This window comes from Dermacentor albipictus, chromosome 1 (genome assembly GCF_038994185.2).
Source record: "Dermacentor albipictus isolate Rhodes 1998 colony chromosome 1, USDA_Dalb.pri_finalv2, whole genome shotgun sequence".
In the NCBI taxonomy this organism is placed as follows: Eukaryota; Metazoa; Arthropoda; class Arachnida; order Ixodida; family Ixodidae; genus Dermacentor; species Dermacentor albipictus.
In genome coordinates, this window is record NC_091821.1 from 456,465,488 (window position 1) to 456,537,576 (window position 72,089).

At 45.6% G+C, this 72,089-nt stretch overlaps 1 protein-coding gene across 1 annotated transcript; it reads left to right on the forward strand.

The window, feature by feature from the left end:
• The first annotated feature begins 15,557 nt into the window (after positions 1–15,557).
• On the forward strand, positions 15,558–40,398 carry LOC139059330 (carbohydrate sulfotransferase 1-like). Its single transcript, XM_070537584.1, has 4 exons — positions 15,558–15,679; positions 30,858–30,955; positions 31,288–31,366; positions 39,671–40,398. The coding sequence occupies exons 1-4, from the start codon at positions 15,614–15,616 to the stop codon at positions 40,169–40,171; spliced, it is 744 nt and encodes a 247-aa protein (XP_070393685.1). The 5' UTR covers positions 15,558–15,613; the 3' UTR covers positions 40,172–40,398.
• The last annotated feature ends 31,691 nt before the right edge of the window (positions 40,399–72,089 follow it).

Below are 72,089 nucleotides of genomic sequence, written 5' to 3' on the forward strand. Positions count from 1 at the left end.
AAGATCCAGGCATCTCCTGTGGTACATATGACGTCGTGAGTGTTGAGGATTGGATTTCACTTGTGCGAGCGTGTCAGCAAATAGAAAAGGTGGGATGATACCCTTATGCTGTGGTATTTTATCTTAGGAGAACCGCACGCGTCTGGTATTAGAACATTGAGCACGATCTCACGAGCTGGGATATATGCAAAGAAAAGCTGAACCTCTTGTTCCGCAAGCCCTCGCGTCGTCCGCAAGCCGGTAAAAATGAACTTGACTGGCTCATATATTTGACATACGTGACTAAGTTAACTTGAACTTGACTGAATCATACATTTCGTATATTCAGAATATTGTAGCGCTTTCCCGCAAAGACAACGTTAACATGTCCTAAGTGGACGAGGTCGGGCACATGCTGAAAAGTCTAACCGACTACGCGCTCAACGTCATGGTATTCAGGAAGCGTCCTACTGTGGATGCCATTGTGAAAGAGTGTCGGTGATTCTAACGAGCAAGCTTCCGCTGTATCGTCCAGCAATTCACCAGAGTCCCTAATACTGCCGCATCGTCATCATGCAAAGAACCGCCACAGACTTTACAACCGCCTTACTCGAACGCTTTGCCATGTTTCGTTCGCCTTGAAATAGAAGCAATATCACCGACCCCTCTTGTGCCCCACGTCTCGGCTGCCAACCAGCTTATCGTTTCACAGACTCAAGCTGTGGTTCGAACGGAGGTCGCTAATTTGGTACTCTTCTCTGTCTGCCCCGTGCACATTCCACCAGTTACACCAGTCACACCATCAATTCAACCAGTTGCAGCAAGGGACCATCCTTTTTATTCGCGTTACCGCAATCCCACCGAGTAGAGGGCGCAGGATGATCGCCAAATATGTTTCGCGTGCATTCGATTTGGGCGTATTGCGCTGCATTGCCGCAACCATCGTACGTCGCCGAATGGCTGGAGCACATAGATCCCTGCTCCTGAAGTCTGCTGCCATAAACATCGTCGCACTCTCTAAAGACAAACAGGCCTGATGTCGACATTCGCACCAATGTTCGAATCCACGTTCGCATCTCGCTCGCTCCAAGCCCACCGTTTTCCGTCGCCTGCAAATCCGGGATGCTACGCAACGGAAAACTAATGAGTGCAGTGCCCAGATGTCACGCTGCATTCTTTATGCGGCTTCGAAATCCTTGTCTGCCTGTTCCTACGCGCTCTAATTTGCACGAAGTCAGAGTGGATGGTGTTGCTGCTATGGCCCTCATTGACACTGGTGCACAAGTCTCGGTGATGAGCGCTAGTCTTCGTGAGAAGCTGAAGAAAGTCCTAACACCTGCTATACAACGTACAGTAACTGTTGCCGATGAACATGCACTGTCCGGGTCAATATATCTGGCCATCGGACAAGTGCTCTGTTTCTTGTGCTTCAGGCCTGCCCATATGACGTTATCTTGGTCATTGACTTTTTATCCACGCATTAAGATAGTGTCGACTGTGGCGCTGGTGTCCTCCAACTTTATCTTCCTCCTGTTCCCGGGACTATTGCTGCTAGGCCTACCCAACTGTGAACTGCAGAGTTCGTGCGACTGCTGCCGCAATCCACTACTTATGTCCTTTTGACGCCGTCTCCTTCTGTCGCTGAATGGGATTACGCTGCATCCCCTATTTATGACGTTGTCTTCGCTCACAATGAGACCCTACCACGCACAGTTGACGAAATTTTCAACCATGAAGCCTATCTGCCTGTGCTCAAGTTCGCCTTCTCCTACCATGTTCTGCATTAACGAATTGAGCTTACAACGTTGTGGTTCCTAAACGATTGTTAGATTTCAACATTAAGATCTCAAGTCCTTTCACGTCATACTTGCGCAGCAGGATCCATCAGCTTGCCCACCAGTGAATTCGACGAAATTAAAGCCACGCACCTTTCAACTGCACACGCCGCTGAACTTTGCCATTTGTTAGCGTCATATCGGGGCGTTTTTCACTTCGACAACCACCTGTATGGCGAGGCAACGGGCGTCAGACAGCGAATCGACACCGGCGACGGAAATCCAATTCATCGTCGTCCGTATCGCGCTTCTGGTGCAGAAAAGGGGATTATGCAAAAGGAAGTCGTAAAGATGGCAGAAAAAGACGTTATAGAACCCTCGAGTAGCCCATGGGCATCTCTAGTAGTGCTTGTCAAAAAAAAAAGGACGTCACCTGGCGTTTCTGTAGCGGTTACAGGCGCTTGAACAAGATTACTAAAAACGACGCACATACGCTACCTCGCATAGATGACGTCATCGACTGCCTCCACGGAGCGAGTTATTTTTCGTCCATCGACTGGCGGTGTGCCAATCGGCAGGTAGCCGTATATACTGCGCACAACGAGAAGACCGCATTTATAACACCCGGCGAACGATGCCAATTTATAGGAGTGCCCTTCGGTCTATGCGCAGCACCAGCCACTTTTGAGCACATGATGAATTCGCTCCTTCGAGGCTTCAGATGGTCAACCGGCTTCTGTTACTTGGCATTTCCTCGTACCTTCCTCAACCAAAGACTTTCCCTCCTTCATTGGCTTAAATTCTTACTTCCGTCGCTTAAACGAAAATTTCGCTAACATTGCCCGTCCACTTACTGCACATCTCAAAAAATTGGCTGACGCTTAGCTTGGTTAAGCCTAGTCAGATCCGAAGCATATTGGTGGCTAAACTTGGTAAGTAACTTGTCGCCGAGCCGCATACTGAGCACGTTGCTTGGCCAGACGTTCTTCGCGCTCTTCATTGGTCTCTCTAGCACGCCGCAACCTTCGCTTCTCATTCCAACGAGCAGCTCTGTCTCCAGGAGGCATCTCACCTCGTGAGTGTCTAGCAGAGGCAAGCGCAGCTGCTCATATACCGCCGCGACGCCGCGAGCGACGGCGCGAGTTGGAGCCCCGTTTCTCCTCTGTCGTGACGTCACAGTGTCACGTGGTCAGTCTTGAAGGCGACGCCGCGAGCGACGGTGCGAGTTGGAGCCCCGTTTCTCCTCTGTCGTGACGTCACGGTGTCACGTGGTATTGAAGGCGACACCACCGCGCCTGAGGAGCTGGGTTGAGCTCTAGTAATATGCTTCGCATGAAAGATACGCACATGGGACCGTAGAGGAGCTCATGGATTTTCTGCGCATATCCACCGTCTAACGTCTTCGCCTCTGCTGGCAGACTTGGAACCTTCTGCAGCTACGCAAGTTCGGGCAGACGCCAGTCAATACGCAATCGGAGCCCTTCTTGCCCAGCGCCAGCATGATCGTGATTATGTCACAGCGTACGTCAGTCGGCTGCTCTCTGCTGCAGAGCGTAATTACTAAAATACCTAGCGCGAGTAACCTTGCCCTTATTCCGGCCATATTTCATCCATTCACGATAGTGAGTGACCACCGCGCTCTCTGCTGCCTTTCATTGCTGAAAGGTTCTACAGGCCGTCTTGGACGCTGTGCTTTGCGCTTGCAGGAGTACTCGTTTTCAGTCATGCATAAGTCTGGCCAAATACATCGGGATGCGAACTCTCTGTGCCCATATCCCACCTGACAACACCAACACTGACACCGATGCCTGTGTTTTTTCTACCTCGTACTTTTTTCATGTAGGCGATGAACAGCTGCGTGACCCTGCGTTACGTTTCATCATCGACCGTCTCAGCTCCGGAGCGTCTGATTAGTCGCTTTGGATGCTTACCTTACATATTGGAATTTTATGCCACCACAGCGCATTAGCCGAATGCCCTGAGCACTTGCTGGTGGCGCCCTCCTACATGCATTCTACTGCCCTCCAGCAGCTTCTCGACGAACCCACGGCAGGTAATCTTGATATACAGCACACTTATCACCGCGTGTGACGTCGTTTCATTCGGCCTGGGCTTTATCGCTCCGTGCAGAATTATGTTGGCAGCTGCGAACTCTGTCAACGACGCAAGAAACCACCGAAGTTTTCTCGTAGCATCCCTCAGCTTATCGATGTCCCAGTAGAGCCGTTCTTCCGCTTCAGCTTTGATCGGACCGGTCCTTTCTCTACTTCTGCATCAGGGAACAAATTGGTCGCTATCTCGACAGACTATACCACGGTTTACGTTACTACACACGCGCTTCGAATCACCTGTGCTGCCCATACTGTCGTATTCCTTCTACGCGATGTCACTCTGCATCACAGAGCTCCTCGTCAGCTGCTCACCGATCACAGTCCTTACTTCGTTTCCCGTGTCATCGATGACGTCCTCCGCTCAAGTTCCAAAAACACAAGGTCACCACCGCCTATCATCCTTCGACAAACGGTCTCACTGAACGACTGAATCGCACCGTAACCTACCTACTCTTCATGTACGTTGACACCGAACACCACGATCGGGATGTCACTTTAACCTTTGTAACATTCACCTGTAATATGTCACACTACAATACTGCAGGTTTTTCACCGTTTTATCTTCTGTTTTGCCATGACCTTACACTCGCCATGGATACAAAGCTCCGGTCTGCTCCACAACAACGATTGAAGTGCGCGGAAGATGCCACCGCAAGGGCGAACGCTGCACATAATTTCTCCCGTGACCGCCTTAGGATGTCGCAGGCATCACATAAGTTCAGTTACGATTGTCGTCATAACGATGTATATTACGTCCAAGGATCCTTAATTTTCCTCTGGTCCCGAACTTGATGAGATGGCCTATCAGCGAAGCTTCAGTCATGCTACAACGGTCCTAATCGCGTTCAGCGCCAAGTTACCGACGTAACGTATCAGATGACACCAGCAAAGCCTAGGTTACCTTCCACGTCGGTCCAGATTGATGTAGTTCACGTACCTCGACTAAAACTGTATAACCCATCCGCTGGTGCTGCACTACAGCCTACCCGGATTGTGCGAGTGTTTTCGGCTGGGGGTAATGCCGCGAGACAGAAAACGTTTGGCGTGTTAGGCCGGCATCGATAATGAAGAGGTAGAGGTTACTGCTCGCCATGTTGGCTGCGGTGATGCCTGTGCTGCTCGCCTTACTTGCAAATATTTGTGACATACGTTTTCTTGTGCAAGAATATCGAGATTAAGATATTAGAACATGTAAGCAATGGTTTGACTTCGGCTGGTGGTAGAAACAACATGATGAAAAGTATTCGGTGACGAGTGTGCGATAAGTCTACAGCACAGGAAATGCAGCAATAAGCTACGCCTGCGCGAAGATACGAAAATCAACCTCCGAGTTTATTCGGAAGATGCTGCTGTCCGTACGTTACCGTCTTTAATCTGGCAGTGCTCAGTAGATAAAAACTGCCATTTGTTCTCCTTCTTTTAGGGTAAGAGCCTTGCTTTATAAGCGGTTGCTGTCGACTGTGAGGTGCTCGTTACTGTAAACCAGAAAACATGTACTACCAGAAAAGCCAGAAACCTGGGAGCATCGCAGATGAGCTTTACAACCGTTACGAAGAAATTCACTCATCTTATGACGTCAACGAAAACGAACAATGACGTTCCTGTCCGATATCTTGCTGACCACACGATGAACTAAGTTCATCTCTCCAGAAGAAATTAGGCAATCCATTGCTTCGGCAACCGTGTTCGAAACCGCAGAGCATTGCTCTCCCTGTGATGAAAGATTGCCTTTAATTTAGATGTTATTCATCCCTGCTGTACGGTTCCACATTGGCGATAATCTTTGTTAACGCTTGATTTGGAAAAGTGAACGCTTTGTTTGTAGAGACCAGTTCAATAAATGTCGCTTTAAAGGTGATATATTGTTCACTCATGAAACGCACGCTTTCAGCTAGAGAAGCAAGGTTGCCGATTACCTGATCATCAAAGTTCTACACAATCTTTGTAGCCAAAGTGTCCACAAGTGAATCGAGCTTATCGTTAAGCAGTGATTCGGTATGCTCAATTTTGGTAACGTGTTTAGTGTTGGTGGACATCGAAAAAGATCAACCCAAGACGAGAGAGACGCTTGTGAGAAGCAGCCGCAAAAATAGAATAGAACACAGTGAAAATTATAAAAACTATCCCGCAGTAGAAATCGCACATGGTTAAACTGCTGCCTATTTAGTTGCAGCTGCCGCTGAGAAGTGAAGTCGGTGCAGGGCGGGTCCCCTTATATTCCTTTCTAGCCCAACAACGCAGGCGCCGTAGGTAATCAGTAAAGCCAGGAAGTCACCTGAGTTTATTTGATCAAGTAGCTTCTAAATTATCTATGCGTACAAACTTATACGAGAATTAAGTGGTTATCTACGGCCCTTACACTGCGTGCTTCAGATAACTTCAAGTGAACCTTAAGAATAAATAGGAGCACTTCAGGGCGATCAGGTCCACATAGTATGTTATGCGGTCACCTGAAGAAACGCAGACCGTTTTGAAGTGGAAATGGTTCGCTAATTAGCGACGAAAAGCTGTAGAGCGTACTGAAAACGAACATAAAGTGCTTGCATAGTTATTCTTTTTGAGTTCTTTCTGAAGAAACATTGCGAACTACATTAAAACAACAGTGACGTCGCTGAATGGTTGTACAGCGGGGTTTCAGTATGCTAAAATGTTTTGAATGAATGAGACCTTCATACCTGTCATAAAACTGTTCACTAGAGCTGCCATGCGAGATCTGGCACAGGTCTCGGATGAAATTTCTTTCTCCCATTCGTGATCCTCAAGCACTCCACATTCTTTGAAATAAGTTGAAGTCCCTGAAGTCCAAACGAGGAAGTGCATAGTGAGATACCTCAAAAATATTTTGCGAGTCTTCTTCCGAGCCACATAAGAATGCACTTGGACTTAACCCGCAAACAACTTCACTGGGTATTCCTGGTTAGACTATAAAACTTTTGAAGTAAACGATATGCCCTAGTATAATACGTTAAATATTACTTAACCTAATTAGCTAATAAGACGACTTAAAAATTACAAAAGAATGACACATGACTTAACTTTATGCTACTGTGAGTGTTTGAACCAATCTACAAATAATGATACACCGTAGATCAAGCACCACCCAACTGCATAAAGATTTGGCGAGTGAGTTGTTAAAGCAGCACACCCTTCCATGCTTGATGCAGTGATGGTACAGGTAAGGCGAGGCACATTGTAGCTTTATAATGAAATGTTCCACAAACGCTATGCTGGCTGGCGAAATTGCTCTGAGTCCCATATCATAAGGTTTCTTCTCGTCTCTGCGGGCACGACGAATGCTTTGAACTATATAAAATTAATGGAAATCAGAGCAGCGTTACAGAGGAGCAAATATGTTAATCGGCATTGAAGGTTAAAAACTGTTTTAAAAATACCATGTTGATATACAAAACAGCAATGTCCAGCACCTTTGTAAAAGCTCCAGTGTCGTGGAACACTCCTCACTATAAGTGATGTTTAACATGTATTAACACAAGAACATCAGAAAGGTTGCCTCCGTGAAGCTCACGGCTTGCGAGAAGAGCATCTCATGATCACATGTCACAAAACACTACTTGCTGAAAATTCTGCCTGCAGGAACTGTATAAACAAAGGGATCACTGTAGTTAATCTCACTTGGATGGTGTGGGAATAATAAAAGATCACCTGTATAACTGTCCCGTAGCGATGTAGCCTAAAAAATGCAACCCAACGCATTCTGACTGAGAAGATGTCATTACGTGTGCATGGATCAAATTAATTTAAAATACCAGGGCACATAGTAGCATTATTACGTACATGTTTTCTAGTGGCAATTGAAACTGAATAATATGTGCGATGAATGACTTCTCCAGTCAAGAAGTCCTGTTAATTAGCTCTATGATGCACACAAGAAGTTGTCACTTTGTTCTAATGCGAAATAGATCCTGCTGACCAAACGAGTGCTCATTCTAGAGCATAGCAGTTCATCGTGCAGGAGATAAGTAAAACTCAGTAAGGCAAAATAAATCCCGCGTACATCATGAAAGGCACGAACACTAAGTGAATACAAGTGGAAAGCTACAACATGCAGATATAGTGTAGTGTAGGTAAAAATAACACCCCTACGTGAATGCTTGCAGAAGGGAGCAGAAAGATTCAGTTAAAATGAAAAAAGAAACAAGTGAACATACATCAGCACGAGTACAAAATGCGTTATAAATAAAGCTATCAATAAGTGGTCTCTAAGCCGAGACTACTGGAACACGTTGATCGCTGAGACAGTGACCTAAGGTACAAACCAAGTGATAACACAAACGAATTCAGTGATTTCGAACAAATGCCACTCGAGAGGGCATTCCAGAGCTCGACCATTAAAGAAAATAAAGTATTTTATTGTGTCACAGTGTGATGAAAATGATATAATGTATTTACCGTGGTTTGTTCTGATGGAGTGACACAAAGGAGGCAAATGATAATCATTTTTTTTCAAGATCATAAGGTCATGGTGAAGAAACATCCAACAGGCCTACTTGCTCCATCATGCAAGTGCTCATTAGCGTACTTGGATGAATAGAGCGGCTAGGCTGTCGTGCCTTTAGTCCCGGAGAAAAAAGTAGTTGAGCAGAGAAATCTGCTAAGCCACAACAGCGCGCGCAGGCGGCAGGATAATATCACGGTCGGGCGAGAAGGAAATGCGGCGTTACCCGCAGCACGACAGGTGACGCCGTCGTTTACATGTGGTTCTACAGACGCGATGCGCTATAATCGCAGTATCGTCTCACATATTCTACCTTTTCCCAGATTTGATTCTGTAACGTCAAGCGGTGGGTGCTTCAGTGGGCGTCACCGAGGGAACAACATGGCGACCGCTCTGGAGTTCCGTAGTGGGGTGATGGAGGAGATGAAAAGGTAGCGTAGCCCGCACTTACACCAGAAATGTTGCACAGAAAACGTATACTACAAATATTTACAAGCAATGCGAGCAGCACAGGAGTCAAGCAGCCAAGATGGCGAGGAGCAACCTCTACGTCTTCTTCATCGATGCCGGCCTAATGCGACTGACTTCTGTCTAGCGACAATATCAATGGGCAAAGTTTGCGCAAGAACCATGACACCAATACCGCATTCACTGGCTCACTCAGTAGCTCGTGTTCATTTATTTTTGTTTGACAAACATGCCTCAATAATGCGGATAGTAATTTATAGGATTTTTGTTCCTAACAAGCAGACTACTGCCATTGTATTTGGGATAGATACGGTGGTTAAGCTGTATTTGTTTAACCTTATAATAAATATAAGCGTAGGCTTGATATTTTGCCTTAATGTAAATCACTGTGAATTGGTATTGGACTGAAACTGACTTCCAACCGAATTCTCATCATCCTAACAACTTTATTCTTGGTTGTGTATACCACTCCACTTCTGCCAGTATCCCTGATTTTCTGCGGGAGCACTCCATGGTTCTGAGAAAAAAAATCTTCTCTTCAATATAAAGAAGTACTAGTTATCGGTGATATAAATATCAATTCACATAAAGTGGACAACGGAAATAAAGCAGCTTTTAGGCTGTTTTGCTGGTTTTGAACTAGAATCATGTATTATTTCTCCTACAGGGTGTTCTACTCATGGTACCAAGTTGCCTCTTGACCATCCTCTAACTAGCATCCCGCCAACTCCAAATTCTGCTGTCATGGATTCTCAGATCACAGACCATTTTCCAATACTCGTCTCCTTTCAGGCCGAAATACCATAGTCCCAGCCTTTCTATTTTTCGTCTAATTTTGACCAAGATAGTTTTGTTAACAACATGACAAATCTGATTCGTCTGTTTTTAACTCCCGGCATGATACCGATCGAGCTCATGAAAAGTTTTGTTCTTTCTAAAAGTCATTCGCGCTACAACAACTAACATCAAATGAAGGAAATATTCCAATTCTAGAAGCAACCCTTTTTTAACGGAAGGTTTATTAATAGTATGAGGAAAAAAAACCTATACAAAAGACTTTAAAAACCTTTTATTGTACGCTGACCAGCATGCTATAAACATTATTGTAAAATTCTGTATAACTCGCTCAAGAAGTCTAAGCGACAGTATTATGAAAATGAATGAGCAAAACACAAGAACAAACCCAAAAATTAACGGCAACTTCTTAATGCGTTCATGGACTTACCTAAGTCCGGTAACACTGCTGAAAAAATAAATTACAACAACAAACTTCTTACCGATTCTTCAAGCATAGCCAATAGTTTCAGTGACTACTTTGATAACGTACACAGGAGTCATCATATGACCACTACTTATCCCATTTATCGCCGCAATCATACTCTCTTTCCCGTAACTGAAAATGACGGATGTTCTGTGGCAAAATTCGTTTTCTAGTAGTGAAGGCGTGACCCACAACAGTGTCCACATATTAACCCGTGGCCATGGCTGCAGCAGTATGGTGTGTAGTCTAGATGGTCATGCCAGGTATGTATTAAGTGTACGTGTTCCAAAAAGTAGGATCTTGGTATCATTCGCAGTTAAGTTTATCGACATATTACTTAACCCATCTTGCTAAATAGGCTGAACATTTATGTAACTTTTTTCCGCTTGCTGCATATTCGTGTTGCTAGACATCATGCACACATTATCGTGTTCTATATAAAACAAGGCCTAACATGTCCTGACGTTTAGTATCTTTTTTTGCATCAATCGCTTGGTCGCAAGTTAAATTTTATTTTTACTTAGTACTCAATGCATTTCTCTTTTTATTTTGGCTTTATTGGTTTGAAATTGTTTCCAATGCTGTAGCGTTTATTCTCATATCTTGATTTCTGCTTGTCTTTCAAGCATGTGCAGTTTTTGTCCGTGTAAGAATTCGAAGTGTAGTGTGCCCTATATGTCACAGGCCCAAGCATGCATCGTGCATGCCATTGTTTAGCATTGATATTTACAATTATTTCTGTCTTGTTCCCAGAATGACTGTCACTGGCAAATACATATTTGATGAGCTTGAATTTCCTGAAATGAAATAGCAAGCGCAGTATTCAGTGTGCTGCAGTTATTTCAGTAGTGAAGTGTTTTCTGGTGAGCTTGCTGGTTTTCCCTCCGTTTCTTTATATTCTTTGTAAGCTACCTCCATTCATGCACGTAGGCTTCGTAGCACTTGTGGGTCTGTCTACTGCACCAATGTCGAAGCTTGTTTGCACACACTACAGGATGCGAGCAGATACTCATCACTATTCTTGTGCATTTCTGAGAGCCAGCCTTGACAACTAGGGGAAACTTCTAGTGCCGCTTTGAGCTTGCCGGTCAATTCATGTGACTTTTCAGGAGAAAAGGTATACAGGGAAGGAATGGAGACAATAGAACATGATCTCGGCTAACAATTGACTGTTTAGGTTGATGGAAGTATGAAAATAGCACTGGATGTGCGCTTGTATTGTGTTCAAACTAATTTCAGAGGGAAGGCATACGTTGTAATACAGAGACGTATAATCACGATGGACGGTGTGTGCATGAGAGGAAGTGAGCAAATGGACACATACTAATTTTTATTCCTTGTTATCTAGAAAGGACGCCTCTCTTCATGCATTGAAAATGGGGGCTGGCTCGCACGTTTTGTTATTTTTGTGGCATGCCTGACTTATTTCACTTGATAATTTTCAATTTCAGTGCGTGAGAACAGATGAACGATCTTAATCCGGTCTGAAGCCCCATTGCAGCAATGCATGGCCCGGTCGGACGGGCGTGCTGGTCTTTTATGTGAAATATGGGGATATTATGAGTCCATATTTGGACACCGGTAAGTCTGCCCTATGTAGATTTGACCACATGCGAAAGGAATGCAGTACACTGCATCTGATACACACAAGACAAATTTGGTGGTATCTTTAACTAAGCAAGCCTCGCTTGCCATCTTGCCTTTCTCACTTGAATTGTGACGTGTTGCCCATATCCTGCCTACTTCATCTTTTGCTACAAACATATGTGCATAGCAGTCCATAAGCGAATTGAGATATGCACCCAGGCAGGTGAAGCTTCCTTAGTTAAAGATGCCCCCGAATTCGTCTCGTGTCTTTCAGGGATAGTGCAGTCTATTCCTTTGATCATGTGTACGCATTGAAATGTACATGGGGCCGCCTGGCCGGTGCTTTAACATGCGCCTAGGAGAGTACCATAATTCAGTCAAGGGACCAGTGTATTTACCTTACTTGACCATGCATTGACACGACGAACTGTACACCGGATTGAGACTGTTCACCTGTTTTGTTCACCTAAGTTGACCGAATGACCCGCAAGATCAGTGACGAATACGGCATCAGAAATGAAACATGCGTCAGCCAACGCTCACTACAATTGAATGACAAAGATGAACACTCTCTATGACATGAAATAGCCATGACCAAATTTATTTATGAAATTTTTGTTGAAGAACTGTTTAATATGCTTTTATGCATTTGTGCACCTTGTGCTCTCCCTCTGAAAGAAGCGCCCTGGTGTAAACGATACAAGACACCAGACATGGTCTGGTGACATTTTCGATTGGGATATATATTTCATCATAGATGAGGCCAACCTAGGCATGCCATAGTAGACATGAAATGCGCGAGAAGTATGCTGGTAACTGATGCAAATATTCTGTATTGGCAGGCACTTAGATGTCTCGGTGTTGCATTGTGTTGCCCGTACACAAGCACTCCTATGCATGTTTCCACGCCAACTGATCAGATAGTGAGGACATATTCCAATTTACGCTAGCAATTCACAGACACTGCTGCCCTTGGTCTAGTGGAAACCGATAGAGCCAAACTAGTTCACAACACATACACACACCACAGCTGATACACGCTGCATGTTTGTACAGCCCAAAACAATTTCCATATACGGTAGGTATTGCTGCACCAAAAGGCCGCACAATAGTTCCTCAACAACTTTGTGTGAACGGATATAAGATACATTTTTCGCAGAACTGGCTATAACATCTACAAATAATTCTGCAGCAAGTGATACAGTATGTATTTCTGTGGTTTATTGCTGAGTTTGGTTTATTTCCTTCCCTTTTTACCGTGCCGGGTTCACGTTCATTCAAGACGACGACCCTCCACCTCAATAAAGCTTCTGTTCAAAGATAAGTAGCGAGATTAAATCAAAGGAAAATATCACATCCCTAACCATACGCATAGTATGTTTTCAGTTCATTTACCCTCCTTCTGCAGTCAAGGAAGCGTTGACATATTGAATAAATGTTTTTGTTAAGAAAAGCTTTAGCTCGAGTGCTCCTATCTAAATACATGTAAAACGAGGTTATACGTGGTCACACTTGTTTGCTTTAAGAGCGAATCAAATTGCCTACATTGAGTGGTTGTGCTTATCTGATTGACTTACAAGAGGCGAGGAGCACTCTCAAGCAGAGAGGATTTCGATGGAGCGGAGCTAACGCAGTGAAAATGAAAAAAAAAGCCAGATGAAGAGGCCGGTGCGGCGTCCGCGATTAGTATGCTTCGGCTTACTTAGCATGCGATGGCTGGTCGAAAATCGCGACGGCATTTGGCGGAAGGTTACCAAAGACGCTGAAACTGATCCTCAGCATTAAACAAATCAAGAAGAGTTGACGTAGCGACGACTTATAGGTGCAGAAAAGGACCGATGACTTGATACTACCACCAAAGATTTTATTATACGCAAATAAATCCATGCTCTCTGGTAGATGCGAATAGCCAGTTCCTGAGAGAACGGCGGGCAGCCGTCTTCTATTTCTTTCGCGACAGGAAAGTCTCTAAATATTAAGAAAGAAAATCTGTTTTGTTCGGCACATTAAAGAATCTTTAACGCCTACACGTTACTTTGACGTAGTAAGCTGTCGCGGTTTGTGACCTCGCGTCACAGACGTGCTAAGCGGCCACAGCCTGAAAACATTTAACCAATAGCAGAAGGCTAATGCCGAAGCGCGCCGAAATTGAAATTATTATTTTTTTCTTTTATTCAGTCGATTCGTTCATAATCAGTGCGTGGACGTTATATCACCTGGGGAGCTAACGCCGTTTTCGTGACCTCGCGTGACAGACAGGAGAAGTGAAGCTGGCCAGAACATTTTTTGATCAATCATGGAGGGCTGATCGCAGAATTAGAACGGAGAAGTTGGGAATATGTTCAGGTTATAGCACCTAACCCCCGGTTGTGCCAGACATTCCCCATAGGACGGTTTTGGGTCCCTTACTTTTTCTTATTTAAGTAAATGACCAACCCACTAAGACGCCCACTAACAATCATTTATTAGCCGTCGAACGTAGTTATTTACCCAGGCATCCATAATAACCTTCACACTAGAGTACTACAATGTGATCTCGGAAGGATCTAGAAAGCATATAGCAGGTGTCTCAGCAAACACTTTCAAAATTTTTTAAAGGTTGCCTTTGGCAGATAGCACAGTTCTAGCTCATGAGCTGGTCTACTCGAAAAGACTTTGTGCACGTTATTTGCACAAAAATCTGAAATGCATAGTCGACCATTTAGCAAAAAATCACTAATGAAATTTTTAACTAACTACCTTAGCCCCCCATTGCATTTTCCAAATTGCAAACTGGGAGTTCCCAAGGCGGATCCACTTGGAACGAGTTCTCCGGATGATATCAGATTCGAGATAATTCCCGAACTTTGCGCAGAAATGCACTGGCTGTCCACTTGCATTATTCATTCAAGCAAAAAACTAAATGGAACGCCAATGGATTTCGACACAATATTCGGGAATACATATCTCAAAAATGGTTTCATCCCGAGAATTCATTCTAAATGGATCCGCCTTACGAACTCCACGGCTAGTATTTGTAAATTATAATATCAGTCTTAAGCTAGTTAGCTAAAAGATAGTGAATTTTTGATAATTACTGCCTTATTGATTTCATTTTTTTCTGCAAGTAGTGTCTGCCACATTAATAGACCACCTCATGAAGTACAATAGTGCTATCTGCCACAGGCAACCGTTAATAACATTTGAATGTGTTGGCTTAAACACCCTGTTTACTTGTACATTTCCTAGTGTGATTTATGACCTTGATTTTGGAACGTCTTTTTGTGGAGTTGAGAGAGAGAAAGTGAAATCAAGCACAGGAAATGCAGGGAGGTCAACCAGAAGAGCATCCGGTTTGCTACCCTACACTCGGGTTGGGAGGAATGGGAATAGAAAGAGAAAAAAGGGAGAGACAAAGCGCTGAGTGCCTGTGGGGAGGAACAATAAAGGGTCTCTTAAGCAGGTGCACTTCAAGTATTGCTGTAGTGCATTGATCACTATTCGAGCCAGTGGCGGGTGTGGCCACAGTCCGGGTATCTTTGACTCGGTGAACGGTCTTCAGTCCAGTGCGTGTAAGGTTGCCCGCAGAGAGAGGTGTACATTGAAGCGAGGGCACGTGCACAATAGCTGTTCGATGGTTTCCTAGCACCGACCGGAGTCGCACATCGGGCTCTCGGCTATTTCCAAACGAAAGGAGTATGCGTTCGTGAAAGCCACTCCCAAGACACGCGGCACAGCGCGGAGCTGAGAAATTAAAACGCTCCTTCATGAAGCGTAGCTATGGCGAAAAAGACGACGTAGAGAAATGAAATACCCAGCTGTTTGGCATGCCTCGTGACATTCAGTAGATTTTACCCTTCTCCTGACATTAACTCAAGCTTAAGAGAACGAGACGGTTATATGTGTACGTCAATTCTCGGACGAGTTGGAACATCTGGACATCCTGATTAAACATCGCATTCAACAGCGCCTGGTACACGTAGGAAGTTTGCCCTCGATGAGACAGGGCTTTCTAGACGAGACCGAAAAGTCATCTTTGTCTGATGGAAGTTCTCTACACTGGGTAAGTGGTTACTTCTTCCGCTATATTAATATAACTGGGGTGCGTAGGGAGCCATTTAGAATGGAGTCTGCGCTAAATGGCGCGTATGCCTTAGCATTCCTGGTCGGAAGCGTACGTTACCACGTGAGGGTTATTGCCAAGCTTTAAGGCCATTAAAACGACATGAATCTCTGTCGCTTCCGCGAAATCTCATATTTAGTTCAACCTAAGCGCTAGTATTAAACGGCCCTCCCAAAACAAAGCCCGACTAGACAACGCTGTCATTCGTCAGACAAATTTATTCCCATGAGCACAATTGGGTTTGATTTGGAGAAACAGATTTCGAGCAATAGGCAATGGTCAAAGGGCGGCTGTGCGGTTGCCCAATTTTGTAGCTCCCTTGCTGGTGCTGCTAGGTGGAGCACTTCCATTTCGCACCGGCGCTTCAAAGAGCGGCTGCAACATCATGATGCCGAGACATGGATGATTTTCGGAGTGCGCAGGCGTATCCAGCCAAGCGACACAGGAGAAGCAGAACCATCGGGTCAAAGTCGCGCTCGGCGGCACTTTGAAGACCTTCATTTATGCGATCAAGGCTGACGACATGCACAGATCGGTGCCAGGATAGTTCCTCCCTAAGGGCAACGCCAGCCGCATGGTCGACTGAGCGGGAGAGGACACGACGGCACTAACAGCGACGGCGAGATCAAGAACCAGTTGATGACCATGTGGATACTGCCGGCCAATTGGGAAGCAATGTACAGAGAGTGAAGGCAAGAAAACTGAAGGGTTCTACGTACATAATTTCTGAAGGCTACTCGTCATCCACTCGGCGTGCCAGCAAGCAACCATTTGACTTCGCATGAATACAGGGCGAACCTTTCAAGTGGTTTCCAGAAAGTTTAGCGTTGGAACATCGACGCACTTGTACGATCACGCTTCTCTTAAAGTTCTTCCTTGTCAACCGTGCCTACAGGCACTTGCCCGTGCAGAAAGCACACTAACTCTGTGTGTTTTCTTCATACTATTATGTGGAGCGTTTTCCCGAGGCTTGGTTCTTTGCCTAACCTCACTGACACTACCGAGAGCAGAATAACTGCAGTGACCGAAACATGCTTACATTCTTTCCTTAACAACCCTTAACTAATTTCTTGTGTACCAAGATTCGATATTTACTGGCACGCCCGCGTTAACAAGAAGGGTGGGCAGATTACAAATGCAGCACACGACAGCTTACGTTATCATGAACTTGTCAACAAAGACGATCTAGAAGTCATATTCATCTGTTCACTAGCCTTCCAGCTATACCATATAATAGGCACGTGTTATGGGCCTCCAGAGGTGGCTGTTGTTTACCAACTATTCATATGATGCGCTCCATCCTGTGCTCGTGTATAACACGGTCGCGTAGCGTAAAGCTTGAAGTGCATGGCACGTTTCGCTCATGAAAAAACGGCCTGCGGCGAACGCGCGAATCCAGGCGCTAGGGCATGCTTGAGCACTGCGGGCACGACGCGCCTTGCATGCCGGTGGCGCCGTGCTTGCCGTGTCTTCGGCCGTGCTTTTCCGCCAAGATGCACGGAGGGCAACACTATCTGGTGTTGTTTAGGGAAGTAAAGCATGATGTATAGCGTGACATAGCATTTGCGCTGCACTCTGATTGGTGGACGTGGCCGCGGCAACGCGACTCGGCGCGTTCTTTTCGGCCACGCGGTTTCCGTGGGCGTGTTCGACGAAATGACTCCCGCGTCCCGTCACCACGCGTCAATCGCGCTAGAAATTGCACCATGCGGATCCAGCTTTAATCTTGCTCGGTAAATTCAACCTTCCCTCAATAAGCATTACAGATCGTCTCCTCACAGCGTTTAATTATACAGTCGAAAGTGGTCCTGAATAACACGTGCTTCAAGTTAAACTCGTCTCACCTTATCACGCAGTCTACAGGCGAATGCGTCCATGCAACTATCACATTAGACCTCGCGCCCACAACTCGGCATGACAACCATGTATCGCGCGGCTACGCGATTTCCGCGTGCGCATTCAGGTGTAACCGCATGGCGCGATATCTGGAGCGAGTGTCACGCGGCTGAAAGGCTGCGAGTAGTTTTGACGAACGCGTCCACGAAAATCGCGCTCCGGCATGCACGTCCTTCCGCCGCCCGGAAATCGCGCTAAAAATTGCGGCATGCTTTTCTGTTGTTACTCTTCCTCGGCGATTTCAGCATTCCTTCGACAACGTCTAACCATTGTTTCCTCCCAGCGTTTAACTATACCTTTATAAGGGATCCTTATTAACATGTGCATCAAGTTTAACCCATCTCAGCTTGTCACGTAGCCTACGACCCAACGCGTGCATTCATCTATCACATTAGACCTCGTGCCCACAAGTCATCATGACAACATTCCGCCGTTGACGCGTCTACCTATAGCTCCGGTGAACACTCAGTAGATCATGATAGTTGTCTTTCTGAACTACTACACCGTAGTAAAGTTTTAACATAATGGTGACTACGAAAGCATTACCATATAATCAAGTCAAATTTGTGCATTGCTTTCGAAGAAGCTTGACCGCGATAGATCAACACGGAGCGCTCTTTGTTTAAAGATAAATTTAGAGGATTAACAGACGCACACGTATCCATCATCACCGTTACAAAACTACCTGCAGCGCCATGGTTTACCATCACTTAAAAGCTAAGAAAAACAACATGAGAAGACAATTTTGCTTAGGAAAGCAATCACCATACATTCCGCATGGAGTAGGTTCCACAACATTGAAAAGGAATTTATGCCTCTTGGCGCCAAGACTGAATCCACCTTCTATTCACCCACACTAAAGACTATGCTACAAATATAAAGCTTATAAATTCTGGCAAATTATCAATCCTAGACCTTTTCTACTGATATCTCTCGGTGATGATCTGACCTTTCCTGCACGCAGCGAGGACGTCGCTGAACCATTAAGTTCGACTTTTTCATCTGTATTTATTCAGGAATCTGTCAGCATTCTCCGAAATTATCCCCCACTCTGAAGACTATGATAACCCTGATATCGCATTTGAAGCTAAAGGCGTAATAAAGATAATTGAGTATCTGAAGCTAACATTGGCTAGAATCAACTCCACCAATGTAGAAATACTAAAGCACAGCAAAACGCTGTTGTATATTGTTTTACATACCATTTTTCAAAAGCCCTTCGCGACTGCCATTGTGTATTACGAATGGAATGTTGGCAAAGCCATTCCTGTGCAGAAATGGAGCCCCACGTCATAGCGCAAAACCTACTTCCTTGTGTACATTCCCAATGTTAGTTCTATAGTAACGGAACACATTATTTATTCTCATGTCATGAAGTTTTTACTATCTGTAATCTTTTTTACCCCAGACAACAACCACGAAAAAAGATAATCTTTTACGTGCCGAAAACAACAAATTTATTATGAAGCACGTATGTGGGGGGCTTCGGAATAATTTGGGCCGCTTCCGGTTTTTTATTTACCGCGCATCTAAGTCTAAGCACACGTGTTTTCCCATGTTGTCCCCATCGAAATGCGGCCGCCGCGGTCAGGATTGAATCCCGCGACCTGTTGCTTAGCAGCCCAACACCCCAGCTAAACACGCGTTCCTTACCCATCTAGCCTAATTCAGTAGTAATCGTAGGGTCCAGGCTTCATATCAATACGGTACCCGTCGACGCACTCATTTGAGTGCGTCCACGGGTACGGTACTCATTTTTATGTGACTTCCTTACTAATCGACATTTGTTGTGAGCCAACAACGATGCAGCTCGTAATACTCTGGTTGTCCCAGGCGTGTCCCAAAACACGGTTACGGGACCCTTACTTCTTGTAATTTATAGCAATGATCTTCAAGATTACATATTCGTTGATTCGCCGAAGGCTTAAGTTTTACCCAAAGCATCAATATCAAAAACGATACCACAGTGGTGCAAAGGGATCTTCGTCTCATCGAACACTTGTGTGACAGATGGTTGAAATCCCGTAACACAAAGGAAACTGCGCTTATTTATTTACGCCATCGGCCACCTTATTCCGCATCATGCTGTACCAATTGCAGTTGACGAATATCCTCCTTGCCCTCATATAAATATCTCGGCGTGTGCTTCTCTTATGATCGGACGTGGAGGTCACGCATTTTCAACATTACGAATGTTGCTAATTGCACACTTGCTTATTTGCACGATAACTTGCGTCACATCCCATCCTCAGAAAAATATACTTACTTACCAAACGCTCCCATGGTCGAAGCTCTATTACGCCTGTGTGATTTGGAACCCCAACCAAATCAACCTTACAAACATGTTGGAATCAGCCCAATATTGCGCTGCATAGCTGTTATTAAGGCGAACGCCTTAAGTGACTCATCCTATGTCAGGTGTCCGGTGCTATAAAATGAATGACCACCTGGCGTTGCAACACCAAAATTTATAGAAACCAAAAATGATGGTAATCGAACCCATGGTCATTCGTGGGAGTCGAACCCACGATCTTTGGTGTTACCTAGGGAAAAGGTAATTAAGGTACTAGAACCCACGACCATTGGTGGGAGTCGAACCCACAACTTTGGTGATCATTTAGGCCAAGTTATTTAGGCACTTCAACCCACGGCCCTTATAGCCCACAAGCTTTCGTGGCAATTTAGGCAAAGGGAATCCAGCCCACGACCATTGGTGGGAGTGTATGCGACAACATTTGGTGTTAAGGCGAAGTTAACTAAAGCTCTTAAACCCATGACCTTAGGTGGGAGTCGAACCCGCGATCTTTGGTGACAATTTAGGCATAGTTAATTAAGGCACTCGAACCAACGACCTTTGGTGGGAGTCGCACCCACGACATTTTGTGTTGATTACGGCGAAGACATCTAAGACACTTGGACCCGTGACTATTGGTGGGGCTCGCAACCGTGACTGTTGGTATTAAGGCGATGTTCACCAAGGTACTACAACACACGACCATTGGTGAGGGTGTGACCCTCGACCTTTAATATTAATTGAGGCAAGGTAAATAAAGCACTCGGACCCACATCCATGGTCGCGCGTCCAACTCATCACATTTGGTGTTGGCTGATATGGCTACGGCTGCACGCCGTTCGCATGGAGCGGACGCGTCTTTCTGGTGTTCTGCAAAAGTTTCATCTTATATGGGCTCATTTGGTGTTAGACCGTCCATTTTTGGCAAGGACATTCCAAACGCTGATCGACACACGTGGAGCAGGGCCTCCAACCATTCGAGGGTGTAGAAATCGATTTATTCACCACTAATTGCATGGCCGAGCTAAGAGGCCTTCTCGGCGGCTCCACCACGTCGGCGAAAAAAGGCGACGCCAGCGGGCACTAAATTTCAAGACGACATCACGGTGGAAGCGACATGTCTGCATTTGCGCCTGAGAACAAGCTAAGACCATTTCATGTGTACTTATCTTTAGCAGTATACGCAGCCGGATCAGCGCTGAGCTAACCTAGCATGACTTCGAGGAAGGCGGCAATAGCGAGGCGACGCTTGGGCTTTATTCATCATTGCAATGGCCCTGCAAGAGAAGAGTAGTCATTGTGGCGTCTCACGGTGACGAGACGATAATGGGATTGTAGGATGTTTTTAAATGGCTTATATGCACGGTATCGCGATTGGTACACCGTAAGTCGTCGAAATGTGTCGAGGGCTGTGCAACAGTTTACCGGAAGTTTATCGCCGACCTTGCCATAGCGGCTCGGTAAATAGACAGAAGCTTAGTCGAACGACCTGAAACGTATGGCGGAATTTTACAAGCAAACGAAGGAGCCAGTACGGAATTTTGTAATGCTCTAGCTATTCTTACGTCAGTACCGCTGGGGGCCTTGGCCGTAAGGGTCAATGTCAATGCGGTGGAAAATATGTGAAGGGCAAGGTAGTGGCCGAGCGTGCCGGTCTTGCCTCAGGGAGTCAATTTCTGTTGACGGCATGAGGTACAAGCACGGGTGTACTTGCGATCGCAGCCGTACACGCCGCGCTAGTAAAAGTTATGCCGTAGATTTGCGCCGGTAATTCCTAAGCACAGCTGTGTGGTCACTCCATGGTTCTGCATGAAAAGCAGCTCACATGTCAGAGCGCATGAGATGGGTAATTACGGAAAAACCACTTGCGGCCAAAGGTTCATACTTCGACAGCGAGATAGCACTGCAGTCGGGCAGAAATTGAAGAGGAAATATCCACGGATCCCTCCGCATCTGTGAACGCATAGAGCATACGCTGAGCGCTTAGGCAGCGGCTTATTGGTTAGAGAGACACTGATTCAGGTGAGAGAGCAGAGCGAAAACGGCATCTGCGTGAGAATGATTGCATCCAGATCTGCACTCGACTTAGATGCCGTACTTTTGCGCTCGACTTTATCAGCGGCCAAGGCAGCGCGAGGGTTTTTTCATTGAAGACAGCGAGCAAGGACTGTGGCGGTCGGTGATGACATTAAACGACGGTAACGAGACGACCATAAATGTAGGCTCAGCAATTCACAAATGCCCAGAGGATGATCAAGCAATATTTCTCGATTTTTCAGCTGTTCTTCTGGTCCATTGTGAGGTTCTGAATTTCATAGGTGATACCCTACATGTCATGGCCCAATTTTCACGGCGAAAGCACAGCGACAAGGCCTACGCCAGTGGCATTCATGTATATCCGTAGGTGTCCTCGTATACTATTGCCGGTGTACTTGAGATGTCTGGCACTGACGTAGTGCCTGGATTATTGCATTACACTCAGGAGAATAGACGGATATTTCGGTGGTCGTGGTGAAAAACTCTGACGAAGCCGTAATAATGGTAGCGGACTTGTGGAAAAAGCAACGAAATTAGCGTAAAAGATAATGAAACGCCACAGGAGTCTCAGTGATATTATTTTGGAGAATTAATCTATTGCTCGAATTATCGCAGGTTGGGGAATATACCGCCTCTGGACACAACTTCTCACATCTCAGGAACGCTTGGACCCTCTCCATGCTTACGCTATAATAAAGAATACAGTTGCCAAAGAACGTCAAAACTGGTGAACCATTAGATCCCTTCTAACAATTGTAGTAACAAGAGTAACAATTAGGATGGTGGCCGGCCTTTAGAATGTGTCTTTTGACAAGCTTAATGTAATTTTGAACATCCTTCAGGCCAGTAAAATCAAAACGTGAAGGGGTGTAATGTAGGTGACAAGCCTGACTAGATGGCACTCTGTGGTTTTGAAATACCGAGTCGCTTGCTGTGGCTGGCGGTTGGAAGTGCAATAATCTCCAGCGGCGTTTTATCGCCCTGTGCGTACAATTAGTGCACCCTTAATGTACAAACCTCACTAGTAACGCGATGTTTCACATCGTTCTGCAATAAATTTGTAGTGCTCTATGCATCAGGAGTAGCAACATAGGCGGTTCCTGTGCATTTGTTTCAGCTATATTTCGCTGTTTCTTCTTAGTGTCTACCACCAACGTGAATACGGCCTCTCTTCTCCGCCAAAATTTGTCTGTTTTGGCCACAACCAGAGTTTGTAGCAAAGCCTCTTCGTAGGGTAAATACATTTATTGTGGCGTAAGCAGGTACTAGCAATTCGTCCCTATCCTGTACTCATACTCCTCTTTCTTGTCGTACTTCAAGCAAATCGTTACCGAGATGAGGTTCGTTTTTTATAAACTTTCTTTGTTGCCGCCATCAAGAACCACACATTTCTTCCCTGTGGACCCCCCAATTTTTGATGCCATAAGCCATGCAAAAGCTTCCTGAGCAAATGCGACTTAGTCGTCGTAGTCGTCAATATCTGTTGCAGCGGCATGGACAAACTAGATTTAATCTGGCGCCTTTCCTAGAAGTAAATTCTGCTTCCAATACCACCAGATCGCGTACTTTTTCAAAGAAGTTTGAAAGGACTGTGGGGGTGAACACTTCCTGAAGATATGGTTCCGCTTTTGTTTTTGTAAACAGTCTTCAATGTTTTTTTCGATGCGCATAATCGGAGATGCTTGTTTATTTGACACGTATCATTCCACAACTGTTTTTCTTTTTTGTTTTCAGTGATGTTGTCATTCCTTCAATTCTCAAGCCAAGTTGAACTTTGGCACTGATAAGAACTCCTTCGTGGTTCAAGGTACTGCACATTTGCTCATGTGACAACGCCAGCTCGTTCACGTTCTCTACTTCAATGCGAGGTCTCAGTAAAATGCCTATGCTTTAGAGCGACCGCCTCTGTCAGCCAACAAGCTTACCGAGAGGTTGACTTCTGAAGGATGTCAGTGATTTCGGATATAGGCTTCGTCGCTTTTTTACAAAGTAAGCTCTGTCTCTCTGCGATGGTTTAAATTACTGAATTTCGTGGCCAGTAATTGGTTAAAAGTCTCCGAGTCGCACACATGACAAAGTACAATTTCTGCTGAATTGAATATCGCTTCTCTAAACCAGGGACCACAGAGTAATTGTGTCACACAAAGCAAATAACTTGTTGGTGCCTGTGCATCCACTATGGAAAATTTCCTGTTCTTATTCAACTTTCTTTGGTTCCGAGACGACGGAAGATTAATGTGGCGGATGGAGAAGTGAAGTCCGCTCAGTTCTTTCACTTCGCAATCCATTTTTTCTTAATTGGTGGTAACCTATTGGTACGGAAATATTTTATATTTGCAACTCATTAGTATGTACAAGGTTAGAACAGCCACATGCAGGCGCGACAAATGGATGGCACTGACATGCCTCTGGCCACTTCGTCGCTGTTGTCGTCTCACCGACAGTAGCAGCCCCTTCACTGTGTCGTCGCACAACCGCGTCCCTCCGGGCGAGAGTGCCGACTTGGCTCTTGTTATGACAGGAGAGACAGGCCCGTCACGTACGGCTTGAGACCCACAACCTGCACGAGAGCAGAGCACGGCCGCGTAGAAGGCACTGGCTCGTCGACTGGCTCAATTTCCTATGCAACCTCGGTGATTCGACGTAACACGCTGTCAGAATTGTCGTATCGGGATCACAACTTTTCGCAGAGACCGATATGGTGGGACTGAGACCACAGTAGCACGAGGGAATCTGGGGAGTTACAAACGCCTGTGTGAAAATGGTCATACGCGGCTTCTTGAGAAACCTGGGACACTGTGAGTCGTTGATGACCGATCTGGCGAGCTTTACCGCTGTACACTATGGCATTCCGAACGTACGCAGGGGATTAGCGTAGAGAAGCGGGAAGTAAAATATCAAGAGGCGTAGGAGGTTTGCGTCCACAGATGTTATAAAATAGTGAGTAGCCACTGCTACCATGATTGGACAATTTGTAGGCGAAGGTAACGTACCGCAATGTAACGTCCCAATCGCGGTAATCAGCGGAAACGTACACTTAAAGCATATCGGTGAGTGTTTCGTTCAGGCACCCTGTGAGTCCACTAGTTTGGGGTGATAACAGGTTGTGAGCTTGTGGCAGGCAGAGCATGAACGAAGGATGTCCGCGACGAGGCGAGACACAAAGTATCAGCTTTGATCGGCCAGGAGCTGTCGAGGAGCACCATGATGTTAGACGATATGATAATGAAGAATGTCGGCGACATGCGTAGCGCAGCTTGTTGGCAAGAGACGGGTAATGGCCCATCGCACAGGGTACTCGGTCGAGACGGTGACGCACTTCTTCCCTGATGTGGAACTTGCAACAGGGATGTCTGCAGATGTCGTTTTTTTTTCAAAATCAACACATAGCGGCGCGATGGCTGTGAGAGAGCCTGAACCACTCCGAGGGCTGTCGAAGGCTAACACCGAAATATCGCATTCCTGCAATAACGACACGGTGGCAGCCGTGATACCAGCAGGTAGCACATGGGTATATAGTGCAAAGTTGAAAAGAGGCAGGCAGGCTTTGCTTTCGCGTACGGCTACCACAGTGTGCGGGAAGACGACACAATGCGTCAGGACCAAGTCGAGAACAGGGGAAACAGAGTATTCACCATCGCGGTCCGGAGTAGAGGGACTTAACGGGACGTACGTTGCGCCTTGTGGTGGCAGATTGAGGAACTCTACCGAACATAAGCGGCTGGGAGCGTCGGATATTACGTGGGCGTCAAGAGGGAGTTCCAGTTGAAGAATACCTTCCTAGAAGTATGTAAGGCTGCGAGCTCTAGTGAACATCTAGGCCGAGGACCAGGTCATGAGGGCACTGCGCAAGCACGGAAATCAAAAGAGTTGTCTGAGGACCAGCAATATATACTCGGGTGGAATACATCGGCGGTCTTATAGGACGGTGAAGGGGTAAATCCGCAGTGTTGAATGGAGGCATAGGAAGCCTGTGGATCAGATCAAGGAGGAAAGCGTCGAATGTTGCCTTCAGAACGGCGTCAAGATCCAGTGCTCTAGTTGTAAGGCGACGACCGGCGACTGTTGCATTGACGGGCAATGTTCCCGACGCGAGAGCAGTTGAAACACATGAATGGGTCGCCTGCGGTCCTCCAGTCAGCCGCGTTTTGTAGCGCGGAGGGCGGACCTGGTTGTAAGTGGGATTGGCAGAAGTACCTTCGGGTGAACGGTTAGACCATGCTTCAAATTATAAACCCATCTTTGCAAACTCGTCGCGGACGACTGCTTGTACGAGAGACACGGTCGGAAGGTCCGCTGATTGATCGTCTCGAAGAACAGCCGTATGAACTATTGCTTCTTGTTAGCGACGGCCAATGTGAGTGACATCTTCCGACGTTGTTGTAGACTTCGTAGAGACTGGGTCGTCCTCGCATGATGATGTGGCGGTGGGGTCGGCAGCCGACGGAAATGGCGGGTGATGCGGCAACACTTCGCTTGTTCAAAGCGTTGGCATTACTTAACTATGGCGTCGATCCTCGCACACTCCTTGAGGTGAACTAGATAAAACGCGTCGTGGGCTATTCCCTTCAAGCTGCGCGAAAACTTGTAAGATTTATACTTGTACATTGACGGCTCCGTCCTGACGAAGAGTTCTACTGGAGCTGTCAGGTTTCCATCAAAAGGTGCCACTATCAAGTTTAAAACATCTCGCTCGACAACGTTGATGGCAGGAGAACTCGCAGCGCTCCAATCTCACTACACTTTATTGATAATGAACCAAGACTGAAATAGTCAATATTTCTGTGACTCATGCGCCATCCAACATTTCTGCGGTCCGCATGAACAGTTAGTATTTGAAATCACATAGGCCATACATCACCTAAGAAACTGCATCAAATAAGTTTCCAGTAGCCACCAATTCACTGTGGCATATCTCGCAATGAATGCGCCAATCAAACTGCTCGTTCAGGTATTGTAGGAGACAACGGCGTATTGTACCCGCTGGCTAGGACAGATTCTGCAAGGATGCTCTGCCTACTTGCACACCAAAGCATAACATCAGAGTGGAATGAACCACATTTTATGCAAGTCTGTTTATACATCGGGGATTCACACTTAAGAATGTATGGTGCAGCACAAAACGGGGTAGGCGACATACGAAAAGTGAGGACAAGGGCTTGGTGCCAAATGAAGTTTTATTGGCTGATCTCCTCAGGGTGGGCAGACACCCCACTGATGCCCCGCTCGAAGTAAGGCTAGAAGGACAGAACATCCCGGAACAAAATATGGTTAGAGTCCTCGGCATATGGCTGCAAGGAAGCCGGAAATGCAGTCACACAGTCTGCCTGCTAAACAAAGCAGCAAGACAGGTGGGCCGAATGATTAGCAGAGTGGCACACAAGAGATATGGCATGAAAGAGGAAGACACACTCAGGTTGATCAACAGCCTGATAGTAAGCCGGGTCACATACTCACTGCCGTACCACGCACTCACCAAAACCGAAAAAGAGCAAGTGGAGACCATCCTCCGGAAAGCGTATAAAACAGCTCTCCACCTCCCAAGGAACACATCCAACGACAAACTCAAGCAACTTGGAATCAGCAACAGTTTTGAAGAACTAAGGGAACGCCAGCTCAAGGCACAAGTACGAAGACTCAGCAATACAACAACGGGAAGGGCGCTCCTGACAAAGCTAGGTCGGGAAGTAGAAAAACCACAAAGTAGGAGGGCCACAATACCAGACCCACTAAGAAAGAAACTACGCATACAAGCTAACCCTCGCAACATGGACCCTAACCTCCATGCGAGTAGGCGACAGGCTAGGGCAGAGTATTACGAAAAGAAGATGGGACAGCGGGACAATACAGTACATACCGATGCGTTCCTACACTCACAAGCATACAAAAACAACGCGGCAGCGGTAGTTGTAAATAATCAAAGAGAATTATTCACAGGACTCACGGCCGAGGTGGCTAACATAACCGAGGCAGAGGAAATTGCTGTCGCGCTTGCAGCGGAAGAAGGTTATAGATCAGGAATATCCCTCAATATTCTTACAGATTCACAAGAGGCGTGTCGGAGCTATATAACAGGCAGAATTAGTAACACGGCGCTCAAGATCCTCAGCAGAGTTCCAATCACTGAGGAACAACCCACACATAACATTATCTGGATACCAAGCCACGCAGGGATCAGGGGCAACGAAGGGGCAGACAGCCTAGCTCGAGGGATGACCAGCCGAGCAGGAACGTCAACTGCCCCAGAGGGGACACAATCAACTGCGGGAAGAGCTATTCAGAGCTATTAAACCTCTATAGGGGGCTAAGATATCAATATCCCCACGACATAAAGCATTAACAAACGAGGAGGCCGCAGGATGGCGGAGACTGCAAACGGGCTCCTTACCCAACTTACACATACTAAGCAGGATGTTCCCCACGCAGTATAGTGCAACCTGTCCGTGGTGTGGAGCTAAACTAACATTATACCACATTACATGGGAGTGCTCAAGAAACCAGGCATTCCACAAACACAAAACACCAAGTGCGGAGCAATGGGAGAGCTGCCTCGCCAGCCGCGGAGGCTCAAGGAGCTCTAATAGCACACGCGTGCGAGGCGGCCCGGCTCAGTGGAGCCCTGGACTAGGGGCCCATCCATGGCTGAAGAGGACCCAAGCTTCAAGAATGAAGACTTCGGCCTCGACCCGCTAAAACCTTAAAAAATTCAATAAAGTTTTCCATTCCATTCCATTTATTGCCTGATACAATGTCTTCTATAGAAAACACAGAGCAAGAACGACATGAAAATACATATGTAAAATAATTAAAGAAACATTAAACGTTAAAAAAATCTGTATAATGATGCCATCACCGGTGAGCAGGTTGATGTGCGTGTAGTGTTTCCTGCCCCACAGAACCTTTGTTCAGCATCCAAAGGAGGCACCCCTATCAAGAAACAAAAAAAACAGTGTGAAGTCAAGTGCCGCAACCGTTACGTGGATTCTGTGCAGGGGGTCGCATACAGAATCCTATTGAACTGCTGCGCCTGCTACGTAGGTCACACAGGCAGGTGTCTGAACGATCGTCTGCGTGAGGATGCAAATAATGGTATGAGTGGAAAGGAAGGTTGTTAGCCCTGCATTACAGCGCATGCGAACTTACCCCTCTGTTTGGAAACACAAAAGTAACCGTCACACACAGGACCGATCGAACGTGCATTTTCGTTGAATCGGCTAGCATGGCACGTAAAGTATTGCCATGCATAAATAGGCCATTCCTGGCCTTATTAAGAAGGTAGTTCACATTCTTATGCAAGGGCAGAGAGAACAGTGAAGGTGATGACACCTTTTACTGTTTCGTTTTCTATTTTTTTATATTTATTATTTGTTTTCCTTTGTTTTTTCTATGTAACACCTTGTATCAGACAATAAAATTTCTTTTGGCAGTAGGCGCTTCGCCTCGTTTTTCCTGTGTCTTCTGTGCCGCGTTGCACTGTGCCTTACAGTCTAAGTTCGAAAACCAACTAGCCCAAATCATCACCTTTCCAACCTTGAGCCTCTGACTTCCACCGAAACTTCACCCGGAGAGAGACGACCCTTTTGTGTAGGCCATGGTTGGGCGTCGCGTTTACCACTGCCTACGCGTTGCGCATAAGGGTGGCCGACACTGGAGCGTGTGTTCATTGTCAGTGCGCAGCGTACAGGTTGCAGAGACAATCGCTTTCATTCGAGCTGAACTAGTTGGACGACCAGCCTCTGTTGCAAAAGGAATTTTGAAACATCAACGCGACTTAGCATTACATCAGAAGGTCACGTAATCAGTACTGCGCCTCTTGACACGCCTTTGTGAACGCCTGTGACTGGAACGCCTTTTCTGTTGCCTGTATTTCTATTCTATTTCCTCTTTTTTATTTCTCGATCTTTCTTTTTCTTCTCGCTTTTTGTCGTCTTTACAACTGCTATATTCCCCACTGCAGTGCATTGCAGCAAACCAAAAACTCGGATTTCATTAACCTCATCGCCTTTCCTTTCTCTCTCTATCTCTCTTGTCAGATTCGGTCATTTTTTTTTGTCAGCTTTTCGAACAAGGCCCAGCACGACCTACATGAAAGAAACGTACGATTCCGTGGTCGTCTGCACGCGGGATCCCAACTAATTTTTAGCGGCCTGCCGAGGACCAAATTGTCTGGCGAACAACTCACGCATCTTCGCCTTGAAAGCGTCCAAGCTTGTAACATCTTCATGCGGCTGGGGCCAAACGCGTGCCATTGTTTTTAGGCAGAATATCACGTTGGCTAATGGCAGTCTGTGGTCCCCAGCTACAGTGTTGGCTTACGCGCTCGTGCATGCGGATCCGGTCTTCTACATCTAAACCGTCCGTGCCAGAAAATGTTCCCGTCTCTTGTTAAAAAAAGTATCACATGTGTCTGTGGCTGCTGTGCCAGCGTCACTACGTAGTTCATCGCAGAGCGACGAAGACGGAAAGGACACGCAGGTACAGGCATACCCCTTACTTCTACCGAAAAAGTTGTTACGAACAGAGCGTGTATTCAAATATTACTGCTATATGCAAGGATACAGCATCCACAAGGAGTGGTGTTAGAAGCAAGGCCCTCGCATGCCTCTGGCCAATTCACCACTGCCTCTGGCCAATTTTCTGCTGTCGCCGTCGTTGGACTGACGGTAGTAGTCCCTTCGCTGCATCATGGAAATTTATAATAAAGAAAAATCTGTGACTGCTTGCAACGTAAGGATGAGTAGTGGTGATCACATAGGCCGGCTCGGACGATGTCTTGTCTACTTCATTACAGTTTTGGAAACAGGACACTAGCGACAACTTCAGAAGTACACGCACACGAAGGTGAATGTAAGCCCCAGTGCCTGATGAATGACTGTTTTTTTGTTGTTGCAGAGCCTCAATGCGGTGGAAAACATGCTTTGCTTTACTATTAGCCAGCTTATTCCTCCTGAGCTGCAGCCTATTATATACATGGAGAGCTTTGCAGCTACGTAAGTAATACGAGAACTCGGTATATTATCACTTTGTGGCGAAAACACAGCCCGATGGGTATGTTCTCATGATTAGAGTCGAAAACCAATCTACCCGCTTAAAATTGATTCGATTTCGTAAGTCATATATCCTATCGGCTCTTTGCTAACTCACGTCTATCATATAGTCATAGAAACAATGATGCGGTGAAAAGAGCCTAAGCTACGGTAAGCACAATGTCTAGAAACAAATGTAGTTGAGAATGAAAATGTCATATATATCAGGTCTCTGCATTCGCATCTTCCTTTTGTTTTGCGTGAGAATGTAAGACTTGCTTTCTTTTTTTTAGCAGATTTGCCACAAAGAAGTTTCCGCACGGAAGGTGTACATACAACAGAAGCTCCCGCTGTGGTCAACGAACACAATATGGCGTCAGTAAATACCAGTGAATCTTCTTTAGAAAGTCTGCTCCCCGCGGCGTTTAAGGCGGCGCTCGAAAGATATCCCGTCGTCCCCGCAGCGGATGTGAAAATAGTCTTGATCGTCGCCTATTACCGGTCTGGATCATCCTTTGTTGGCGAATTGCTGTCTTCAGCGCCGCGGACATTTTTCCACTTTGAGCCTCTTATCCCGTTCACTGTCAGCGGCAGCATACGACCAGGAAGACAGAGCCACGCTTTCCGTCTGATAGACGAGCTTGCCAGGTGCCGCTTTGAGCCGCTCTACACAGTGTGGCTGGAGAACACCCCTTACTACAAGTACAACCACTTCCTGGCCGATCTCTGCCAAGGTGGAGAGTCTTGTTCTTCCCCAGGTCACCTCTCTGCTCTCTGTTCAAGAGCCGAAACGCAAGTTTTCAAGTTCACAAGACTGCGCGTCAGTCAGGTCAGAGTTTTCACATACCAGACATTTATTTATTTGTTTATTTACTCATTCATTTACGTATACAGTAATGCCAGCCTTCGTCAACCCTGGGCTGAATGGGCAATACAAGTGAAATTATGCCATCAAAATATTTAGCACACAAAAGCATGAACAATCATGATGTCATCGTTATTATCATCGGCCACCTATTCATGTCAACTGCAGAACTAAGACCTCTCCTAGTGATCCACAGTTATCCCAGTCTTGCAATAGCTGATTACAAGTTATGCAAACAAATTTTCTAGTTTCATCACCCCACCTGGTTCTGCAACTCTAATAGACCACCGTACAGCTAACAGGGAACCTTACCTTCAGTAGGCCTGCCTTGCGCTATTTTTGCTCCTATTTCCAATTATGGGAGGGAGATCGATTAAAACTCTTGAAGAAGATCGAAGCAATCTCTGAAGGAGCAGTTGTAACTTTTTGCATCAAGAACACGAGCTCGTGTCTCGCACCAAAATGATGGCAGTGCCCACAGATTCCCATCGTCCTTTCTGCTACAATTTCCTGGCGGCTAAAATGAGCCTTTCTGGCGACTTAAGGTAATTACATGGTGAGAGGATCGGGGTACGTCTTTTGGCGGCTGATGTGAACCGCCTCGCCACCACGACAGCGTTTGTCCGACGATGAGGTCACCGGTTCGACCACATAGTTCACAGGCGCTGTAAGCTCAATGAATTGGAACGGAGCCAGATATTTCGGAGGAAGCTTTAGAGTGTGTTCTACAGAGTAGAATGTCAGCCGAAGCCAGAAAATATAATACACGGTGAAGGTCTCTGCAAGCTGAGCGTGGTCACGGCATCTTTTTGGATGCCTTCGGTATGGGTCGCGAATGAGTGAGCTAGTTGACAGCAATATTCTGCTTGTTGAGAATTATCTGAAAAGCGTAAATCTACGGACGTCCGGCTGATACCGAACTACGGTGTCGAAAGTAGAGGATGTTTCACGTCCATCGAAAAACAGAAAACTGTGAGAAACACGTGGTGTTCTGAGTGGCGGTGTAATACGCGTACGCGACAAAACGGAAGATTGCTTCCCAATTGAAATGGTCGGATGCGTCGTACAGTGTGAGCCAGTCACAGAGAATGCGCTTCAACCGATCCGTTAGACAATTAGTCTATGGGTTATACACCGCTAAGGATGCAGTCAGTAGAGTCGCACGCTGCTAGTCGCGCATTAATAGCGTCAGAGGGGAGGACATGGCCTATCTTTGTGAGTGGTTCTCCGACCGGAGGAGTGGACTGGCGATAGACGACCTCCTATGGTCTATCACCAGTCCACTCCTCCAGTCGAATCCACCACGCCTTCCCGGCCGGGCTGCTCAGCAGCTGCCGTGGTGACTTTCTACCTTTCTCCCTCCTTCTATCTACTTCACTCCCATTTGCAACCCCCTTGCTGGTGCTGAGCCATGCTCCCGCAAGGTTTGCAGAAGACAGTGCCAGCCTTTACCCTTTTACCTACAAGGACCACTTATCTCGCGGTGGGCGGCGTAGTTGCATCACAGGCCGTAGTTGACTTCGCGACTAGTGGTAAAATGATGTGCAGCAGTTTCAGTGTATCTTTCAGGTGCTTTATTGTGAAAAGGATGGCTTGCTGCGAAAAGCCGTATGGTATTCCCAATGACATTGTTATGAAGCTTTATTCTAGCTTCTCCTGCATACTGGCAGACTTATGTTCGGTACCCCAAAACATTCATATCCACGCATTTATATCCATGCTAGAGCTATAGTACTATGTCCGCGCAACCTTGAGCGATCGGAAAGCGCATTTTCCCCTATTGGCCGGCGGAAAAGGGAGGCTTCGTTCCGGCCGCGAAGCTCCCCACATCTCAGTAAGGTGCCTGGTGGTGGTCTCGTGCTGACGATGCCCTATCGGTGAGCGCAAATTTCCCCCCTCATCTTTTAAGAGGTTCAATACTTACAAGCATTTGTCTCGCAAACCATATTTATTTCAAGGGAATTTTCCATGTGTCAATAATTTCTCTCGCCGTATTCGAGTGCTGATTGCCGTGTTATAGTTTGTTCACGAAGCTTTCCCCACGAGTCTAAATAACTTAAGGCAGTTGGTCGTGTGCGTATCATGGCCACGCACACTTATATCGCCTTCCGTTTCTCCACCACGGGTGCGCTTTAAAACCACGGCGCGGCAATATTGCTTTCCTTTCCTTCATTCTTCCCCGCCCTTAAACTGGCTCTCTTCACTAATACACGCAGAGACAAAGCAACAACGCGCGCATGCGATCCCATAGATGAGATGAATACATATATATATATATATATATATATATATATATATATATATATATATATATATATATATATATATATATATATAGAAAGTTATCAGTCATAGCTCTCGTAGTATAGCCTTCTGGGCCGTTTGCTTGCTTCTTTTTTGTTCTTTCGAAAGTAGTCCAATTAGGGTTATTATAATTACACGAAGGTATTCCGCCCTCGTCAGCAGCAGTCGTTGAGATAGCTATTCTGGCGGCTAGCTTCCCACGCTATGCGTGCCGCCCTCGCACCAGTTTAAGCTTTTCCTAGACGCTAGAGCTATACTACTATGTCCTCGCAACGTTGAGCGATCGGAAAGCGCGTTTTCCCCTCTTGGCCGGCGGAGAAGGGAGGCTTCGTTCCGGCCGCGAAGCTCCCCACATCTCAGTAAGGTGCCTTGTGGTGGTCTCCTGCTGACGATGCCCTCTCGGTGAGCGCAAATTTCCCTCCTCATCTTGCCCCCCCCCCCCCCATTTTCCCAAGAAATTATGCCTTCCAACCACTCGGACTGTCGAATGTCGCCGACAACATCAGTCCCTTTCCACGTAAGTATTAGGCTCGGAGCAGGAGCTATGGCGCTTGAAAGTAACCTAGGGCCTTTCCGGGCAACATCCAAGGGTCATGAGTTCAAATCACCTATCATGTTCCTTTTCCCCCTTTTTTTTCTTTTTTTCTTTCTTTTTAATGTATTTTCCTTATTTTATGACTCTACGGGAACCCTCCTTAAAAAGTTATATACATCCTCAACTAATTATGGCGACACATGTGCAAGTCATAAATACCAGGTTCTCTAGCCGAGTGCAATCCGTGCAGTATAACGGAGCTCAGATTGGTCAACCTTGACTGATGAAATAGTGCACCACTGTAGGTTAGATGAGGCGTACAACTCCTGCGGGACCCGCCGCGGTTGCTCAGTGGCTATGGTGTTAGACTGCTGAGCACGAGGGCGCGGGATCGGATCCCGACCACGGCGGCCGCATTTCGATGGGGGCGAAATGCGAAAACACCCGTGTACTTAGAATTAGGTACACGTTAAAGAACCCCAGGTGGTCGAAATTTCCGGAGTCCCCCACTACGGCGTGCCTCATAATCAGAAAGTGGTTTTGTCACGTAAAACCCCATAATTTTATTTTTTAATTTAACTACTGTGGGGACGGTAGAGTATCCGTCTCCCGGGCAAGAGGACCGTGGTGCAAATCCCGGTGCCACGCAATTCTCCACCGGAAAATACAAAAAACGTGTGTTGAGAAAATTGCACTAACAGGCCTGGAGTGCGGCCTCATCCCGGCGACCAGAACCGGTAACGCACTCACTCACCAGAGCAGGATTGGCCACCCTGGTGCAGTACTTGGCCACAACCTCCCATATGAATACAACAATCAAACCCCGGACCTCAGTCCCCAGCAGCCGCGAAGCAACTGACCACGGCGGCGGTCAGACCTGTGACGCTGCAGAGGGTGCTAAGAATACCTGGCTCCGGACAGGCCGCCATTGGAATCTGAACCTGGCAACGTTTAACGTTAGAACGTTATCTAGTGAGGCGAGTCTAGCAGTGTTATTGGAGGAATTAGAGGGTAGTAAATGGGATATAATAGGGCTAAGTGAGGTTAGGAGGACAAAAAAAGCATATACAGTGCTAAAAAGCGGGCACGTACTGTGCTACCAGGGCATAGCGGAGAGACGAGAACTAGGAGTCGGATTCCTGATTAATAAGGAATAGCTGGTAACATACAGGAATTCTATAGCATTAACGAGAGGGTGGCAGGTCTTGTTGTGAGACTCAATAAGAGGTACAAATTGAAGGTGGTACAAGTCTATGCCCCTACATGCAGTCATGATGACCAGGAAGTCGAAAGCTTTTCTGAAGACGTGGAATCGGCGATGGGTAAAGTCAAAACAAAATACACTGTACTGATGGGCGACTTCAATGCCAGGGTAGGCAAGAAGCAGGCTGGGAACAAGTCAGTGGGGGAATATGGCATAGGCTCTAGGAATAGCAGAGGAGAGTTATTAGAACAGTTTGCAGAACAGAATCATGTGCGGATAATGAATACCTTTTTCCGCAAGCGGGTTAGTCGAAAGTGGACATGGAGGAGCCCGAATGGTGAGACTAGAAATGAAATCTACTTCATACTCTGCGCGAACCCTGGCATCATACAAGATGCAGACGTGCTCGGCAAGGTACGCTGCAGTGACCATAGGATGGTAAGAACTCGAATTAGCCTAGACTTGAGGAGGGAACGGAAGAAACTGGTACACAAGAAGCCAATCAATGAGTTAGCGGTAAGAGGGAAACTAGAGGAATTCCGGATCAAGGTACAGAACAGGTATTCGGCTTTAACTCAGGAAGAGGACATTAGTATTGAAGCAATGAACGACAATCTCATTGGCATCATTAAGGAGTGCGCACTAGAAGTCGGTGGTAACGCCGTTAGACAGGAAACCAGTAAGCTATCGCAGGAGACAAAAGATCTGATCAAGAAACTCCAATGTATGAAAGCCTCTAACCCTACAGCTAGAATAGAACGGGCAGAACTTTCTAAGTAAATCAACAAGCGTAAGCCAGCGGACATCAAGAACTACAATATGGATAGAACTGAACAGGCTCTCAGGAATAGAGGAAGCCTAAAAACAGTGATGAAGAAACTAGGAATAGGCAAGAATCAGATGTATGCGTTGAGAGACAAAGCCGGCCATATCGTTACTAATATGGATGAGATAGTTCAAGTGGCTGAGGAGTTCTACAGAGATTTATACAGCACCAGTGGCACCCACGACGATCGTGGAAGAGAGAATAGCCTAGAGGAATTCTAAATCCCGCAGGTAAGGCCAGAAGAAGTAAAGAAAGCCTTAGGAGCTATGCAAAGGGGGAAGGCAGCTGGGGAGGATCAGGTAACAGCAGATTTGTTGAAGGATGGTGGTCAGATTGTTCTAGAGAAACTGGCCACCCTGTATACGCAATGCCTCATAACCTCGAGCGTACCGGAATCTTGGAAGAACGCTAACATAATCCTAATCCATAAGAAAGGGGACGCCAAAGACTTGAAAAATTATTGACCGATCAGCTTACTGTCCATTGCCTACAAAGTATTTACTAAGGTAATCGCAAATAGAATCAGGAACACCTTAGACTTCTGTCAACCAAAGGACCAGGCAGGATTCCGTAAGGGCTACTCAACCATATTCACACTATCAATCAGGTGATAGAAAAATGTGCAGAATATAACCAACCCTTATATATAGCTTTCATTGATTACGACAAAGCGTTTGATTGAGTCGAAAGCTCAGCAGTCATGGAGGCATTACGGAATCAGGGTGTAGATGAGCCATATGTAAAAATACTGGAAGATATCTATAGCGGCTCGAAAGCCACCGTAGTCTTCCACAAAGAAAGCAACAAAATCCCTATAAAGAAAGGCGTCAGACAAGGAGATACGAACTCTTCAATGCTATTCACCGCATGTTTACATGAGGTATTCAGAGATCTGGAGTGGGAAGAATGGGGGATAAAAGTTGATGGAGAATACCTTAGCAACTTGCGATTCGCTGATGATATTGCCTTGCTTAGCAACTCAGGAGACCAATTGCAATGCATGCTAACTGACCTGGAGAGGCAAAGCAGAATGGTGGGTCTTAAAATTAATCTGCAGAAAACTAAAGTAATGTTTAACAGTCTCGGAAGAGAACAGCAGTTTACGATAGGTAGCGAGGCTCTGGAAGTGGTAAGGGAATAAATCTACTTAGGGCAGGTAGTGACCACGTATCCGGATCATGAGACTGAAATAACCAGAAGAATAAGAATGGGCTGGGGTGCGTTTGGCAGGCTTTCTCAAATCATGAACAGCAGGTTGCCACTATCCCTGAAAAGGAAAGTGTATAACAGCTGTGTGTTACCAGTACTCACATATGGGGCAGAAACCTGGAGGCTTACGAAAAGGGTTCTGCTGAAATTGAGGACAACGCAACGAGCTATGGAAAGAAGAATGATCGGTGTAACGTTAAGGGATAAGAAAAGAGCAGATTGGGTAAGGCGACAAACGCGGGTAAATGACATCTTAGTTGAAATCAAGAAAAAGAAATGGGCATGGGCCGGACATGTAATGAGGAGGGAAGATAACCGATGGTCATTAAGGGTTACGGACTGGATTCCAAGGGAAGGGAAGCGTAGCAGGGGGCGGCAGAAAGTTAGGTGGGCGGATGACATTAAGACGTTTGCAGGGACAACATGGCCACAATTAGTACATGACCGCAGTAGTTGGAGAAGTATGGGAGAGGCCTTTGCCCTGCAGTGGGCGTAACTAGGCTGATGATGATGATTTCAATATCTAATTGTGTTAGTATTCTCTCCCGTAGGAAACTACATACATATTCTAGGTGTGTCGAAAGATGAAAAACACGCTTGATGTCTCTACCATATGTGCATATATTCCTTTTGCATGAAGGATTGCAGCTTGTTCGCCAAACGTTTTGAAAGCGTACCAAAACCGATGCCAGCTGGGGGGTCCAAAGTATTTGGTGGCTATTGCAAGTCTTAATGTTTCCGTTAAAGCGCTACATTTTCCTGGAAGTTCCGTGGAGCTGAACCAGAATTGTGTTGAAAACTGCTTGTTTAAACCATAAATGTGCACAAACCCTGGCATGGCGCCGCCGCTGGAAATTCAAGAAAGATGAAGCAGTGATTCTGTCACATCAAATTGGGCGCGTTAGGTTAGCAGGCACCTAACTAAAAAGTTGCGCACTCGAATGCACTCGGGGACGCCTGTGGATCGTAGCTTCACGAAGATATTAAACGACTGCGCCCGGCAACACCAACGCGTCATCTGACCAGTGTTATGATGCTTGCGCATGCGCTATCGCGTTTATCGTCCTTTGTGAAGATGGCACCGCTTGCAACCTGCCGCAATGCTCGACCGACGATATGGAGCACGATGAATTTCATGCGGAGCGACAGAGGCCGCAACAGCGGTTCACGTTTATGATGCAGTCCGTTCGCAATGCTACCAGAGATACCGCACAACGCGGATTAGTTCTGCTCCGCGGTATGACGACTGTAGGAATTCATTTCACACTGTAGTAGGACGAAAATTATAATGATTCGAGGCGTACAGAATTACGCACTAAACAAAATGTCTGGCCAACCAGTCGCGAGGAAAAACTATTAGATTGTGCGTCAACGAGTCGTACAACCGGAGATCACGCAGGCATTTGCACGAAACGCCACTGCGAATGAGAAACCAAGAGAGCGCGTGCGACGCGACAATTGCGCATTGAAGGGGTGAAAGTGAGTGGAGGGCGGAAACACGTCACCATGCCGGAAGCCGCAGCACGCGCGAGCTCGCGCTCACGATCTCCCAAGCTTGAGCGGTTAGTGCGCGCTCCCTCATCGTGCACAGGAAGTCGCTTTCGGCCGTTAAGTGCGTTAAGTTTACTTAGAGTGCACTCTGCCGACCAGAGTGTGCTCGGCCTTTTTAACCTGAGGCGTCCATTGGGAAAGCTACGTTTGTTCACGTATAGCTTACGTAACTTTATTTGTCGCAGGTGGGATCTTGGATTGAGCGAAACCCGGACATTGCGCAGTCTGTTCGCGTGGTCCACCTGGTGCGAGACCCGCGCGCCATCTACTCTTCTAGAAGAGGTCTTCGCTGGTGCACGAACTACAAGCCGTGCGACAGCGCGGCCGCCTTGTGCGACCAGATGCGATCAGACTTGGATGCATTCGGGGAGCTCGCCCGTCGACTGCAGATAAACAGAACCTACCAGATACGTTTCGAAGACCTCGCCGCAGACCCCCTGAACGAGACGATGCGCGTGTTCGGTAGCCTAGGTCTAATCTATGCACCATCCGTTTCGAAATACATTGAAACCCACACGGCAGCAGCTGCAGCAGCGGAAATAAGGAACCGTTTCTCGACGAAGAGAAACTCGAGAGCGGTTGCGCACATGTGGAAACTGAAGTTGTCAATGCGAAAGATACGGGAAATAGAAACGACGTGCAGTGATGTTCTTCAAAGGCTTGGTTACAAGAGCGTGAAGAAATGAGCGAAACGTGCAAAAGCATAGCGAAACAGCGCTGATTTCGCCACCCCAAACTTTTCACACATTCGCCACGCTCTGCTTGAAATACCAACGAATGTGTATTCTAATAATTCAACCACAATGTGCAAGCCTAAACTGTGACTACGTCCTCTAGCTAGTGGTGATGGCGTCAGTGTAAGAGTGATCAAAGTGCTAAGTGAACAATGTCTCTTCGCAGTATAATAAAGGTCTAAGAGGCTATGCTTTGATCTGTAACGCGTTCGACGTACACTCCAGGGACTCGACAGCCATCGACACGCTAAGGTAAGTATTACATCAGTACAGATAAACCAGTTCTTTATCCTAACGATAAAAAAGCTCACATCCACGCTCTTGTTCTTGCTCACAGGCTACGCGGTTAAGTGAACACTAGCAGCAAAAAGATCTGAGCAATAATTTTGATAATTAACTAATATTTGCTACCTAACTTGTTTTTTGCTAACTTAGGGCGCCTGCTCTAATTAAAAGTAGAAGCCGAGGATAATTAACGTAATGTCTGCTGAGCAGAAATCTTTAGGCTAGCACTACTTTCGACATATGCGACTTTAATATGTCTTGTTATAAAACCGGCGTCCGATTTCACAGTTTCATAAAAGTTTGCCTCTAATATTTCGGGAGGATCATAACTGATACTTCGAGGCATTCTTGATGATATTTTGGATTAAAATATCCCGAAAGTTCTTGTATTTCTTTTGAGCCCAGGTGGGCTTTACTATTCACTCCTTCTCGGCTTTAATTTCGCCCTTACATGTGCCCTAAGGTTAGTTAATAGAAGTTCTATGATTAGCACACTCAGTCATGAGAGAAAATTGCCTCAAGGTACTTCTTATTGCTAATGACCCTTAACCACGTAGTGCGTCTGCAAAAATAGCTAGGGCCTATGCATGGTAATGTTGTGCAAGAAAATGTCCTTTATAAGAAGAAACGCCTGACGTAAGCGGCCAGCGTGACGTAGGGCTGGCTGGGAGAATATTCGGCACCTGTAGCAACAGCGGCACCAACTGTCGAGTTAGTTTGCGTAAGTGCTATGGGCTCAATAAGTATGTTTTCACATTGTAATAAAGAGTGGTGTGTGTCTGTGTGTGTGTGTCTGTGTATGTGCGTGCGCGCGTGCGTGCGTTTGTGTGCGTGCATGTCTGTGTGCGTGCGCGCGTGTGTGTGTGTGTGTGTGTGTTTTAAGCTTTGGTTCTCGTTACTTGTCGATGGAGGGCGGTTAACAGTGAGGCCTTGTACTCTCGACGGCACATCACTCGGTGTATCTCGCCGTACTAATTCCTGGTATCGCGTTTTTATTTTTTTCTTTCTTTTTCCGAATGTCGTTGCTGTTACCTGGCTCTGGCCTTGCCAACTATCGCATTATAAACCGTGTGGACGTGCAAACTATCTCGGTTAGCTTGGATGCAAGAAGAGGAATAGCCTCGAAGGGGCAAGAAATTCTAAATAAAATGTATATCTTGATGTAAACTTTATAATACTGCATTGGGAAAAAAAATTGGCTGTAATTGAGAAATAGTACGGACTCGATAAACCAGAAGACGAAGTGATTTTGCGAATTAACTGGAAGCTGTACATTGGAAACGGTGAGCGGAGTTGTTGCTGAGCAATATCGGGCTGACAACTATTTGTTATCACAAGCTTCGGGAAATGACAATATATGGGCAGCTGCATTTCATTTGAAAGGGTGTGAAACTCATTTTGGAAATAATCAGTCTCCAAGGGCACTCCACCTACTAGCTTTTCGAAAAATCTGAGGGGATTTCTAAAATTGTATAAGTTCCCAGTTGTTATTCTTGCGTGAGCCTCTCCATTAACTTTGGCATCTGCCACTTAATATATACAACATTTTCAGCTTAGTTCTAATTTTTTCTGTTAGCGAGGCTTTGGTACTTGTGTTAGATAAACTTGTATAAGCTGGAATAACTTAAAACGCATTTTTTTTTCCACCGCTGCTCCCCTGAGTATTGTTTGATTTCGGGGGTATGATACCTAAATATGAAATAAATGACAACGTTAGCCAGCTCGCGTTATCACCTCTGCATTGTCTTGACATTGGCTGCACACCACGATGCGGAGGAATGTTCGCACTTAGCGGAATATCTACGATTATCAATTTATCTCGAGAGTAGGAGCGATATGCCCTGACAATTCGCCGACAATTAACTTCGACGAAGTTGCTCACTACACCTCATTCGCAGCTTTCTCCGCGGCTGCGTGCTCACTCAGCGAGCCAACGAGAACTTGTCTAGTTTTAAGCGGTGCAATGCGTCCCGTCGACAAGTGTACGCCGCCGGTGCCATTCCACCTACCGCAATAAGCTTCGTCTCTGTGCGAGTCAGAGTTAGGGCATTTACAATGTGCAAGGCATGACATCTGTGCAAGGCATGGTGCAAGGCATCAGAGGCAGCTGCTTTGCAATGCGAAGAATGGGCGGATAAAGTAAGCCAAGTAGATCCAGTCGATGTCGCTCGGATCTCAACCAAGCATCCCAACACTGTCAAATGATCACGTTGTGCCAGAGAACATAGGCCACGCGACCGCCCAGCACACTAAGAAAAAAAAGAGTATGCCTTACTCTTTTCGAAAAGTCTGGACTTGTCACGTATATGACACACTTTGTGGGAGACACACGAACTCTCTTTTGGCAGGGAGTCACGAGACTATCTGTGCTTGATATAAGGTGTTTACGTGACTCCACACACAATAGTCATTCATACTCTGTTGTAGTAGTAACCTATACCCTCTCAACAGGGTCATAAGACTATTGCTGAGGGAGTCCGTTAACAATTCTAGATGAGTCAGATGACTCAAGATAAAGTGTCACATGAACACTGCAAGAAGGATTCAGGTAACTATTCTAGATGAGTCTGATGACTCCAGCAGTGTGTGTCAAGTTACCCTTAGTGCGTGGTGCCGGTCTCTTGCAAATAAAGTAAAGTAACTAATTCATGTAAGTCGTTTCACTCTTGAATAGCAGTGTCGAGCCGCTTTTGAATATGTGTCAACAACTCTTGCTGTAAATACACACGACTACGGCTAGTTCTGCAGAAGACTACCGTGAAAAGACAACATAGGATAACAAATAATCCACAGTAAACTTGCCAAAAAGCACATGGCAGGTTAGCAAGAAAAAGTTAATATTTCATCAATATTTTTTATTGTCTTCTGGAAAATTCAAATGTATCAGTCAGCACAGAATCTCTATGAAAGCAAAACAGTTCTCATTACTATTAAACTGGAATCAATAGCCAACTTAGCAAAACAGTCTTAAAAGAGTATCCAATATTTAGCCTGCAGCTGCATATGCATGACACTGCAACGCCACTCAGAACCATTATGAGACCCCAAAATATTATGTAACTCTTGTAGAAGTTCAATTCACCACCTCACAAGTCTCTTATAATATGTCAAAAGATTTATAAATTTAACCTATTTCCATATTCTAAAAGACTTAACTTCCGACTTAACATTCTCAGCAAGTAAGCTACACATAACAAGAAAGGATGCATTTATGTACAAAGGAGACCCAGATAATGAAGTGCAATAAAAACAATATTCCAACTTAGATTACATAATCTATGCATTATGCTATGCTTGCTGAAGACAACTGGTTGGCAATTGATAATCCATTCTAACAGTAAAAGCAGCTGTCTTACCTTATGGTACCCTTGTTGGCACTTTTCCCACACAATTTCTGCGTGTTAGCTTGAGATGAAAATTGATCTGAAAAACACAACATTAAAAAGTTGTGCATCAATTTTATTGTCATGCAACATGCAACAGTGTATAAAAACTTCATAACTTACAAAATTACAAAAATACAGCAACACTTATACTGATCATTCATTTATGTTGAGAAACATACTTTTGCCAGACTAAGTATAATAGCTGACACAGACAATTCCACAGCTAGAAATAACCGCTAATAGAAAACTTTCAATAATGCAAACACGTTGACAAAATAAGTAGCACAGGTAGCTGTATTTTGTTACGGCAAAGATAGCGCATGAATGGTGAGGGCAAGGGAGGAAGCAGAACACATAAACAAGCTATACCCAGCTGCATCCACGCAGCTGTAACAATACACATATTGCACAAAGATCCAAAAGAAACAAAGAGGAAGATGTGAGGAAGGCTTCTTTTACTCATCACAAGTCATCCTGTAAGAGCACATTATGCACTCACTGTAATCTATCCTCGGGGCATACATGAATAATTTACATTAGGTGCCACATTTACAAATCACTCATACAAGGTTCTTGTGATTTCCCTTATTTCAACCTTTAACTTAGCAAGCATGACTGAGTTATGTAAAGCCCCCTATGGCTTGGCACATATACAGAAAGAAGTGTTTCTAGAAACACTGGAGGTCGCGGATGGATGACTGACACATATATCTTTATTCTTTTGTCTTTGTCATTATGATTATCTACAATAATAATCTTTTGTAGATTGAAACACGTCCAGATAATACACTGTGGGCAACCAAGTGTGAATACCTGTTCTCGATTTCTAGCTTTCTCTGGTGTCCTAAGGTAACAATGGCGCAAAGGATTGTTTTTTCAATGTATGCGCTCCCACACAACAGGAGCAGATGATAAGCCACATTAATGGTGCGGGAAATAAAACATCTATGCTTAACTTTCCACTGCCCGTCCAATCTGGAGTGATTTTTTTTTCCTTTCTTGTGTACACTTGCACAGGTGCTACGTAGTCCCCTTGTTTCCCAAAGCAACTCTCACACCACAACAGGATTTTATTTATTTTTTCTAAGCGAAACTCTGGTTATGGGGGACAACAGCGAACTTATATTTTTGCTTTGTATCTTAATTATGTTGTTGTCCTTTAACTTCAGTCACTTTACTACTTTTCTGCAGGTGCAGACAGGCCATTGCGCCAATGCTAGGTTACAAAACACCAGAGCAGGGTAGAAAGCAAGAACAGATATTTATAACTTGGGTGCCCACTGTGCACTGCGTGGATATGTTTCAATGAACGATAAGACTACTTGGTAGATAAACATATAAAACATAAGAGAATTAAGCTCGAAGCCTACCAAATTAGTAACTGGGTATATTATATGCAAATTAAATTTCGTGATTCCCAGTGATGACGAAACAGTTTTTAAGAGTATGGGCGAAGGCAACCTAGTCACTCATGCTCACAAAGGCAACAAGATAAAAACAAGCAAGATAACAAGAACTTCGAACTTGTATACTAAAGTCAGACACCTCACATGACTGATTTATGTATTTAATGAGCATAAATTACACCAAGAACATATTCAGCTTGTACGAGATGACAAACAATGAGTTACTGTTGCTTTCTCTCGGGGGCATTTGGCTCTTCTGAACACATGCACATTGTATGGCACAGCTGCGTGGATGTGGCTAGGCATAGTTGTGAGTCGGCATCAATCTGTTTTTATGGTCCTGCACTATATCGTTATAATTTACAATTAGCAAACAGCCTAGCCATCGGGTTGATCTGCTGTATTTTAAACAAAACATACTGACAGATTTCCCTGTTTCTTGCTAACATAAGGAGACAGGTAGATCATTTCAGACTTCAAGAAACAGTTGTGCAACAGAACACGTGCTGAAGACAGAAAGTCTACAATGACCAGTACCTTTATTGTTAAATGCCATGTACTAGCTCTTTCTGTAAATGAATACCTATATTAGCAAAAATTGTAGTCTGAAAAAATAATTGGAAAAAGAGAGTAGAACTGCATCATAATTGCAAATTTATTCTTAAGAAAGATCACAATATTTGAAGTTTTATTAATTTCAGCAAAATGGCTGACATACCATTATTGAGGCTAGTCAGTGCTGAAGGTATTGCTAGTTTTTAGGAGTCCTCAGACTGACAGCTCTGAAATATTTGCAGCCATACTCGGTGGAACATGCTTTGCAGTTTCAGATATTACTTTGCCACAAAGCTTTTTGTAAGCCTTGTGGGTCAATTCTGTGTGGAAGATAAACCTATTTGATCATTGCTTTTTTAGGTTGTGTATCTCAGAACTGGTGCTAGTCTAAGTTCTTACAAACTAGACGTTATTGAGCACTGTAATTATAATGCCTGCCACTGCTATAAATTTCTGTTAGCGAAAATTGTCCCACTGTCATAAAGCAGTTATGTTCAATTTTTAGCGGCAGTCACTCCTGAAACACTCAGTACAAAACACAAAATAAAGATATGGAGTCAAAATGTAAATGGCGAACAAAGTTATAGTCGGTTCTGCATTTCATAGAACTGTTCTTTTTTTCTCTTGGTGTGCTAATACCAATTGCACTTTCACAAACGTTTTAATATTGCAGTTCTAGCAAATGCAGGAAAATTAAGTGTTTAACAGCAGTCCCTTGGAAGACAGCCCAGAGTCGCTTCGACAAAAGGTACTTGCCTTCAACATTGCGTCGCTATGTTGTAGGTCACTATAGCAAGGGGCATGTTTTGCTGATTGAATATTACTCGAAACAATTTTATCATTTGTGCTAGAGGTTTGAAAAGAGCAAATTGTGGAGCTTTTCATGCAGATTTCATATATGTCATTAGTATTTCTTTAGCTGCTTGTTGAGTTATGTCCTACACAGTGGCAAAATACAGTGATCTTTGCGGGAACTTTCTTGTGTACTAAATGTTCAAAAAAGTAGTGTGCTGTAGCTAACTCAGCTCTTTGTAGACTGCAAAGTGCCGATATCTATTCAAACAGCATGTAAGGTTACTAGAAGTATGCAAGATTAGTAGGCAGGCAGACAGGCCTGCCTACTAATCTTGCATACTTCTCAAGCTATTGTGAATAAAAATTATTGAATATACTTGAATAATTGTTTTTCACAATTGCATGAGAATAACCTTATGCACTTATAGTTGTCCTCTACTAACGAAATTTGGCATACGTAGTCTTCAAGATATGCAGAATGCTGATATATAACTGAAATTGCAATCTGTAAAATTATTTAAAGTGGCCTAATATTTTTTGTATAGTTCCACTAATTGTACAAGCCGTTTGGATAGGTATCACCACTTTGCAGTATACAACTAGCTAAATAAGATACAGCATGAAGCTATTTCTGAAAATTTCATACACAAGAAAGTGCCCACAAAAATATTTTGCCACTGTGTAGGACGATAACTAAAAAACAGCAGCTACACAAAAATAAATGACAATTCAAATCTAATAAAACACTTTATGAATTACAGTATATTCAAATCTCTAGTACAAATATATAAAGAAGTTGTTTCGAGGAGTATTTCCCGTTAATGAGTGGGTGTCAGTGTATTCTACCAAAGTGTTATAAAATGCCTTCAGGCATACCATGGGGAGTTTTATAAATAGCACAAGCACACATCTGCCTAAAAAGCACCACGCACTGCTTGCATTCCGTAGTCATTTTTGGATACTGTTGTATGTCACCATTTGCATCCCTCAACATTGAGAGCGCAAAAGCAAAAACAGCCTAATACCATATCTACTCGCATAATGATCACACTCGCGTAATGATCGCACCCCTAAATTTTGTTGCCAGAATTCGATTTTTTATTTACCGTGTAATGATTGCACCACGATCTTGCCGCAGCGATATGTCATGTGCCAAGTCTAGCTAATAATGATCGCGCTTACCATCTGTCGACTGCTATGCGAACGACTCTTCAAGACAAACCAAGCGGTCTGCACGCACCAAACATTCTTAAGCAGATGCCCCATTTCATTCCTTTCATCACTTTCCGCACTTCTATGAGAAAAAAAAGCTACAACCAAACTTGTCTTTATTATTTGTAGGCTGTATCATGGTTGTGGTGAACAAAAACAACAAAGAAGGCGCCTTTCGATTCTTCTCGGCTGCACTCGTGGGCGCGCAACAAATCACGAGCGGCGACGATAGCAGCCACGTTTACACTGATACGCTAGAAGTGTACCCTATTCATGGGCCGACATTTGTAACACAGCTAAGATATTCACCCACCCTTAGCGGAAACGTGCCATATTAGGATAGTTGTGAAGACTAATGCCGCAGTTTCCGCAACATGCCCGCCATGTGTTCCTATGTCACTGGCAGCTAAGCGCGCGCATCTGTTTCTGTCCCCTCAAAGTGGAGATGACTATGCTATTGCCGGAAACTTGCCGATATTATTCATTACTGATACGGAAGAAACGGTTTGAATGCACGTAATGTACTCGCGAGAAAAAATAAAATCGCGTTTGGCGCGTGCGGCTTGCTTTGCCGGCCGCCATTTTTTTTGTGTGTCCCGCACTACATACAGCGGCAGCCGCCTATTTGTTGACCTGTTCTCATCCCGTAGCCAATGCCAGATGAAATCGTTTTTTCTTTTTGCGGGAAATTTAACCCGCGTAATGATCGCACCCTGAATTTGAGTCAATTTTCTTTGACAAAAAAGTGCGATCATTATGCGAGTAAATAGGGTAGCACACTGAATTTTTAACCTGTAGAGGGGTTGTATACAATTGGTGCCGGCCAACTCTAGTGTGACAATAACAAATATTTGTTCTTGCAATAATGAAACCAGTTATAAAATATGTCCTCACAAATTTGGAAATGAACGCATAAAGAACCTTGCTGATTGTCACATTAGTGTCCTATACACGATCTTTTGATGTTTATAATTCCTAGTTTAATTCACTTTCTCTAGTAAATGGGTTCTGACCTAGAATACTCAGTGTAGGAGACTAACCCAGACCTGGAAGCCAATATTTAAATCTTAAATAAAGACATTCATCCCACGACCACGTCACTGCTATGTCATCAGAAGCGTGCATCCATGGACATATAGTCTGTAAAATAAGTTTTACATGATCTGTACTGTTACTCTTGCACTAATAAATTAGGAAATGCATTTGCTATTTAAACCACTGCTGTAAACCTTTGTGTATGAGAAATGCAATACTCATGAGTGTAACACAACCAATGTGTGCATGAAACCTACGATGCCTTTGACATTCGTCAGTGTGGCAAATAAGCACTGAGAAATGCCAAGGGCATCATAGCTTTCGTGTCTCAAAACCTTGTATGCAAGTATTACTGGTATCATTGCAGTGAAAGGAAGTCACATTATTATCAGACTTATGAGGGGAACTCATGTTTATCTAGTTTAATATTTTCTTTTTCGTGCTGCTATATTCTTGACTTTTCGAAAAATAATGGGTGTTTGAAATAAGTAATCTGTATGGCTCAAATTTTTCCTGCACCAGAGCCCACGTAAGGTTACATTTCTTGAACACTTTGCAGCACTGTAGATTATCAAAACGAAGAAAAGGAATGCTATAAGTTTGCATTTTAGCCTTGTGTATAACAAGAATTATGAACCTATCAATTACATGCACAAGTACAAAAGAACTACGAAAACCTAGGCATAAAGACAGACAAGCATTATAATAGCAGGAATCGATGGGGAGAATTCGAATAGAAAGTAACCATTAAGAACTAGGTACTAAAGACACATATGGTTTATAATAACACAAGTATTTGCTAAGAATTTGAAGAGACAAATAGAATGTCTTTTCAAATCACTCCAACCCAACATTCATCTTCGCTGGTCATGCTGTTTGGATAGATGGCGGCTGAGGTAAAGCTGTGAAATAGGTGGAACATGTAGAGGGGTCACCAAAGGTTGCACGCTGGTTGCACAGCAGGTTGCCTTGATCTCCGGACTCACTCGACACTCATGCTTTGAGCCTGGTTATACGTCGTTTGCAAGAGGCGGGGCCCGAGTGTGTGGCATGGCTTGCGTAAAATTTCGAGGCAACCTGAAAAACACAGATCCATATCTATAAGCACCAATATATTCTTAACCATAGGGAAAATCTGCAGTCTATGATCTGCACATAGCAGATAATGAAAACAGACACAGGTCATCACACTCGAGGTATACCAATGTGCAAAAGTGTTAGTGAATGTGAAGAGCTTCTTATAGGATGGAATGTTTCATTTTGTCTTTTGTAGATCAATAATAGTATCTTAAGATAAAGTCAAGCGTACGTGGCCCTCCATTAAAAAAGTTAAATTATGGGGTGTTACATGCCAAAACCACTTTCTGAATAGGAGGCACGCCCTAGTGGAGGACTCCGGAAAGTTCGACTACCTGGGGTTCTTTAATGTGCACCTAAATCTAAGTACACGGGTGTTTTCGCATTTCGCCCCCATCGAAATGGGGCCGCCGTGGCCGGGGTTCGATCCCACGACCTCGTGCTCAGCAGCCCAACACCACAGCCACTGAGCATGGGTTCTTGTGGATGCCTTTTTGTATTGCGTCAGCGTCAGAAGTATTTCAAAAGACTCTGAGAAAAATATTCGATTCCTTACCGGGCGTTCATGTGTATGTAGATGACATTTTGATTTGGAGAATCTTGCAGGAACAACATGACCACCGGTTGAGATCCGTACTCGAAGCTGCTAGGCAAGCTGGTCTTAAGATAAACGCAGAGAAGTGCAAGGTTGGTGTTCACGAAATCAAATTTCTGGGTGATATTATCTCGAAAGACGGCATAAAGCCCAACCAACGGCTGATCGAGTGCATGAAACAGATGCCCATTCCGGCCGATAAACAGGGAGTGCAGCGTCTTCTGGGTGTAGCCAATTATTTTTCCAAGTACCCTCCCTCCTTGTCGTAGAGGACGTCTTTGCGCAGCCTAATCAAGCATGATGCAGTATTTGCACGGACACCAACCGACACGCATGAATGGCACAGTATCTGCGATAGCCTTGGCCAGCAGCCACTGCTAGCTATCTTTGACCCTCAGAAAGAAACTAAAGTGACGTCAGATGCATCAATGAATGGATTGGGTTCAGCTCTCATGCAGCGTTACGTATGTGAATGGCGTCCTGGAGTGTAAGCATCAAGGGTGCTGACTGGCGCGGAACAGGGTTATTCACAGATAGAAAAGGCAGCATTAGCAGTGACTTTTGGCTGCCAGAAGTTTCATTACTTCTTCTATGGTCGAAAGATTGTCTTGGAAAGTGATCCTCGGCCGTTGATAGCTATAGCTCAAAAAGCAATCGCTGATATGCTGCCTAGACTACAAAGGTTTTTATTCGTCCGTTCAAATATGGCTATGTCCTTCGATGTCCTGCGAGCCACAGCTGTGATGCCGGACCAGGACGATGCGTACGCTGATGCCGATGTGGAAATCCATGCTGTGAGTGCGGTTACAGCCGTTGTGAGCGACGTCACGTTGATGTGGCTAAACAAAGATACTGATAAGAATCGCTGTTTACGCACCGGAATTAAGGCAGTTCGCAATAGTAAAAAAGTTGTAGGAGAGCCGAAACATTTAACAGGCGAGGTGTGAGTTGCATAATGTATTCTACTGAAAGGTACAAAAGAGATCGTGCCTCTGTCAATGAGACGCGAGATGATGACATGAGTGCATGAAGGCCACATGGGCCTTAATAAATGTAAAGCAAGGGCAAGAAGATTCATTTTTTGGCCAAACATTAACACAGATATCCCATAAATATTCCAGAGGTGTGCTGTGTGCAAACTCGATGCATATAATCTACCCACCAAACCACTCATTATTAGACATCCACCGCATTACCCATGGCATAGGGTCGGTGTCGACCTATTCTAATACGGTGGAAGGTCGTATCTTTCGGTGTATGATACTCTTTCTAACAATCCAGAAGTGGAGGAGTTGCGTGACACATCGGCGACAACCGTCATCGACAAGCTGGGGGCCATATTTGCGAGATTAGTGTCCCGTATGGCGTGTGTACAGACAACGGACCTCAGTTCAGAAGCCGAGACTTCTGCCGGTTTGCAAGCAAATATGACTTCAGACATGTCACCCCAAGCCCGGAGTTCCCGAGGTCCAACGGACTAGCAGAGAAAGGCGTGAAGATGTTGGAGGAACTACTTGAATAAATAGAGGAAATCAGAATAAAGCGTGAAGATTTTGGTCCAAAGAGTGACAGTACTAGGAAAAAAGGCGGCGATTAAAGGGATCGTGAATAAAAAATTTGTCGCCGAGATTTCTGTCTCCAGTGATAGCTGTCCCACCAAGAGCGACCAAAACAACACTCTTTCTGAGGAGAAGTAAGCGAAAAGTAATTATTTTAGTGAATATTTCTCAAATCACAGCACCTACCGGCCTCCTCCGAAAGCTCCGGCCAAACCGGATATCACGTCACGCTTACCCACCTCGAGGCCCATTGCGAGCGATCGTCTACACTGAGCGCGCGAAGGGTCGAGTTGACGTTTGCAGCAACGCGCTTTTTTTTCTCGACCGTCCTATTCGCACCGCATGCTAGTGTGAGGTGTTCGGAAATCTCGTCTTTCATCTCGTGGATTTGTGGTTGGATGTGCGGAGCAGCCGTGTCAACGCCTCAGAATGCCGAGGGCCTGCTGTGCGCATGTGAGAACGGCAGGCAGCGGTAGTCTTTTTCTCGCGTACCTCTCATGAATCCTCCCGGGAACCGCTGGCTGGTTCACGCTGTAGTTTTGCGCACAGGTGCTGTTTGACCGTAATTTGCCGTTCGTACGACGTTCTGAGCCAGATGTTTGGCCAATTCTGCCAGAATGAATCGAAATCCGCATCGTCTGAAGCGACGGCTGACGAAAAAGAATTCGCCGACATGAGACTGGTGGCGCCATCTCGCTTGCACCAAGGGAAGGAGTGCTCTGCTGCGATGAAACAACGGGACGCTAAAACCGCTGCATATTTACTCGCTCACTCCGTGAATAACAAGACGATCCTTGCTTACAGAGGCGCATTTCAATCACTGGACATGCCTGGCTTCAGTACTCACCCGTTGCTTCATCGCATATATTCTCAGTAACAGCTACTTGCGCGCATCAAGCACCTGCCGCGCGAGTGTCGGCAGCCGACTGTCATGCTGACGCCGCCGGCCGCACCTGCGCCGATGGCGTAGGTATAGGGAGGTCTACACGCGTCAATATCTTCAACGATTTCTATGTTGTTGTTTTTTTGTACAGTGTGTACTCGCGCCACCTGTATTGTGCATTGGTAGCTTTCATGTTTTACGCGATAGCGGCTACCCATAACTTATACACCCAAGCGGGCGGAGCAAGCCGCTTTGCGCAGAGCGCAGAGTAATTTCCTTACGTCGCCTGACATTGCATAGCCTGAGGCATAAGCGTCCTCGCTCTCTTCAAACCAAACATGGCAAAGCGTTTGCGTGAGTGAATCACGCTGGGCGCACCGCCACGGAAGTAACACTGTCAATGAGGCGTGCGCCTCTCGTCTCGCTAACTTATTCGTGACAGGTGCGAGCTTGCGATCCGAGCCGCAGGAACCGCGTTTATATCTGGTTTTCACTTATGATGCCGCCCCTGATCTCTCTAGGCGAACGCATGTACATGGAATTCACAGCATAAACCCCACTTTGCGGGTCCTCCCTCGGCACCGCAGACAGGGACTGCTTCGGCGGGTCGTCGTCAATTTCGCTTTACGACGCGGATGGATCGTAGGCATACGCCAATATCGTTCGTGGTCGTTCAGTAGGCCGCTAATCCAAGTCAGAGTCATAATCTCCGCTTATGCTATAACACTCACTAGAACTTTGCTTTTTGCACTGCGCAGCACGAGGAAAACAAAACTGCTGAGCCGGTCAGTTCACTCTGCGGCTGCTGAGGGTAGGTGTGACGTCAGATCCGCCGGCTTGTTGTCGGGAGCGTTTTGCGAGTGACGCGGTGGCCGCTCATAGAGCGTCAAAAATAAAGCCATCCGCTCAAAAGTAACCCGAATAATGACTATATACTATAACAATCGTGTCTTAGGAATGCAATTGTGGGGCTTTCTCTATATTCTTCGATTTTTATTCTGGATCCCTTTAAGGCCAAAGCGAAGGCCCGAGCGCAAAGCAAGGCAGTGAATCGCTCCGAGGTTGCACCGGGTGTGGAGCAAGGCATCTTGATGTAGCATCATGGCGGCCAATTTCAAAAAGCTGGTAATATGGAAGTGCGACTGCGCTGGTTTTCAAAGGCGCAAAGCTCGGTTACGGCAATTTTTGGCGAATGAGGAGGAAAAACCGCAGATTTTGTTATCACAGGAGACACCATGTGACGACCCTACCCTCTCTGGCTTCAACATTGTGTCGGTCAGGAATGAGGGAGGCAGAGGGCTAGCCACGGTGCTCCAAAATGTCTAGCCTTTATTGAACATCCAATCGAATTTGGACGGAGTAAGATGGAGGCCCTTTTCGTGTAGGTTATACCCCACGGGCGTCTTAAGCAGAGCGTGTTTGTGCTTAATGTCTATAAGCCGCCGTCCGACCAGAGACAGACGCTTAACTCCCTGCTTAGCAAGGCGACGTCGATAGCCAAACACTCTTCCCTGACAATTGCAAGAGACTTTAACGCCCCTCTTATTGCAAGGGGCTACGTCAGACAGACTGTAAAAGGACAGCAGTACCTAGCGAGGGTCCTGGATGACCTTGCGTTTGCGGTAATCACGGAACCAGGGTTCCCCATTAGGCTGGTCAAGTCAGTTGCGCGAGACACAGCGCCTGATTTGGCATGTGTAAGGACCGTAGGTAACGTAACGTGGTCCATTAAGCAGGATAATCTAGGCAGTGACCACTTAATAGTGTTGGTAACTTTAAGGGTGGACTTCCGACTGGCCAGGGTATTTTGAGTCACGGACTGGGAGGAGTTTAGGAAACTTAGAAAGGAGTGAGTGAGCACATTTTCCTCGTTTCGCGAGGCTATGGACTCGCTAACGGAGGATGTAGTGAGGGCTACTAAAGTAGTAAAAACGGAAGTGGAGGTTGTAAGAATGGATCCGCAGCTAGCGCACCTGTTGGAGGCCAAATCATCAATTCTGATGAGGTGGAAAACACAAAGGGTAAATCGCAGGCTCACGAAAAAGATTGCGGAGCCTAATAGAGAGATCGAGAGATATTGTGTGGACCTCAATAGGCTACAATGGGACGAGATCTGCGTGGCAGTAGACGGGTCCATGCGCTCAGGAGGGATATGCAACCTCCTCAAACGCCTCCTGGATGACTCGCAGACTAAGCGGAATCCAAGGCCAACACTTAGTAAAGTCATAGACCGTCACAAACAGGAGGGAGGTACGGCACAGTCACTTTTGAACACGGTCAAGGTTAGATACCTCCCCAAACGGCCGACGCAGGAAGAGGATTATCCGCAGATCGAGTGCGCGGTGGTAGAGGAGCTGGGCGCGCTCTTCACAGAATCGGAGAGCAGGGCGGTGCTCTACAACTTAAACAGCAGATATGCTCCGGGTCCGGATAATGTTCCTAACAGGCTATTACTAAACCTGGACGATAAGAAAGTGGAACTACTAAGGAGGTCAACAGCGTATGGGAAACAGGACAGGTGCCAGCCGGATGGAGGTCGGCTATGGTGACACTCATCCCTAAACCAGGAAAACCCCTTCATTTCGACAACATGAGACCAATATCACTAAACTCGTGCATAGGCAAGGTAGCGGAGCACGCGATCTTGATCAGGGTTTCTGGGTACATAGAGCGCAGAGACCTCTTCCCACATAATATGGTTGATTTTCGACCCGGCCTATCGACGGAGGAGGTTATGCTAATGCTAAGGAAGCACATCTCAGATAGCGGCACCCGGGTAATGAAAGATATTTTCTCCCTGCATCTCACTAAGGCATTCGACAAAGTGTTACATCGCTACATTTTGCAGGCCATGGCCGGGATAGGCCTGGGAGTTAAATTCCAGGCCTTTATCAGGTCCTTTCTCATGAATAGAACTGTTGCTATTCAGGTGGGGTAGATTCGATTTTGCGTGTATGAATTGGGGGCTCGGGGTACCCTTGAGAGAAAATTAATCTCGCCACTGCTCCTCAATACAGTCATGAAGGGTCTTTCAGACCGACTGGGGGACCTCCAGCGCATGGGTCAAGCACTTTACACAGATAACATCACGATGTGGTGCCCAGGGGGCTCCCTAGCGGAAATAGAGCAATCTCTGCAAGCCGCCTTGGGCGAGACGGAGGCTTACCTCGCGGACACGGGTGTCAAGCTGTCTACGAGTAAGTAGGAGCTGTTACATTACAGACCCGCAAGGCCAGGGTTTAGGTGTCTGACATACCTCAACCAGTTACCCATGGTATATTATACGCGAATAATGGGCAGAAAATTCCTAGAGTCGACTTAGTTAAGATCCTAAGCCGGCTCATACACGCGAGGAGCTGTAATGCCAGAACAATTACCCACGTTACAGCCAAGACTGAGAATGTGTTGCGCTTAATCGCTAGGGTTTCCAACCGAAAGAAGGGGTTCTGTGACAACCTCCTTTGGATGTACAATACATTTCTGATGAGCCATATTAAGTTTGTGGCGTAAGCTCTAGTATAGACCAAAACGGAAAAGACCAAGTTAAATACCATCATGCGGAAGAGTATCAAGAGAGTGCTAGGCTTGCCTATTACCACGAACTCCGACAAGCTAGATGAACTCGGGATGCACAATAGCATAGGTGAGATCATGGAGGCACAGGTCACTGCCCAGGTGGTTAGGCCATCGTCGACCAAAGCTGGCAGGCGAATTCTCGAAGAGGTTGGCATGGCTCCTAGGAAAGTGGAGGACCGCCGCAGAACACTCACACGAAACATGAGGGTGACCTACATGGCGAGAACCTTCCCGCGATAACTACATACACAGCATAACGAGGGTCGACGTAAAGCCCGTGCACGAGCCATCTCGAAGAAAATTAGAGGTGATAGAGACTGCGGTTTTTTCGATGCGGCGCAGTATAGGAACAGGAGAGTATTCGCGTTGTTGGTTGCGGATGGGCGGGCTGTGCTTCGCTCCTCGGCCTCGGTCAGAGCCGCCACCGTGAGTCATCATCATCATCATCATCAGCCTGGCTAGCCTACTGCAGGGCAAATGCCTCTCCCATACATCTCCAACAACCCCGGTCATGTATTAATTGTGGCCATGCCGTCCCTGCAAACTTCCTAATCTCATCCGCCCACCTAACTTTCTGCCGCCCCCTGCTACGCTTCCCTTCCCTTGGGATCCAGCCCGTATCCCTTAATGACCATCGGTTATCTTCCCTCCCCATTACATGTCCTGCCCACGCCCATTTCTTTTTCTTGATTTCAACTAAGATGTCATTAATTCGTGTTTGTTCCCTCACCCAATCTGCTCTTTTCTTATCCCTTAACGTTACACCTATCATTATTCTTTCCATAGCTCGTTGCGTCATCCTCAATTTGAGTAGAACCCTTTTCGTAAGCCACCAGGTTTCTGCCCCGTAGCTGAATACTGGTAAGACACAGCTATTATATACTTTTCTCTGGAGGGATAATGGCAACCTGCTGTTCATGATCTGAGAATGCCTGCCAAACGCACCCCAGCCCATTTTTATTCTTCTGAATATTTCCGTCTCATGATCCGGATCTGCCGTCACTACCTGCCCTAAGTAGACGTATTCCCTTACGACTTCCACTGCCTCACTGCCTGTTGTATATTGCTGTTCTCTTCCGAGACTGCTAAACATTACTTTAGTTTTCTGCAGATTAATTTTTAGACCCACTCTTCCCCTTTGCCTCTCCAGGTCAGTGAGCATGCATTGCAATTGGTCCCCTGAGTTACTAAGCAAGGCAATATCATCAGCGAATCGGAAGTTACTAAGGTATTCTCCATTAACTTTTATTCCCAATTCTTCCCAATCCAGGTCTCTGAATACCTCCTGTAAACACGCTGTGAATAGCATTGGAGAGATCGTATCTCCCTGCCTGACGCCTTTCTTTATTGGGATTTTGTTGCTTGCTTTATGGAGGACTACGTTGGCTGTGGAGCCGCTATATATATCTTTCATTATTTTTACATATGGCTCGTCTACACCCTGATTCCGTAATGCCTCCATGACTGCTGAGGTTTCGACAGAATGAAACGCTTTCTCGTAATTAATGAAAGCTATATATAAGGGTAGGTTATATTCTGCACATTTCTCTATCACTTGATTGATAGTGTGAATATGATCTATTGTTGAGTAGCCTTTACGGAATCCTGCCTGGTCCTTTGCTTGACAGAAGTCTAAGGTGTTCCTGATTCTATTTTCGATTACCTTAGTAAATAGTTTGTAGGCAACGGACAGCAAGCTGATCGGTCTATAATTTTTCAAGTCTTTGCCGTCCCCTTTCTTATGGATTAGGATTATGTTAGCGTTCTTCCAAGATTCCGGTACGCTCGAGGTCATGAGGCATTGCGTATACAGGGTGGCCAGTTTCTTTAGAACAATCTGTCCACCATCCTTCAACAAATCTGCTGTTACCTGATCCTCCCCGGCTGCCTTCCCCCTTTCCATATCTCCCAAGGCTTTCTTTACTTCTTCCGGCGTTACCTTTGGGATTTCGAATTCCTCTAGACTATTTTCTCTTCCATTGTCATCGTAGGTGCTACTAGTACTGTATGAATCTCTATAGAACTCCTCAGCCACTTGAACTATCTCATCCATATTACTAATGATATTGCCGGCTTTGTCTCTTAACGCATACATCTGATTCTTGCCAATTCCTAGTTTCTTCTTCACTGTTTTTAGGCTTGCTCCGTTCCCGAGAGCATGTTCAATTCTATCCATATTATACTTCCTTATGTCAGCTGTCTTGCGCTTGTTGATTAACTTCGAAAGTTCTGCCATATCTATTCTAGCTGTAGGGTCAGAAGCTTTGATACATTGGCGTTTCTTGATCAGATCTTTCGTCTCCTGCGATAGTTTGCTGGTATCCTGCCTAACGGAGTTACCACCGACTTCCATTGCACACTCCTTAATGATGCCCACAGGATTGTCGTTCATTGCTTCAACACTAAGGTCCTCTTCCTGAGTTAAAGCCGAATACCTGTTCTGTAGCTTGATCTGGAATTCCTCTATTTTCCCTCTTACCGCTAACTCATTAATCGGCTTCTTATGTACCAGTTTCTTCCGTTCCCTCCTCAGGTCTAGGCTAATTCGAGTTCTTACCATCCTGTGGTCGCTGCAGCGCACCTTGCTGAGCACGGCCACATCTTGTATGATGCCATGGTTAGCGCAGGGTATGAAGTCTATTTCATTTCTAGTCTCGCCGTTCGGGCTCCTCCACGTCCACTTTCGGCTATCCCGCTTGCGGAAGAAGTTATTCATTATCCTCATATTATTCTGTTCCGCAAACTCTACTAATAACTTTCCCCTGCTATTCCTAGTGCCTATGCCATATTCCCCCACTGCCTTGTCTCCAGCCTGCTTCATGCCTACCTTGGCATTAAAGTCGCCCATTAGTATTGTGTATTTAATTTTCACTCTACCCATCGCCGATTCCACGTCTTCGTAGAAGCGTTCGACTGGATGTAGGGGCGTAGACCTGTACAATCTTCATTTTGTACCTCTTATTAAGTTTCACGACAAGACCTGCCACCTTCTTGTTAATGCTATAGAATTCCTGTATGTTACCAGCTATATTCTTATAAATCAGGAATCCGACTCCTAGTTCTCTTCTCTCCGCTAAGCCTCGGTAGCACAGGACGTGCCCGCTTTTTAACACTGTACAGTGAAAGCTCGTTAATTCGAACTTCAATAATTCGAATTGATGGATAATTCGAACTGTACGATTTGGTCCGGCCAAGCTCCACAGAAGTCTTTGTATAAAGAAGTCCGTTAATTCGAACACGAGAAGGTTCCCTCACGGATAATTCGAACTACGCTCGCCTGGCACACGGCCAGAGAAACGCGCCTACTGCCTACACACAAGGGTGTATTGCCTCCGAAACGGAGAGAACGGCGAGAGAAGGCAAAATCGGAAAAAAATCTAACCGACGCGGGGTCAGCCAGAAGGCAGCGGCGGCTGCCGCCTCTCCGTTCTACGTAACCTCCGAGACTTCTTGCCCGTTGCGAATCTCGGAGGCTTCGCAAATCTTGTACAGCTGCTAATGCTGTGCGGAGATGGCACGGCAAGCGCCAAAACAGCGAATCAAGTACGTCGCAGCTGCACTTGCAATCAAGAACCAACGAATCAGGGCCTTCGTCACCTTCACATGTTCAGCGTCTTTGTCTCGACAGTCTTCATCGGTTGTGCACCTCTGTTTTCAGCTTAGGAGGCATCGGCCGTCGCGATTCATTGTGATGGTGTTAAGCCTCGGCTAACGTTCGTTTCATTGGACCTCGGTGGTGTGGCACAGTCGGACCCAGAGCTTCGACTCGTAGATGGCGTGTGCCCGCGGCACACGCCATCACTTTTTGACTCGCCAAATTTCTGACATGCCCTACTGCTTCCAAATCGCAGTGTACTGTTGCTCTCCTTCACTTTCGTTAGTTCGAACTTTCGGTAATTCGAACTGAAGCGGCTTCCCCTTGCGGTTCGAATTAACGAGCTTTTACTGTATATGCTTGTTTTGGCCTCCTACCTTCACTGAGCCCTATTATATCCCATTTACTGCCCTCTAATTCCTCCAATAGCACTGCTAGACTCGCCTCACTAGATAACGTTCTAGCGTTAAACGTTGCCAGGTTCATATTCCAATGGCGGCCTGTCCGGAGCCAGTGATTCTTAGCACCCTCTGCGGCATCGCAGGTCTGACCGCCGCTGTGGTCAGTTGCTTCACAGCTGCTGGGGACTGAGGGCTGGGGTTTGATTGTGTTGTTCATATAGGAGGTTGTGGCCAAGTACTGCACCAGGGTGGCCAATCCTGCTCTAGTGAGGGAGTGCGTTGCCGGTTCTGGTCACCGGGATCACGCCACACTCCATGCCTGTTCATGCATTTTTATGAACACACGGATTCTCTTTTTTTTTATACCGATGGAAAATTGCGGGCACCAGGATTCGAACCACGGACCTCTTGCACGCGGGGCGGGTGTTCTACCTCTACGCCACCGCTGCACATTGGTGCTGCGGTGGTGCGCATTGGTGGTGCGTTAACATTGGTGGTGCGTTAAAGCAGTGTTTTGCTCGGGGATGGGCGGTTATGTAACACGACAGGAGCATGTGGTTTTGCACCCTCTCAGCAGATGGCATATTTACTTGAAGAAGCGCGAAATTTAAAAACCTAAAGCGATTTATTACCTCTGGGGTTTTTAACGCTAATTGGAGAGCGAGCGTCGTTCAGATTGTTTTCACGTGCATGTTTTTGTGAGGCAACAGGGAAGGAGAGGGAGCATATAGGGGGCGCACACCTTGAGTGTGTGTGCGTGTGCATCTGTATTTGCGTGAGCGCGCATGTTTGTGTCTCAGTATTTGAATACGCGTGCGTACGAAGGCGCGTTTGCGTGTGCGTGCACACGCGTCTTTGTGTGTGCATGCAATTCTGTGTACGCGTGTACATCTTTGTGCGTGTGTGCATGCGTGGGCGCATGTAACATGAATGCGGGCGGGCTTGTGTCGTATCTGCGTGTGTGTGTTTGTGTGTGTGTGTGTGTGTGTATGTGTGTGTGTGTGTGTGTGTGTGTGTGTGTGTGTGTGTGTGTGTGTGTGTGTGTGTGTGTGTGTGTGTGTGTGTGTGTGTGTGTGTGTGTGCGGGCAAGCGGGCGGGCGGGAGCGCGCATGTGTGAGTGTGGTGTGTGTGTCTGTGTGTGTTTTCGTTTGTGTGTGTGTGTGAGCGAGCTAGGGAGCATTTCCCCGCTTACACGAACTCTTGCGGATGAATGGAATAAAGAGTTTATTTAAACCCATATTTACATCTAAGAGACAATAACGAATGACCTTGCATTTAGGGTGTTATCTCTTTCTAAAAGTTACATAACTGGAAAAAAAAATTATAATAAAACGCAGTTCCCTTCTACTCTGTGAAAGAGTTTGAAAAGCAAAGCTGTGTATTGGGCCCCTTAATGGGGAGCTGCACATCGGCCGCGGGTCGGTCCGGCATTTCACTATCTTCGGGATCGGCCCACGTTCTTCACGCCTTCGTCACTTCCACCGCGGGTCGGGCCAGCATTGCACTATCTTCGCGATTTTGTTATACACGCGGACACGATAGTGGGGAAAGAGCCCTTAAAGGAAGCTTTAGCTCAGGTGCTCCGATCTAAATAGATGTAAACGGAGAATTCGTTTTTATCGGCAACCACTGCACCAAATTTGACGATGATTGTTGCATTAAAAAAAAACTTGTAATCTAGCGACTTCTGCTTTCGATGATATGATTTAGGTCATACTTTGTTTATTAAAAATTTTCAAAAACGCAAATTTTCAGTAAACAGAACTATCAAGTTTACAACTCTATTTGGCAATAAAAAGTTATATCACACTTTTGTGCATTATATCTAATACTACATATAAAGCGAGCAAAATTGATTTAGTACACATGAATGTAAAAAAGTTAGTAATATCGAAGCACACCTTTTGCAGAAACCTTGCACACAACGTAACGAATTCACTGACATATGGAATTTATCAAGTTTGAATGATCTCGTGGATGACAATTAAAGAACTGCGGTATCTGTTCTTGATGCAGAGCTATTATTTTTTAACTGCATGCTTCTATTTCTTTGCACTTTCGAATTTTTGAAACTTCTTTAACAGAATCCAGCCCTAAATAGAAATTCCGCTTCCAACAGTCACTATAAATTACCTTTCTCTCTCAAATACAACAAATTTAATTGAAATCTGTCCAGGGCTTACCTCAGAAAAGTGTTTCTGCGTTTTACGTCTATTTGAATAGGCTGCGTTGGAGGTGGGCCCGAGCTAAAGCTTCCTCCTAACGGCTTCGCTGTTAAGAAAATAACAGGAATAAGGAGCCTCAGCCGTCAATTTCGCCGCCCCAGATTTCGTCACGATGACACCGTCACCTTCGGAACGGCTCCGTGAGCAGCTACCAAACTATTCACTTTCGTTATCTTAATTCCCTTGGCGGCAGCGCATTGCCTTGATGCCAGCGACGCGCTAATTATGCACCATTATTGCGTCATGCATCGCTTCTGCGACCAAGTAAGCTTTCGGCGGCACACGTTCGCTGCTATTTTGACAATAAAAATTTTAACTGCTTGCCTAGGAAAGAACTGCGTGAACAGAAATTGAAAGCGGACTGGCCACAAGGAACATACTATTGATGAGAGCATCAAAAAAGGCAGGGTGCGGTCAGGTTGACTTTGCAGGTTTGAAAGGATCGACCGACGGGCTAGTTGGTTCGTTATCACAGAAAGAACAGCGCTTCAATTTGTTAGCGCAGTATGTGTGTGGTTCCTCCTTTGTGTCCCCACTAGAAGCGCTGTTCTTTCTGTGACCACAGACGTTCTTTCTCGGCGTCAGTTACATTTTCAAAGAACGTTTACTTGGCAAATTTTTGTTTGCATGGCTTTCACCGAAGCATGTTTGACCAGAATTTTTGCGCTCGGCTGTATAATCTGGAGGACGGACTGCAAACTGCTCAGTTTCTTCAGATCTATTATTGAAAACTGAATTAACGCCGTTTTGTTAATTACGCACACAACTTCTCAACTTGCTCTGCATCCAGAGGTTATCAACTGAAGACTCGAATGATAAAATGATGTCATCAATACTGGTATTAGTTCAATAGTTTTGTTTGGGGCAGTTAAAAGCAGTTGGCATATTAATGGTACTATACGCTTCTTATGAAGCAAGCGTGAAAACTTGGACAGGTTATCTTTGTGCCAATGAACTTAACGAGCTCAAGCACATGTGCCCAGCCGTGCACTCCTGCCTTTATAACCGATTCTCCTACATTATGCGAGAAGCACCTGAGCGCTACGGAACATCGTACATGGTGTGCGAGAACATTATGTGATATCCCAATTATATTTCTGAGCATTCGTAGTATCAGGCTCGGTTTCCTGCCGTCATCAGGAATAAAAACTGCTGCCTGGGGGATAGCATTGCATACATTTTCAGTATTTGATAACACATGAATCAGAGCAGATATGTACATTAGAACAAAAAGTACTGAAATATTAAAACGAGAATTTTGTTGTACATGTTTCGCTGTCTAATGTTAAGATATAAAGAAAATGTACTGTGACTTTATGACAATTAATGCTCACATGAAATATGGGCTCCGACACAGTACCCGTGGTGGAATCGGCCCCAGGATTACAGGGCTGCATTGAACCAAGAAATGCTGGTTTAATGAATACCAGTAATTAGAACGTGTTTAGGTCTTGAAATTTTGGAATGTCGGCGCCTTGGTGTAGTCTTGGGGGCCCTTTTTACCACGAGCACTATGTTTCTGCCAATATTCAGAGCAACTGTACCCTATTTCTTTCTTTCCTTTTTTTTTGGGGGGGGGGGTGGAGTGAACTTTCTTTAGCGTCTAACCACTGTTCCAAAGCTATCAGTTAGATCAAGACGCGCCTGCATGTGTTTCTAATATCCTGTTTGTTGTCACAGATTCAATAGCGAAAGAGCGTTATCTTATCGGATTGCCCACGTGAAGCGAATGCTGGCGTACATTCTCCATCTCATCTGAGGTCCCGAGATTACGCTGCAATGGACGAGCATTCGAATCTGATGAACCGGTGCCTTGATCCCCAGATCAGATTCAGGGGAAGCACTACTTTGCGTGCCGACATCGTTGTGCTCAGAGTGTTTTCTTTTCCAGCGCAAGCTCACCTTATAGTGAGGTATATCCGTGACTCACTCTTTTGAAACTGCCTTGTTCTTCACATCACTACAACTTGACGGTATCGATGTGTTACATCTTCATTGAGCGAATACTGTGAAATGGACTAGGCCTTCTGTTGGGCGTGTGCGTTTACACATTTACCGCAACAATTTATTTTTCATAACTTACTTTTTTATTTTAGGAGGCTGTAAAACAGAGCAACTTTATCTTAACAGGACGTCTTATTAATACAGAAAATTTAAATGCTTATTCGCTGGCTTTCACCTCATGGTAAGGAATTTCTATAAAGTCATCCTTATGATAATAAAAAAGCCTATCCGCTTGCCAAGGTTTCATATGAGATCCTCCTTTGAAAACTGATACCAACTTGAAGGTGGTTCGTATCGTGGGCTCTTGACATATCTCCAACCGTCAAACAAAGGGTTATTTCGAATGCTTCATTTCAGGAAGGCGTGTTACCCTCCTGCCTTTCACTCCCGTTCTCAAACACGCATAAGACGAAAGTTATGCGTGAAGAGCGTCGTTAGTCCAAATCCACGAGCTACCGTAACTCACCTCGCCTATATCGCTGTCATTCAGGCTTAGATGAGAAATACATATTTTAAACGATGCATAAAGAATCCGAAAAGAGCAAGCCGCCACCAGTCCAGCTAGGTTTCGTTCATTTCGTACTTTGTCCCAGCGGCTAATAGTAACTCACGGAGCAGAGCGATGAGTGTGGAAGTGGCAGAGAACGTTCTCAATACTTCCTCGTCACCCTCTAAAAATTCAACGCTGCTCTGCTTGCCATTCCTAGAAAATTTTATATGCGACGCACAGCCATTTGCAGCACAGCAACATTGTTTTACGATGCCAGAGTCCAGGTGATAGACAGGGTGGTTATGGAGATGAAGACAAGCTATTGTCTGCAGCAATTTAGGAATGACTGGATGAATGACTTCTTTTATTGAGAAAAAGGAGGAGCAAACATCGGTGGAGGCACGCCTCAGCACATTGGGAAAGGAGCGGGGGACGAAGGGAGGAAAAGCTGGAGTCCGGGTGGCAGGTGAAGTTGCAGCTTAGGGTCTAGAGAATATAAGCGAGGGTTTGTGAAGCCGGTTGAATTCTAGTTTCGATGTCTGATACGGCGAGTAAGTGATTGGAGCCACCGCCCACCATCGGACTTTCGCTGTAGTATAAGTACCCGCCGTTCTTCGTAATAAACGTTGATTGAAAACCAATATTGGCAATTACTTATTCATCGGCCATAGCTTGACACGTGTTGACAGGGTCATTACAGCTGCGTTGTCGCGAGAAGTTACGACCATACCATGGCGCTTGCGGTCATGGTTGCCTTGTCTACCCACCGGTCGATTGAGGCACCACTGGCCTCTTTGAAGCCCCTAGTTTCAGCGGGAGCAGTGGAAAAATAAACATGTCCGCAATAGGCATTAGTAAGAAACGATTGGAGGATTGATGGAAGAAAATTATGGAAACTACAATAAACGGAGACGTACAAAAGCACAGTTCGCAATAGGCGATCAGAAAATTTGGGTGTGGTAGTTCGTAGCGTTTCTTTTTCCTTTTTATTGTTTAACCTAGGTAGGAAATTAGGCAGTATAATAGCAGAAGCTTGGTGGTGCAACCCACCGCCCCGTTCCAAAGGGGACGATCATAACATCCATTCATCCATCCAGCCATACTCGTGACTCTTTTTATAGCGGGAATACTATAAAAATCGTATTACTGCACAAGTTTGAGAACACAGATTCTATAACGGCGTTTCTTGACTTACATACGCTCAAAGCAAGCACCATTGACACATGTTACGGTGCGCGTCCCTTCGAGAGAGAGACCTGAACGCAAACTTAAGAACGCGTAAGAAGACGGAGTGCCATCTTGGGCCTCGTGCCAAACATATCAAAGCCAACAATACATTAGCACAACTATGCTGTCGTTTTTGTGCAAGGAGGTTATATACTTAAACTTCTCGAGTGCCTGTCCCAGCCGCCGCCTACGCAAGCGCGTGAAGCCGCTGGCGGCGATATTGCTGGAGGAATTGCTAGCAATGTATTGCTAACAATATTGCTAGCATCACAACGCTTGGCCTAATCAGGCAAAAATAAAAAGCATATCGTTAGAGGGTGCCTGGGTGATCTATGTAGATTACATACGACAATAATAGCCAGAATAGGGCATTATTAGAGAATACAATTCAAAAAGAAGTTCACCTATTAATGCACTATAGTGAAAAGGAAGTACTTCCACAGCATAGCTTTCGAGGGCGCAAATAATGAACAGGCTAAAAGCAGTCCTGTAGGTCTGAAGCAACTGGACAGACCATTCGTGTCTTGGCAACACGATAAGGTTGCTCCTGAAGGCAGAAGTTTAGCGTGCAAGTCTGCCACTTTGCTCTCGCAGCTTAGAAATCCCACAAAGGATCCGCTGACGCCACGACGCCACGCCACTGTACGCAAGGACAGCTATTTTAAAGTGAAGCTTTCTTTGCTTCTTCCTGAGACTTTTCTACTGCTACTGTTGTTATCTTGCACGCCGTGTCGGAAGAGGTTCAGAGCGTGCATATACATGGAAGGAATGTGGAAAAGCGGAAAGGTGGCGCAAGAAAGGCGCTCAGACCTTGCCATCGTGTCACTTGTGCATAGTGCTCTCTGGACCTACTTGGACACCGTTACATTAGCCTCTTTACAGTTGTAATTATCCGTGAACCCCCGCAAAAACCATTGCACAAACTCCAGCGCTCAAACGTATTCTAACATACAAATCCTGAAGAGAGGTAGACGGAACGGTTAAGAAGGGTGTTAGGAATGGCGAGCTGGAAAGCAAGATTGCCCCACAGTTACGACAGGGCGACAGGATGCGCATCTCCCCCTCACCGTCGCTGCAGCTAGGAGGCGTTCGAAGAAGCGGCCTTTGTGGTGAAAACCGCTTCCTTCCTCCAGCCCCATCGACATTGTGACGGACTAGTTCGGTGTGTGAACAATGATTCCGGAGTTCCCCAACGCGGAGCTGATTTGACACGCATGGACAAGCTGCCGCGGGAACCACGTATTTTTGTGCTTCTCACGCTTCGCCGTGGCGCAGAACAACGAGCGACTCTCGATCGGCACCGATAATTCCCGGAACGGCAACCCTCCAACGCCGTCGTTTGGGCTTCGGAATGTGTGTGCCTTTGTGTCTGTAAACTGATCTGCAGAGCAGCGGCGAGTTGGTGATGAGTAAACGAACAGTCGCCGCGTCGTATGACCGGCGGATCGAGTGTATAAAAACTGTGGTTGTGCGAATGCTGAGGACACTTCTCTTGAGCAGTCATGTTAGACTGAGTCACTTCTCTTGAGCAGTCATGTTAGACTGAGACACTTCTCTTGAGCAGTCATGTTAGACTGAGTCACTTCTCTCATGCAGTCATGTTGGACTGTTACTCTTTTTCTCAAGCAGTCATGTTAGACTGATTTAATTTCTGTAAATAAACCCTTTTTCCTCGTTCTCGATGAGAAGCAGTTCTTCACTTCATCAACGATCTCAGCGTAAATAAGTTGGACGACGGCATGGGCCAGCTACCTTCGAATTCATGCCGTACTCCAATCTTGGCAAAGGACCACGGACGATGGGATTGAGCCCCCAATCCTGACAAGGGGCAGGAAGAAGAGGCGAAGAATGGGTAGAACCGGGTTATCCGCGAAAAGACTGAATAACACTCACGCCAAGCTTCGCTCGCAGTTCCCCTGGAACGAGGAAGTGCGGTACAGGGAAATGACGACGTGAGAAGATCACGAAACTCTATTACTATAGACACGACAGTGGTTGAGGGCAAGCTAAAGGCACGGTACTGTACGTGTCTGCTATTTCTGAAAGATGAACACCATGCAAATTTGTCACATGGACAACTTACGCAGGGCATGCAGACTCAAAGCCACAAATAATTGCCGTAGGGTATAGGCGACACTACTGAAGCGCTCACACGCCAAATCAACACTTACGTGACCGACGCGGTAGCTTGACGGCTATGTCATTGCTCGAGGTCGCGAGTTCGGTCCCAGCTGCGGGGAGCTAGATTTATACGGGAGCAAAACACAAAAATGGTCGTGCACTATGATTTAGGGGCCCGTTAAAGAGCACCAGGGCATGGAAGTTAATCCGGAGTACGCCACTACGGCGTGCTTCATAATCCGATAGGTGCTTTGCACGTAGATCACCATAATTGTGTCCACACGTCCGACTCGATGCGATATGTCATGCGAAGCAGTGACAATGCTCCCCCCTCTCACAGGTTAGAAACAATGGCGCACAACAACGACTCAAGCAAGGATGGCTCGCTGTATGTTGTGTTTTACGCATACAGAGAGCAGTAGTGCAGGCAAGGTAACATTTGGGCCATCAACTCATTATTCTCGTATGGCACTATACGCTGAAGAAATTACACATTCGCAGTCAGGATTACCACTAATTAACGTCAATAAAAACAAACAAGACAAAGCTTCGCTTACATCAATTTGCACAATGCGTGGGATCCTCATATCACTTTTTGGACTATGAATTTATATGCTTAAGAAAGGCGCTAAATAATGCAATATTTTCATCGCAGTGAGCAAACGCGGCCGTTGTGTACACGGTAGATTGATTTAAAGGGCTTCAATCCTATGGCCAGTACATCATTGCCAATGGGTTCGTAGTCATCAAAATGGCATATAAGTGACAGGGAAATCAGGACGTTGATGAACGGAAAGAAATCAGAAGCTTGCACAAGACCTCAGGAAAATCAGTAACTTTTTTGAGCAGTGTGGTCAGGGCGCGGTGCGATGGTTTCCACAGATATTAGAAACCTCCGAAATATGGACAGACCTTGGCCGAAAAGAATGCGGGCTTCTTGGGAAAGGTGAAATCGCTGGAAATATCAGGACAGCGTTAGCTTAATTGTAATAGATGACCTGAAAATAAGTAACTATAACATTTGCAGGCTGACGAAATTTCGGCAAAAATAAATTGGGTGTTGAAGCACTTCAGCTGAAACCCGATGGTGCGAAATAGGGCGAGAACGTCGGTAAGTGTGGAGGAGAGGTATAGTACGTAGGTCCTATGGCCGACGCCAGCGCCCGGCAGCTGTCAGGCGACTGCACGTATAAGAGAGACGCGAGGTCGTCAGTCGTTACAGGGTGATTCCGGTCTGAAATGTTGGACGCGCACCCCATCATAATAAATACAGCGCACTCTACGGTGCCATTCTTCGATGGCTGGTACCAATTTTCGGTCAATGAAAATGAGAACTAATTGCCTCACGTGCCGATTTTCACTTTCCTCGAACTGCCAACATTCATAACCCGCCATAGTTCGTTAGCTTTTATTGGGTTCGACTGCTAATCACGAGGTCGCGGAATCGAATCCCAGCCACAGCAGCCCTATTTGATGGGTGTGAAATGCGAAAACGCCCATATACTTAGGGTTAGGCGCACGTTAAAGTACCCCAAGTGGTCCACATTATTCCGGAATCCCCCACTACGGCGTGACTCATAATGAGATAGTGATTTTGGCGCGTAAAACCACAGAATTTGTTATTCAACATTCGTTAAGGATGTCCTTGGCAGTCGCACAACTCTTGAACACAAGTGAGTGTCCGGAGTTAACAGCGAGGTCTTTGAGTATGTTGGTAGCTATATTATATATAATGCATAATATATTATAAACGCGGAACGTTAAACGCTATATTATAAACGCCGGATGGCAACATGGTAGAAAATATGGAGAACAGACAAATCCCGCATGTAATACTGCTCAATAGTATTAAATTTTGGTCTTCCTTCACGCTCGCGCATAACTTGACTGGAGAGTGCTTTGGGAAGTAATTGCAAGTACTGCATATGTCATACCCAAGGGTGTACCTGGCACGGTGCCCAGTAAATGTGACGTAATATTGCGAGCAGCATTGACCATAGCGTGCATGATAATGGACGACGACACAGACACAGTATGCTCAATTCTTGTGTCGTGACTTTTGTGTCGAGGTGCAAAACAGACATATCCATGTATATGTCTGACTACATAAGCACACCTCGATTTTGAGCTGCTGCAGAAGCCCATGAGTGCGGATAGCAAAGCCGCTAGAGAAGTAATTTTGGGGTGCCTTAACAACATCGATAGGTCCAAATGAAAAGCCTGCCACGATGGCGTCTCTCGCGGACGCTGTGGGATGTTCGGAGGTTACGAATGTGTGCCGACTGAAGAAAGGCTGCTGCGGGGTGCTTCCAACGATTACCCTAGCTTGTTTGCTCCTTAGTGTAAAAAAACTGGAAGAAAAGAAAATAAGGAACCGTATCGAAAGCTCAGATTCCATCGTCGCTCGTCGCGACTAAACGCTCGTAGGATGCTAACTCATTTTCAGGCGACGAGCGGATACGCTTTATCAAGAACACTGATAACAACGGCTAGGCAAGCAATGTGGCGAAGTTTAATGCGCAGGGATAACTTTTCATTATTTTATTTTCGTTTTCTTGACGTCATGACGCGGAAAGTTCGAAAATTTCAAGGTCAGTAGGGCACGTGGTAGCACTCACGCAAACTAAACCCTCGTGTCCAGAAAGACTGGATACGGTGGCAGATAGCACAATTCTAGTTCATGAGCTGGTCTACTCGAAGAGGTGGACTTTACTTGCACAGAAAACTGAAATGCCTAATCGACCAATTAACGAAAATTCACTAATTAGGTTTTAACTAACTGCCTCATGGCTCATATTGCAATTCACAAATTGCAAACTGGGAGTTCGCAAGGCGGATACACTTGGAACGAGTTCTCTGGATAACATCTGTTTCGAGATAATTCCCGAACTTTGCGGAGAGATGTATTGCCTGTACAGTTACTTTATAATTGAAATGTCGTTTTATGCACTGAAGGAAAAAGTAACTGGACGCCAATGCATTTCAACAGCGAATTCGGGAATCAATATCTCAAAAATGGTGCCATCCTGAGGATTTGTTCTAAATCGATCTGCCTTGCGAACTCCACGGCTAGAATTTGCAACTTCTATTAATTTATTTATTTTATTTATAGTACCCTCAGGGCTTACAATGAAGCATTACAGAGGGGAGGGGCTAATAAATACAGATAAGTATGCAAGAAACGAGAAAGGAAAACACGAATAATAATCAGATGACAATGCATGGTACAACGTAAAAATAACGCGAGAGTGACACGCACAAAAAAGCATATTACGGAAAAAATTCTTATACAAAGAAACACGGAAAACTTCGGTAATACAGATTAAATATAAATACATGGTATATAGGATAAGTTAGAGTGAGACAATGAGCACAGAATGATAGAAAATAAATCATAATACAACATACACTGTTCGTAGATTAGGTAGATAATAAAAAAGAAA

Excerpts from the sequence above, each read along its gene's own strand:
- LOC139059330 (XM_070537584.1), top strand. The coding sequence starts at position 15,614 with ATGAGACAGGGCTTTCTAGACGAGACCGAAAAGTCATCTTTGTCTGAT. Across the intron at positions 15,680-30,857 it reads ATGGAAGTTCTCTACACTGG|AGCCTCAATGCGGTGGAAAA; the intron begins GTAAGTGGTTAC and ends TTGTTGTTGCAG. Across the intron at positions 30,956-31,287 it reads ATGGAGAGCTTTGCAGCTAC|ATTTGCCACAAAGAAGTTTC; the intron begins GTAAGTAATACG and ends TTTTTTTAGCAG.